We start from the raw sequence: 72,089 nt of genomic DNA, 5'->3' as shown, positions 1-72,089 counted from the left end.
TTTTATTTACATAGGGTCGCAATCACCCTGGTTTCCTGAACCATGCAACACCTTGGGATTTAAATTCTGAACTGTAGTTTAGTCCATGGTCACAAGCATGTTCTTTTCACAGCTGAGAAGTATTCCTTATCTACTAAGATACCCCACATCTCCCCACCAACTTCATGAGAGCTGCCACCACCTCCTTATTCCTCAGGCTATAGATAAGGGGGTTCAGCATGGGAGTGAGGATGTTGCTGAAAAGAGAGCCTGGTCCTGCTCTGGACTATGTGAGGAAGTGAAAGTCATGTAGATGAATATGTTTGGGCCGAAGAAGAGACTTACCACAGTTAGGTGGGAAGAGCAGGTGGCCAGGGCTTTTTTCCTGCCCTTGACAGAGTTCACACGCAGGACAGTGAGGAAGATGAGTGTATAGGAAGGTATGATGAGACTGAAAGGCACAACAAGCAGTACAATGCTTGTGACCACCACCACTAACTGATACACAGAAGTGTCTTCACAGGAAAGCTTAATGAGGACTGGGACCTCACAGAAGAAATGGTGGATCTCCCTTGACCCACAGATGGGAAAATGCATAGGGTAGACTGTATGGATAAATGAACCTATGGAGCCTCCAATCCAACATCCAGCAACCATGTGCAGACAGAACCTGGGGCTCATGATGGTGGGATACGCAGCGGGATGCAGACAGCCACGTAGCGGTCATAAGCCATGAGAGTCAAGATGAGGCATTCTGACACTCCCAACATCAAGTAGAAGAAACTCTGTGTTCCACAGCCAATCCATGATATGGTCCTTTTCCCTGTGAAAAAGTTAGAGGCTGTCTTCGGAACAATGGTGGAAGTTAATGTCAAGTCAATGGGGGAGAGTTGACTGAGGAGAATGTACATGGGTGTATGGAGCCGAGAGTCCCCCCAAATCAAGACAATGAGAAGTAAGTTTCCCAGGAAAGCAAGGATGTAGATGAAAATGACCACGAAGTCGAGAACAATGGAATGCTGAAACTCAGGAAAGAGTCCCACAAGGATGAAATCAGTTACTGATGATGCATTCCCACCCACCATGCCTCTAAAAGAAATATAACAGGGCTGGGGAACAAATCAAATGCATTAGAATCATGAACACTCAGTACATGTCTTATATCAATATGTGGATCTAAAATTTTATATCTTTCCTCCCATTTGGACTTTCACAATATGTGCTATTAACTCATCAGAAGTATTTAACTACATTTTGTTGAGCAATTGCCTAAAAGTGTGTTAAATAAAGAATATTATAAAAAATGATCAAATTTAGTTCCTCTTCACCTCGCTTAAATTCATCTTGTTTTCCTCTTTCTATTCTTTATTTTTTCCTCTCTCTTTGCTTTTTCTTGGAGAAACTTATCATAGCAATGGATCTACTTTCTACAAATTTGAACCTCAAAATGTATATATTATTTCTGATAGTCATGGACCCTGATTATTAACTCTTATAGATTTGGGCAAAAGAAATATCAACTTAATTCACTCAATTTAGTTTTGAAAATCACAAATCAATTGCTTTTCAAATTTTAATGAAATATCCCGTTGATTTACTTTCTATGGTAAGTGCCATCATAAACAGGCTTCCCAAGTGGCACAGGTGGTAAAGAATCTGCCTGCCAACGCAGGAGATGCAAGAGACACAGGTTCAATCCCTGGATTGGAATGATTCCCGGGAATAGGAAATAGCAACCCATTCCAGTAATCTTGCTTGAGAAATCCCATGGACAGAGGAGCCAGCAGGGTCTATGGGGTCAGAAAGAGTTGGACTTGACTGAGCAACTGAGTAGGTATGTATACCATCATAGATGGAGTAATAGCAATTCCTAAACTTACATAATTATCTGCCACGAGGCCATCAATTTTCCTTATTTCTGACCAAATAAAGCTTATATTTTCAGTCTAGAATTTTAGATTTTCCATGACTTGGGTCCAAGAAAGCTTATAAATCTTAGATTCCATTAATTTAAAACAGATAACCCAAATTCCAGTCAAACATATGTTCTCATGGTTTCTCCACAGGACTTATGTATTCACACAGCTGAATTCCTTTGCTTTTATTTCTGCTCAGAATTATCAGTATACTGAAAGCTGAAGAAGAAGAAATTTTCCTATCCACATTCCTACGGTCCCTAATAACATCAGACATATAATTATTTATCATCATAACTAAGAGGCAGTGTAGCTTGGAGTCTAAGAGCATATGTCAGAGGCTGCATACGTGTTCAGTCACTCAGTCTTCTGACTCTTTGTGACTGCAAAGGACTGTAGCCCTCCAGGCTCCTCTGTCCATGGGATTTTTCAGGAACAAATACTGGATGGCTTGCCATGTCCTCCTCTAAGTGATCTTCCTGATCCAGGGATCGAACCCACGTTTCCTGCGTCTCCTGCCCTGGCAGATGGATACTTACCACTGAGACACCTCAGGGTATCAAGGGCTAGGATACCCAAATTCAAGCCTAGCTGCATCATTTACTATCTGTGCCTCACTTTCCTGATCTTTAAAATAAGGAAGTTAATCAAATAACATCAAGAGTGTAGTCATGAAGCTTAGATGAGTTATTATTGTATATGTTTATTATAGTTTTCCATGTATACATATTTCTCCAACATAAATGTTAAGGTTTTAAGTGCTAGGATTATGTTTTACTTATCTACTCTATCTCAATAAAATCAGCACAGTAGCTATAGAAGAATATATAGTCAATGAATATTTAACCAGAAAGTTGAACAAACCCCATGGAGTTAGTAGTAACATTTTCATGTAGAATATATGACAAATCCCTCACTGGATTGGCATTGACGATGAGATCTAAAGCTAGTTCCTTCCATGTCATCTTACGGAAAAGTGGATTTCCTGCTCCTGAATAAGACAGTTGCTGTATATGGGGAAATTTCATATTCTTTGCTGTTTTCTCTCAGAAGTGCAGTAATATAGCATAGACATCAAAATAGCTGGAAATCCTGTTCTCTATGAATGCAGCAGGAATTTCATAATTTAAACAATGCCCTCCTTTGGTTTAATGGTGATGGTTCATTTCTGAATGTGTTTATCCTGATGATTTTTGTAACAAAATGTCAGTTAATAAATACTATTATTGTTCCTTTAGTGACAACTCTGCTACAATATAAATTATGAAGGTAATCTTGTTGAAAATGATCAGGAAGCACACATTTTGCTAAAGTCATATTCATATGATTTCAGAAGAGTTACAGAATAGTTCTTGAAATACTTTTACCAGCCACTTATTTTCATTCTACATTTACTTAGTAATCACTATATTTTACACATTCTGTACTAGGTGTTGAAGAAGGGGCAGCAATGCATTCAGATACAGTCAATACCTTCAATACCTTCAATGAACTGTGAGCTTAGATATGAAATCATTTCTATCTACTAATCACAGAAGAGTGAAACAAGTGCTATAACTAAGTCTCCTACACGGTGACATGCCAACGCAGAAGACAGAGCTAATGTCTGAGTACGATGTAAGTGGATAATTAGGTAAGGTTTAATTTGAGTTCTATCTACCTTGTGCTGTGCTTAGTCGCTCAGTCATGTCTGATTCTTCGTGATCCTATGGACTGTAGTCCATCAGGCTCCTCTGTCCGTGGGGATTCTCCAGGCAAGAATCCTGGAGTGGGCTGCCATGCCCTCCTTCAGGGGATCTTCCCAATCCAGGGATCGAACCCAGGTCTCCCGCATTGCAGGTGGATTCTTCACCATCTGAGCCACCAGGGAAGCCCCATATCTACCTTAGTACACAGCAACTCATGTACATTTAAAGATTGAGGCAACACAGAGTTTGTTGTGGTTAAAAGCACATTGATGGCGAAAATCACATTTCCTAAGTGAGTGGGAAACAAATTAGAATTCTTACACACTTTTTTATTCAACTGTTTTGAACTATATAACTCTGAAAGCCTGAGGTTTTCTCATTCCTGAGTAACCTCATGGAATTCTTAACCGTACAGTCATATCATGCCACGTAACTTGTCCTGCCATTTACTTCAATGAGTCGAGACATCCAACTCTTTTGGTATTTTATGTTGAACTCATATGTCTAGTAAAAATACTTGATTTCTCTCGCTAGAATAATAATCAAAGGACTTTCAACTTAAAGTGAGTATGAGGTATGGCAAACATTCTAACATTCAAACATTCTAAATCTCAGAAATCATCAGTATCACTGTATCAACCCTATTTGACAATTTGCTTTAGGTCTGTGCTCCTGACTTTAATTACCCAAGGTATGATATGCTTTAAGATTATGAGTGGTTAACTTTATAACAATGAAAATACAACTGGCAAAGAGGTTAATGAAGATGACCAAGTCAGTGTTTAAAAATTTTGGAGCCAAAACTTTAAGAAAAAACATCCACATGTGTTTAATTTTTTACTTGATACTTTTACTTCGCTTTTTATAAATTCGTATTAAATAATAACCAACTACCTGAAAACAAATTGTTGGTTGGTGTTTAGGAAGTAGAAACCTTGGATCATAATATAACCAAATAACACACAGTATTTTTTAAATAGAACAATAAACTATCCCTTAGTAAATATTTCTGTATTATTTATTAAACTTTTCTCACAAAAGTGGATCAATTTTATTAGTTTAATTCAATGGAATAAGTACTTACTGAGAGTCAACTCTGGATATATTTCCATTATTTCTCTAATATGGAAGATGAATCTACTTATAAAGAGGACAGTGTGATATTAACCTGTAGAATTTTATCAACCTTTTAAGACTTTTTACAATGATATGACTACTATATCATTTTAGGAACAGAGTTTGCCCTTATTGTTAGCATACTTTGAGGCCATACCTATTATGGGTTCATACAAGGCAGATGGAAATGAAATCACAACTCAGTCATCAAACAGCTTTTCTAAAGCAACAGGATTAATTCAAGAAATTATCAAGAGATTAAATCGTTTCCTGAGTTTAGGTGCATCTTTGGATATCAGTTTTGAGTCTAAATGAATAGTAATTCTCATTCTCAAATGTTTTACTTGACATCATAAATGGTACCTGCTTAGTATTATGCTGTTTGATTATATGAGTATTTATGACTCATTATTTAATTGATGTAATTCCTACAGATAGTCAAACAGAAATGTAATTCTATGTAGCTTTCCCCTAGACCTCAATCCTGGGAAGCCTACAGTCAGATTTTTATTTTCCTTTGACAAATACAATCACCAAAGTCTGACATTTGAGGACTTAATGATAATCATATAGATTCTCTACAGAATTTCCATTACTAGGCAAGGTTCAAAACTCCTTATTTTTCCTGGTTTCATATCTACCTTAAATTCTATTTATCTCCAATCTCCTCTGCCTCTTGGAATTGCTGATAACTTCCGGATTATTTCTGTGATCAGGTACACTTCTCATTATGCGGCATTAGCCCTTTATTTTGCATAGAAAAGTGAATGCAACTGACTTGATGTTGATGGCAAGTCATACATTTGAAAATGAGACCAGTGGCTATGATTCTATGATACTATGTATATTAAATACTGGTTGGTATATCAGCAAAGATCTAGATAGAAGGCTTCCTAATTTCCCATCAAGGGTCTGGAGACCTTGGTAGTGAATAACCTAGGGGAACACAGTCCCCAGACTTTAATTAATTTTGATTCCAGATTGTAATAGGAAAATTTAGAAATTAATTGGCAAACATTAAAATGTACAAAAATATTTCTCACCATGGAAAAATATTCAGATGTTTTAAAATATTTTCACATGATAAACCACAAGGCAAATGATGAATTTCCATCAGGGACATGTAGTCTGTCCTATGATAAATTTCAAAAATAGAAGGATACTCAATATTCAGTATTTCTACATTTACCTCACCCCCCCAAGAAACTTCCCCCAACTTTTATATGATTCTTTTAGCCAGTATGACTTATAAAGAAGTTAATTGTATAGCAGTTTGATAATATAGCTTCATTTTAACATACTAACATATGGTAAATAAAATCAACTGAGATCAGAAGGACCTAAATTAATGGTCATCCCTCCAATTTTTTAACTGTAAATTTTGTTCAAGTAACTTAAATTTCTGAGTTTTAGTAATGTTGTCTGTGAACATGGGCATAGTAAAGCTGCCTCACTAGGCTGTGTTTTATATAACCCATTTGAATGAACAAAATTAATGTAGTCCTTGTAAAGTTTCTCAGAAAGTCAATGTGAAGTCTGTCTTGGTTAATTATTACCTGGTTTTGAGGGTATCTTTTGCATATCTAGAGGGAAACATAGTATCTAAAGACTTAATGTTTCCTGTCTCTAAAAGCAATCTGACTGACTATGACTGAATATTTGCCCACAAAGACTCAAAAATAATTTGCAAAATAATTATCATGAAAACCAGATTGTTTTAAAATATGCACTTCAGTTCTTTAAAAACAACTAGAAATGTCAAGGAAGTAAAAAATCAGGCAAACATATTCAGAAAAAGTTGGAAAAGTAAGGTACCTTAGTTAAAGAAAGGGTTGGAAATAATTGCATGATTTTATGTTTCATCAATGAAAATGCAATTATAAATTAATATGTAGTATTTTGGCAATATCAACTCTTTGCATACAAATGTATAAATTAATAAATGTTTAATTTGTACAAGTGGTATGAACAAACATACCATACACTACTCTGGATTTTTTATCAAAATTTCTGCCTTGGTATATTGAATTTCTCCTTTGCATGTGTGCTTACACTTTCATGTTATAATACAGCTGTTTGAGGACAAAGATAACACTAATTCCTCTTTATATCATCTGTATTTAGGTCAGTGAACTACCACCAAAACTTCCCTGCTGCATATATTTGTATGGCCCAGGGGCTCAGAAAATTGTGTGAAATTCACATTTCAGTGTCCATCAGGAAGGTTTACTAGAATATGTTCATTCTTATTAATTTCCATATTAGCTACAGTTGCTTCTATACTTTCAGAGTTGATTAGTTGTGGCAGAGACACTATAGATCACAAAGCCTAAAATATTAAATATCTGAATACTAAAAGAAAAAGTTTGTTATCTTTATAATGAAAACATGTTAGTGAATATGAAATATGACATTCTATTTAATTTTATTCTCCATTTTAAGGATGAAAAGATAATCAGGCTGGTGATATTCCCTAGAATGGTTTCATTCCAAAGATGGGTATATCTTTCCTCTTCTCCTTTGCATTAGCTTCTTGTCTTTTCCCAGCTGTTTGGAAGCCCTCCTCAGACAACCACTTTGCCTTTTGTGTTTCCTTTCCTTGGGGGTGGTCTTGATCACTGCCTCCTCTACAATGTCACAAACCTCCACCCATAGTTCTTCAGGCACCCTGTCTATCAGATCTAATCCCTTGAATGTATTTGTCACTTCCACAGCATAATCATAAGGGATTTGATTTAGGTCATATCTGAATGGCCTAGTGGTTTTCCCTATTTTCTTTAATTTAAGTCTGAATTTTGCAATATGGTGTTCATGATGAGAGCCCCAGTCAGCTCCAGGTCTTGTTTTTCCTGACTGTATAGAGCCTCTCCATCTTCAGTCACAAAGAATATAATCAATCTGATTTTGGTATTGATCATCTGGTGATGTCCATGCGTATAGTTGTCTTTTGTGTTGTTGGAAGAGGATGTTTGCTATGACCAGTGTGTTCTCTTGGAAAATCTTTGTTAGTCTTTGCCCTGCTTCATTTTGTACACTAAAGCCAAACTTGCCTGTTACTCCAAGTATCTCTTGACTTTTTACTTTTGCATTCCAGTCCCCTATGAAGAAAAGGACATCTTTTTTGGGTGTTAGTTCTAGAAGCTGTTTTCTTGAGATATAGAAACATATCTCAAGGAAATTTACTAAAGTGAGTAGCTTCAAATGAACAAGGAATTCTCACTGTCTAAGGGGAAGCAAATCAACTCTGCAGAGTTCCTGAGGTTTCATTCAAGGGAAGGGAAAAATGTTGGGGAGAAAACAGCAGAAGGGCAACATCTCATAATTTCCCCAATTGTTCAGTATACTACTTATAGGTATTATTCCTCCCTTTAAATTACAGTATGGAATTTGTATCTATTTATTTAATGTGATTTTAATAACTAATTATGAGTCAACTATGCAATAAGATATTTATACAGTAGGGTATGAGCTCATAACACCTCATACATATTAAAATGACTTTATCTCATCATCTTGTAGTTTAAAATGCCACTTTCCTTAGCATCTTGTATTATGAAAGATACCAGTTTATTTTAATATTAAACTTTGGAATGCACCTAAACCTGGTTCATTTAAAATAATTTTTATTGATTGTATTTCAACTTATCTGCTAATTTTAATAGTAAGCCAGCTCATGGAATTTTAGTTCATCTTGAGGTCCATAGTGAATTTATATTTTATTAGAAAAATTTCTAATAACTTCAAAGATTTCAAATATTATTTAACTTAACAGGTAAACTAATTTTCTTAAATTTCTCCTTACATGATAATGCCCCAGTGAAAAATTAAGGACCTCCATTAGAAACCTGGAAATCACACGTGAAAAGTTTTATTTACGTAGGGTCGCAATCACCCTGGTTTCCTGAACCATGCAACACCTTGGGATTTAAACTCTGAACTGTAGTTTAGTCCATGGTCACAAGCATGTTCTTTCCACAACTGAGAAGTATTCCTTATCTACTAAGATACCCCACATCTCCCCATCAACTTCATGAGAGCTGCCACCACCTCCTTATTCCTCAGGCTGTAGATAAGGGGGTTCAGCATGGGAGTGAGGATGTTGCTGAAAAGAGAGAGAGCCTGGTCCTGCTCTGGACTATGTGAGGAAGTGAAAGTCATGTAGATGAATATGTTTGGGCCGAAGAAGAGACTTACCACAGTTAGGTGGGAAGAGCAGGTGGCCAGGGCTTTTTTCCTGCCCTTGACAGAGTTCATACGCAGGACAGTGAGGAAGATGAGTGTATAGGAAGCTATGATGAGACTGAAAGGCACAACAAGCAGTACAATGCTTGTGACCACCACCACTAACTGATACACTGAAGTGTCTTCACAGGAAAGCTTAATGAGGACTGGGACCTCACAGAAGAAATGGTGGATCTCCCTTGACCCACAGATGGGAAAATGCATAGGGTAGACTGTATGGATAAATGAACTTATGGAGCCTCCAATCCAACATCCAGCAACCATGTGCAGACAGAACCTGGGGCTCATGATGGTGAGATAACGCAGCGGGATGCAGACAGCCACGTAGCGGTCATAAGCCATGAGAGTCAAGATGAGGCATTCTGACATTCCCAACATCAAGTAGAAGAAACTCTGTGTTCCACAGCCAATCCATGATATGGTCCTTTTCCCTGTGAAAAAGTTAGAGGCTGTCTTCGGAACAATGGTGGAAGTTAATGTCAAGTCAGTGAGGGAGAGTTGACTGAGGAGAATGTACATGGGTGTATGGAGCCGAGAGTCCCCCCAAATCAAGACAATGAGAAGTAAGTTTCCCAGGAAAGCAAGGATGTAGATGAAAATGACCACGAAGTTGAGAACAATGGAATGCTGAAATTCAGGAAAGAGTCCCACAAGGATGAAATCAGTTACTGATGACGCATTCCCACCCACCATGCCTCTAAAAGAAATATAACAGGGCTGGGGAACAAATCAAATGCATTAGAACAATGAACACTCAGTACATGTCTTATATCAATATGTGGATCTAAAATTTTATATCTTTCCTCCCATTTGGACTTTCACAATATGTGCTATTAACTCATCAGAAGTATTTAACTACATTTTGTTGAGCAATTGCCTAAAAGTGTGTTAAATAAAGAATATTATAAAAAATGATCAAATTTAGTTCCTCTTCACCTCGCTAAGATTCATCTTGTTTTCCTCTTTCTATTCTTTATTTTTTCCTCTCTCTTTGCTTTTTCTTGGAGAAACTTATCATAGCAATGGATCTACTTTCTACAAATTTGAACCTCAAAATGTATATATTATTTCTGATAGTCATGGACCCTGATTATTAACTCTTATAGATTTGGGCAAAAGAAATATCAACTTAATTCACTCAATTTAGTTTTGAAAATCACAAATCAATTGCTTTTCAAATTTTAATGAAATATCCCGTTGATTTACTTTCTATGGTAAGTGCCATCATAAACAGGCTTCCCAAGTGGCACAGGTGGTAAAGAATCTGCCTGCGAATGCAGGAGATGCAAGAGACACAGGTTCAATCCCTGGATTGGGATGATTCCCGGGAATAGGAAATGGCAACCCATTCCAGTAATCTTGCTTGGGAAATCCCATGGACAGAGGAGCCTGGCAGGCTATAGTCCATGGGTACACAAAGAGTCAGACTTGACTGAGCAACTTAGCAGGTATGCATACCATCATAGATGGAGTAATAGAAATTCCTAGACTTACATTATTACCTGCTAGGAAGCCATCAATATTCCCTATTTCTGACCAAATAAAGCTTATATTTTCAGTCTAGAATTTTAGATTTTCCATGACTTGGGTCCAAGAAAGCTTATAAATCTTAGATTCCATTAATTTAAAACAGACAACCCACATTCCAGTCAAACATACGTTCTCATGGTTTCTCCACAGGACTTATGTATTCACACAGCTGAACTCCTTCGCTTTTATTTCTGCTCAGAATTATCAGTATACTGAAAGCTGATGAAGAAGAAATTTTCCTATCCACATTCCTACGGTCCCTAATAACATCAGACATATAATTATTTATCATCATAACTAAGAGGCAGTGTAGCTTGGAGTCTAAGAGCATATGTCAGAGGCTGCATACGTGTTCAGTCACTCAGTCTTCTGACTCTTTGTGACCGCAAAGGACTGTAGCCCTCCAGGCTCCTCTGTCCATGGGATTTTTCAGGAACAAATACTGGATGGCTTACCATGTCTTCCTCCAAGTGATCTTCCTGACCCAGGGATCAAACCCACGTTTCCTGCGTCTCCTGCCCTGGCAGATGGATACTTACCACTGAGACACCTCAGGGTATCAAGGGCTAGGATACCCAAATTCAAGCCTAGCTGCATCATTTACTATCTGTGCCTCACTTTCCTGATCTTTAAAATAAGGAAGTTAATCAAATAACATCAAGAGTGTAGTCATGAAGCTTAGATGAGTTATTATTGTATATGTTTATTATAGTTTTCCATGTATACATATTTCTCCAACATAAATGTTGAGGTTTTAAGTGCTAGGATTATGTTTTACTTATCTACTCTATCTCAATAAAATCAGCACAGTAGCTATAGAAGAATATATAGTCAATGAATATTTAACCAGAAAGTTGAACAAACCCCATGGAGTTAGTAGTAACATTTTCATGTAGAATATATGACAAATCCCTCACTGGATTGGCATTGATGATGAGAACTAAAGCTCATTCCTTCCATGTCATCTTACGGAAAAGTGGATTTCCTGCTCCTGAATAAGACAGTTGCTGTATATGGGGAAATTTCATATTCTTTGCTGTTTTCTCTCAGAAGTGCAGTAATATAGCATAGACATCAAAATAGCTGGAAATCCTGTTCTCTATGAATGCAGCAGGAATTTCATAATTTAAACAATGCCCTCCTTTGGTTTAATGGTGATGGTTCATTTCTGAATGTGTTTATCCTGATGATTTTTGTAACAAAATGTCAGTTAATAAATACTATTATTGTTCCTTTAGTGACAACTCTGCTACAATATAAATTATGAAGGTAATCTTGTTGAAAATGATCAGGAAGCACACATTTTGCTAAAGTCATATTCATATGATTTCAGAAGAGTTACAGAATAGTTCTTGAAATACTTTTACCAGCCACTTATTTTTCATTCTACATTTACTTAGTAATCACTATATTTTACACATTCTGTACTAGGTGTTGAAGAAGGGGCAGCAATGCATTCAGATACAGTCAATACCTTCAATACCTTCAATGAACTGTGAGCTTAGATATGAAATCATTTCTATCTACTAATCACAGAAGAGTGAAACAAGTGCTATAACTAAGTCTCCTATGGGTGACATGCCAACGCAGAAGACAGAGCTAATGTCTGAGTACGATGTAAGTGGATAATTAGGTAAGGTTTAATTTGAGTTCTATCTACCTTGTGCTGTGCTTAGTCGCTCAGTCATGTCTGATTCTTCGTGATCCTATGGACTGTAGTCCATCAGGCTCCTCTGTCCGTGGGGATTCTCCAGGCAAGAATCTGGAGTGGGTTGCCATGCCCTCCTTCAGGGGATCTTCCCAATCCAGGGATCGAACCCAGGTCTCCCGCATTGCAGGTGGATTCTTCACCATCTGAGCCACCAGGGAAGCCCCATATCTACCTTAGTACACAGCAACTCATGTACATTTAAAGATTGAGGCAACACAGAGTTTGTTGTGGTTAAAAACACATTGATGGCGAAAATCACATTTCCTGAGTGAGTGGGAAACAAATTAGAATTCTTACACACTTTTTTATTCAACTGTTTTGAACTATATAACTCTGAAAGCCTGAGGTTTTCTCATTCCTGAGTAACCTCATGGAATTCTTAACTGTACAGTCATATCATGCCGCGTAACTTGTCCTGCCATTTACTTCAATGAGTCGAGACATCCAACTCTTTTGGTATTTTATGTTGAACTCATATGTCTACTAAAAATACTTGATTTCTCTCGCTAGAATAATAATCAAAGGACTTTCAACTTAAAGTGAGTATGAGGTATGGCAAACATTCTAACATTCAAACATTCTAAATCTCAGAAATCATGAGTATCACTGCAACCACCCTATTTGACAATTTGCTTTAGGTCTGTGCTCCTGACTTTAATTACCCAAGGTATGATATTCTTTAAGATTATGAGTGGTTAACTTTATAACAATGAGAATACAACTGGCAAAGAGGTTAATGAAGATGACTAAGTCAGTGTTTAAAAATTTTGGAGCCAAAACTTTAAGAAAAAACCTCCAAATGTGTTTAATTTTTTACCTGATACTTTTATTTTGCTTTTTATAAATTCTTATTAAATAATAACCAGCTACCTGAAAACAAATTGTTGGTTGGTGTTCAGGAAGTAGAAACCTTGGATCATAGCATAACCCAATTATACACAGTATTTTTAAAATAGAACAATAAACTATCCCTTAGTAAATATTTCTGTATTATTTATTAAACTTTTCTCACAAAAGTGGATCAATTTTATTAGTTTAATTCAATGGAATAAGTACTTACTGAGAGTCAACTCTGAATATATTTCCATTATTTCTCTAATATGGAAGATGAATCTGCTTATAAAGAGGACAGTGTGATATTAACCTGTAGAATTTTATTGACCTTTTAAGACTTTTTACAATGATATGACTACTATATCATTTTAGGAACAGAGTTTGCCCTTATTGTTAGCATACTTTGAGGCCATACCTATTATGGGTTCATACAAGGCAGATGGAAATGAAATCACAACTCAGTCATCAAACAGCTTTTCTAAAGCAGCAGGATTGATTCAAGAAATTATCAAGAGATTAAATCGTTTCCTGAGTTTAGGTGCATCTTTGGATATCAGTTTTGAGTCTAAATGAATAGTAATTCTCATTCTCAAATGTTTTACTTGACATCATAAATGGTACATGCTTAGTATTATACTGTGTTTGATTATATGAGTATTTATGACTCATTATTTAAGTGATGTAATTCCTACAGATAGTCAAACAGAAATGTAATTCTATGTAGTTTTCCCCTAGACCTCAATCCTGGGAAGCCTACAGTCAGATTTTTATTTTCCTTTGACAAATACAATCACCAAAGTCTGACATTTGAGGACTTAATCATATAGATTCTCTACAGAATTTCCATTACCAGGCAAGGTTCAAAACTCTTTATTTTCCTGGTTTCATTTCTACCTTAAATTCTATTTATCTCCAGTCTCCTCTGCCTCTTGGAATTGCTGAAAACTTCCAAATTTTCTGTGATCAGGCATACCTTCTCACTATGCAGCATTAGCCCTTTATTTTGCATAGAAAAGTGAATGCAACTGACATGATGTTGATGGCAAGTCATGCATTTTGAAAGTGAGATCAGTGGCTATGATTCTGTGTATATTATATACTGGTTGGTATATCAGTGAAGATCTAACTTGACAGTAAGATTGTTTAATAATTTTCCTTCAAGGATCTGGAGACCTTGTTAGTGAGTGACTTATGGGAACACAGTCCCCAGACTTTAATTAATTTTGATTCCAGATTGTAATAGGAAAACTTAGAAATTAATTGGCAACAGTTAAAATGTACAAAAATATCCCTCACCATGGAAAAATATTCAGATGTTTTAAAATATTTTCACATGATAAACCACAAGGCAAATGATAAATTTCCATCAGGGACATGTAATCTGCCCTATGATAAACTTCAAAAATAGAAGGATACTCAATATTCAGTATCTCTACATTTACCTCGCCCCCCCAAGAAACTTTACCCAATTTTTATATGATTCTTTATAGCCAATATGACTTCTAATGAAGTTCATTTTATAGCAGTTTGATAATATAGCTTCATTTTAACATACTGACATATGGTAAATAAAATTAACTGAAATCAGATGGACCTAAATTAATGGTCATCTCTCCAATTTTTTAACTGTAAATTTTATTCAAGTAAATTAGATTTCTGAGTTTTAGTAATGTTGTCTGTGGATGTGGGCATAGTAAAGCTGCCTCACTAGGCTGTGTTTTATATAACCCATTTGAATTAACAAAATTAATGGTGTCCTTGTAATGTTTTTCAGAAAGTCAATGTGAAGTCTCTCTTGGTTTATTATTATTACCTGGTTTTGAGAGTACCTTTTGCATATCTAGAGCAAAACACAGTATCTAAAGATTTAATGTTTCCTGTCTCTAAAAGCAGTCTAACTGACTATGACTGAATATTTGCCCACAAAGACTCAAAAATAATTTGCAAAATAATTATCATGAAAACCAGATTGTTTTGAAATATACATTTCAATTCCTTAAAAACAACAGACAATTGTCAAAGGAAATAAAAAATCAGGCAAATACATTCAGAAAAAGTTGGAAAAGTAATGTACCTTAGTTAAAAATGTAAGCTTAGTTCTGAACACTTTAACCCCTTCATCACACATGCAAATCTCAAAAGGGTTGGAAATAATTTAATAATTTTATGTTTTATCAATAAAAATGCAATTTTATTTATTTTATTTTTTTAAAATGCAATTTTAAATTAATATGTAGTATTTTGGCAATATCAACTCTTTGCATACAAATGTATAAACTTATGTGCTTAATTTGTACAAGTGGTATGAACAAACATACCATACAGTACTCTGGATTTTTGATCAAAAGTTCTGCCTTGTTATTTGAATTACTCTAGAATATGTGTTTACAGTTTCATGTTATAATGCAGCTGTTTGAGGACAAAGATAACACTAATTTACCTTTATATCATCTTTATTTAGAGTCAGCAACCTACCACCAAATGTGTCCTGCTGCATATATTTGTATGGCCCATGGGCTCAGAAAATTGTGTGAAATTCAAATTTCAGTGTCCATCAGGAAGGTTTATTCATTCTTATTAATTTCCATATTAGCTACAGCTGCTTCTATATTTTCAGAGTTGATTAGTTGTGGCAGAGACCCTATAGACCACAAAGACTAAAATATTAAATATCTGAATCTTCAAAGAAAAAGTTTGCCAACTTCTGGTCTTTGTTATCTTTATAAGTTTATTGAAAACATATTCACTAATTGTTGCTGTTGCTACTGCTAAGTCACTTCAGTTGTGTCCGACTCTGTGTGACCCCATAGATGGCAGCCCACCAGGCTCTCCCGTCCCTGGGATTCTCCAGGCAAGAACACTGGAGTGGGTTGCCATTTCCTTCTCCAATGCATGAAAGTGAAAAGTGAAAGCGAAGTTGCTCAGTCTTGTCCGACCCTCAGCGACCCCACGGACTGCAGCCTACCAGGCTCCTCTGTCCATGGGATTTTCCAGGCAGGAGTACTGGAGTGGGGTGCATTGCCTTCTCCATCACTAATTGTTAGTGAATATGAAATATGAAATTATATTTAATTTTATTCTCCATTTTAAGGATGAAGGGATTAGCAGGTTGGTGATATTCCCTAGAATGGTTTCATTCCAAACGTGATATCTTTGATGAATAAAATAATCACAATCTCTAGTACTGGTATTTGGTTGTTAATCTTGCAAAAATGTTGTTTTAATTTCCCACCAATAAAGAGAATGGGGCTTCCCTTGTGGCTCAGACAGTAAAGAATCTGCCTGCAATTCAGGAGACCCAGGTTTGATCCCTGGGTAAGGAAGATCCCTTGGAGAAGGGAATGGATACCCACTCCAGTATTCTTGCCTGGAGGATTCCATGGACAAAGGATCCTGGTGGGCTACATTCCTTGGGGTCACAGAGAGTCAGATATGACTGAGCAACTAACACCTTCACTTCACTTTTCAATAAAGAGAATAAAAAGCATTCAGTTATTATGTGGGAAGTACAAGTAGTAAATATTCACAGTCTTGCAGTGTTAAAACTCTCCATATCAAATATTGCTAGAAGTGTGAGGTAAGCGTACAAATGAATAACAAATGGATAACAGCCAGACTCTGTATCAAAACAGAACTTCTACCCACAACTTTCAGCTATCAGCCCAGGAAGCCAGCCTATATTCTCTAGTAACCAATTCAAGAGATCAGATGATCACCCAATAGCAACTGACCTGTACCAGTTAAGACTTGACTAATTATTATCAGACAGTTTTTATGCTCATTTCCAACTTCTGACCAATTGAAAGAAGCCAAATATCCTCTCCTAATCAATAACACAGGACACTCTGTTTTTAGTTAGCCTGCCGACAACTTCCACAAGTCAAAAATCTCCAATAGGGCATACATGACACCTTCCTTTTTCCCACAATGAAGTTTTCCCACTCCTCTACTTGACTTTGATTCTTTACCAAACTGAAGTGATGGTAGCTGATTCCCTTACTGTAAAGCATTAGTCACTCAGTTGTGTCCAGCTCTTTGTGACCCCATAGACTGCAGTTCACAAGGCTCCTCTGTCTTTGGAATTCTTCAGGCAAGAATACTAGAAAAAACAACAACAACAACAACAACAAATTATAGGAGAATAAAATAAAAAGTAAAAACAAACAAACAGACAAACAAGAATACTAGAATGGGTAGCCATTCCCTTCTCCAGGGGATCTTCCTAACCCAGGGATTGTACCTGGACCTCCTGCATTGCATGCAGATTCTTTACCTTCTGAGCCACCAGAGAAACCCTCCTTACTGTAAAAGCTCTAATTAAATATCCTTGATATTCTCTCATTTGTAATATCTTCAGTTATTTCCACAGTAGTGTTTAAAATGGTGTGTGGACTCTTAAACAGGAGCTATAGAAGAGTTACAATTCAGAATCCTAGGATTTTAAAGTTGTCCATGTCTTCTACAGCACAGCGTGGCTTATCATTGGACACACAACCTGATGTCAGAAACTGAACGCCTGTATATGACAAGTGACTGTGCAGCAGGAGTAGCCTACCATGAGCCACTATTTTAAATGGATCAAATTGTGAGTTTAACCAGGCGCAGCAATCCAACATATAATGAAAATGATGTATTGAGAAATTGAATTAAGCAGATTCAGAGATCATAAGTAATGATCCACGAATGGTACCATGAATGGTAGCCCAATCAGTCTTCAAAGACATCTACTTTTGTTAAACCAATGCCTCTTCCTAAGATCAAAGAATGGAAAAAGCAAAAATGTGAACCTAATTCACTGATGCATTAGTTTAGTACATTGGTTTAAGCCAAAATAAGGGATTTCTTTTACCTTATGACCCCATTCTTAGGAGACCCTAAAGGACAGTTGTGTGTGAAAATCTTCCCTCAGGGCAGAGGTTTAATTATTTACTCTGTATGTAGAGAGATATAGACTGAGATAAGGACATACATAACTTAAGCCATGGTTAATGGCTTGGCTAGTTGTATGTGGCCTGGGGAAGCATAATTTGAAAAATCAGAAACAAAGAAGTCTATGGAAGGAGCATGAAGTATGAATGAATCTGTAAGATAGGAATAAACTGAGCAGAACTTTCTACTTCATATCAGTGCCTTCTTAGAGCACCCATCATTGAATGGCCACTAAAGAAAGAGGTGGACAGAATGACTTATCCAGTAAAGGTCATATAGTTTTTATCAGTGGCCAACCTGGTGCTTATATATAATAGGACCATGAATGGAATGACAATGAATGCAATGAAGCAGGCTGTGCATGGGTCCAATACCATGGGTACCCTTGAACCAAAATCAATCAATTGGGGATTATCTAGAAACCAATGCTGAATGAACACTATGATTGCCACATTGGACCATAGTACCCCAGACAAGACAAGGAAGCTTCTTCATGGAATTGGCATCTGTGGTGGTGAATTTGATTTTTATTTTCTGCACTACCTCTTCCAGTACTTCTTCAAGAGTTTGCACAGTTCCTTATTGAGAAATACTGAATCTTACATCAATATTGCCTCAGGCAAAGATGCCTATTTTACAGGGATGGGCCTGTGGCAATGCATGTATGACCTCATGATTCTCTCATCCTACCATGTGAGAATTAATGTGGAAACTGTTAACCTGATAGAACAACAGAATACCTTTTAGAGTTTCATTGAAGATTCTAGCTAAAGGTCAGTGAGATGGGGTATTGTCCCTCAGGATGTGGCATATGTACTGAATCAAGGGTTATTGCATGGTGTTGTTGCACAATACCGGGAATGTATCAGTGCAAGGGTAAAGCAATGATTGCTTCTTCCTCCCTTTACTCTGTCACTTGTGACATTTATGCTTCCCATTCCCTTAAGCTTGGGTTCTGTCAAAATATAGGTCCTGAACACGGGATGCAACTGTGGAAGTACCTCCTGAGAATAGACATTGACCAAAGGAGACTGAGACTGGTGAGGGATTTTTCTTTCTTCTGACCTTCAGTTGGATAATTCTGGAAGGCATTATGTATGCTTCTTAGGAGGGCCAACAAAATAGAACTCCAGCTACACACAGTAACATCCTTGAATACCCTATAAATGAAAATCTTATAATACATACTTCCCTGGCAGTTCAGGGGTTAAGACTCTGCACTCCAAACACAGGGGGCAGAGGTTCCATTCCTGGTAGAGGAACTAAGATCCTGCATGCTGCATAGTGCGGCCAGAAAATGAACCAACCAACCAAACAAAAAAACCCAATAAAAACTTGATATTTTTCCACCTTCTCTATGTCACTCTCCCTACTGTATCACTCTTGCTTCCTGAGATCATCTCCCAAGTCCCTGTATCAGGTTCTGTTTTCAGGAGAACTCAAGACAAGAAATTCTTCAAACTTATTTCCCACCACTCTTTGCTTTCCTGCTAGTTACGATCACGAAGGCTTGGAGACATCAATACCCTAAGTACTTCACAAATTCTAGAATCCCCTGCTTTCTGTTCTTTATCCTGAAATACAGTTTCTCTTTTCCTCAACTTGGTTACTCCCTATTTTCATGTTTTAACTTCAGCAAACTTCATCATAAATCAACAATACTTCAATTTAAAAAGTAAACTTCCTCAGAGGAATCTTCCTTGACACTCCCTAAATGTACTAAACTTGGAAGTCTGCTCATCCCAACATTATTTTTTACTCAGGTATAGTTTGTTCACAAGATTTGATTAGTTTCAGGTGTACAGAAAAATGATTCAGATATGTAATTTTTTTTCAGAGTTTTTCCCTTACAAGTTATGACAGGATATTAAATGTAGTTCCCTGTGCTATACAGCAAATCCTTGCTGTTTATCTATTTTATGTATAGTAGTATACATCTGTTAATCCCTTACTTCTGATTTATCCCTTCCCTTTGATGACTCTAGGTTTGTTTTGTATGTCTATGAGTCTGTTTTTGTTTTGTAAGTAAGTTCACTTGTACTATTTTTAGACTACACATATAAATAATATCATATAATGTTTTTCTTTCTCTGTCTGATTTACTTAGTATGATAATGTCTAAGCCCACTCACATTGCTGCAAATGGCAATGTTTCATTCCTTTTGTAGAAGTAATATTCCATTTTCCATTGTGTATGTGTATATTCTTTATCCATTCATTTGTTGATGCACACTTAGGTTGCTTCCATGTCTTGGCCAATTATAAATAGTGCTGATATGATCATTGGGATGCATATGTCTTTTCAAATTACATTTCTCATTTTTTGGATATAGGTGCAGGAATGAGAATCTTGGATCATATAGTAACTCCATTTTTAAAAAGAAACTGCATACTGTTTTATATAGTGGATGCATCAGTTTTCATTTCAACCAACACTGTAAGAGGGTTCCCTTTTCTTCACGTACTCTTCAGCATGTATTGTTTGTAGTCTTTTTGATGTGCCCATCCCAACATTAAAAATAGACAGATTTTAATTCATATGCATTTTATGGGACTTTGGTCACAAACATTAGCATAGTTTATGGCACATAATATTTTCACAATATGTTATATTCAATTTGATAAATATGATTGGTAAATCCTTGAGAGTAACGAGAGCTCAGGAAAGAAATGCATCTTAGTTCTCATTTTCATTACTTAAGCAGGGTACTTAACATGGTCCAGATGTGTTTAAGAGTCACTGTTCTGGAGAACCATATGGTAGATGTTATTTGGGATTTAATTAGAATAATTTTTCAGTTTTCTCAGGTGATAAATACATCATGAATACTACAAAGTACTATAAGGATACTGGGCTTTCCAGGTGGTGCTAGTGGTAAAGAGCCCTCCTACCAACCCAAGGGATATAAGAGATGCTGGCTTGATTCCTGGGTGAGAAAGATCCCCTGGAAAAGGATGTGGCAACCCACTCTGATATTCCTGCCTGGAGAATCCCATGGACAGAGGAGCCTGGAAGGCTACAGTCCATGGGATCACAAAGAATTGGACACGACTGAGATGACTTAGCACACATGCACAGGTATGCTATACACACACAACAACTTTTCAAGTTATTTTATGATATGATAGAAAAATTGAGTTGTATAAAACAGTGAGAAAACAGTTTTAAATATAGTTTTTCATAGGAAATGAACTGTTTGAGGCCCAATCTGGTTGCTTGCTGTAATTAAAAAACATTTTTAGCATATTATGCAATTAACCTCTCATTTTACCTTGTTTCTGTGAGCATGTCCTTTAGTAGCTTCTTTCTTTTGATACTGAAGAGCATGTGTATTATTCAACTGCTTTGCTGAAGCCAGTAACTATGTTATTGACTCTATTATGACCTATCAAATCCCTTACGATTACACAGTGGAAGTGACAAATAGATTCAAGGGATTAGATCTGATAAAGTGCCTGTAGAACTATGGATGGAGGTTCATAACAGGTACAGGAGGCAGTGATCCCCAAGAAAAAGAAATGCAAAAAGGCAAAATGATTGTCTGAGGAGGCCTTACAAATAGCTGAGAAAAGAAGGGAAGTGAAAGGCAAAGGAGAAAAGGAAAGATATACCCATTTGAATGCAGACTTCCAAAGAATAGCAAGGAGAGATAAGAAAGCCTTCCTCAGTGATCAGTGCAAAGAAATAGAGAAAAACAATAGACTGGGAAAGACTAGAGATCTCTTGAAGAAAATTAGAGATACCAAAGGAACATTTCATGCAAAGATGGGCACAATAAAGAACAGAAATGGTATGAAACTAACAGAAGCAGAAGACATTAAGAAGAGGTGGCAAGAATACATAGAAGTATACAAAAAAAGATCTTAATGATCCAGATAACCACAATGGTGTGATTACTCAACTAGAGCCAGACATCTTGGAGTGCCAAGTCAAGTGGGCCTTAGAAGCATCACCATGAACAAAGCTAGTGGAGGTGATGGAATTCCAGCTGAGATATTTCAGATACTAAAAGATGATGTTGTGAAAGGACTGCACTCAATATGCCAGCAAATTTGGAAAGCTCAGCAGTGGCCACAGGACTGGAAAATATCAGTTTTAATTCCAATGCCAAAGAAGGGTAATGTCAAAGGATGTTTAAAGTATCACACAGTTGCACTCATTTCACATGCTAGCAAAGTAATACTCAAAATTCTCTAAGCTAGGCTTCAACAGTACATGAACCGAGAACGTCCAGATATTCAAGCTGGATTTGAAAAAGGCAGAGGAGCCAGAGATCAAAATGCCAACATGTTTTGGATCATAGAAAAAGCAAGAGAATTTCAGAAGAACATCTATTTCTGCTTCATTGACGACACTAAAGCCTTTGTGTGGATCACAACAAACTGTGGAAAATTCCTAATCAGATGGGAATACCAGACCACCTTACCTGCCTAGTGAAACCTGTATGCAGGTTAAGAAGATCCAGTTAAGACCAAACATGGAAAAATGGACTGGTTCAAAATTGGGAAAGGATTACGTCAAGGATGTATACTGATACTCTGTTTATTTAACTTATATGCAGAGTACATCATGTGAAATGCTAGACTGGATGAAGCAGAATCTGGAATCAAGATTGCTGGGAGAAATATCAATAACCTCATATATGCAATTGACACCACCCTTATGGCAGAAAGTGAAGGGGAGCTAAAGACCCTCTTGATGAAGGTGAAAGAGGAGAGTGAAAAAGCTGGCTTACAATTGAAGATTCAAAAAATGAAGATCATGGCATCTGGTCCCATCACTTCATGGAAAATACATGGAGAAACAATGGAAACAGTGACAGACTCTATTTTCTTGGGCTCCAAATTCACTGTGGATTGTGACTGCAGCCATGAAATTAAAAGATGCATGCTCCTTGGAAGAAAAACTATGACAAACCTAGGCAACATATTGAAAAGCAAAGACATTACTTTGCTGACCGAAGGTCCATTTAGTTAGAGCTATGGTTTTCCCAGTAGTCATGTATGGATGTGAGAGTTTGACCATAAAGAAGGCTGAGCGCTGAAGGATTGCTTTTGAACTGTGGTGTTGCAGAAGACTCTTGAGAATCCCTGGGACTGCAAGGAGATCAAACCAGTTAATTCTAAAGGAATTCAATCCTGAATATTCATTGGAAGGACTGATGCTGAAGCTGAACCTCCAATACTTTGGCCACCTCATGGGAAGAGCCGACTCATTAGAAAAGACCCTGATGCTGGGAAAGATTGAAAGCAGGGGGAGAAGGGAATGACAGAGGACAAGATGGTTGGATGGCATCACCAACTCAATGGACATGAGTTTAATCGAGCTCTAGGAGATGGTAAAGGATAGGGAAGCCTAGGGTGCTGCAGTCACTGGGGTCACAAAGAGTCTGACATGACTGAGTGATTGAACAGCAACAACCAGGGCACAATACACAATTATTTGGCTAAGTATTCACCATACCCATTTTCTTTTCCTCTGGTGACACAGCTAGAAGATATTTTCCAGCCACCATTCAGTAAGATGTGGCATAGGACTTGCTGTTGTTGTCACTAAGCTGTGTCTGACACTTTTGCAACCCCATGGATGGTAGCTCACCAAGCTCCTTGGGAATTCCCAGGCAAGAATATTGGAGTGGTTTGCCGTTTCTTTCTCCAGGGTATGTTCTCTACCCAGGGATCAAACCTACATTTCCTACATTGGCAGGCATATTCTATACCACTGAGCTGCCAGGAAAGCCCATGGTGTAAGACTCTGACAAATTCAATATGGGTAGATGTCATGTTTGCCACTTCCCTGACTAGCCTGTAAGACCATCTCAGACATTTCTGCACTTCTTTTTGCTGGATATACACCAAAGCCCATTCAATCTTAGAAATCACATGCTAATGATGTCAGAACCTATGTCAGTCTGGATCACTGATTGTAAGGAACAGAACCACAGATTCTACCTCTCTAAAGATTAGACCTTTTATGAACAAAAAATAAACTTCTATTGTGTTAGTGAGCTAAGATTTGGGAGGGATATCTGTTATATCAGCTACTATTACTTTTACTAATGTTCTGTCTCTCTGAGATCGTGAAGGGATCATGGGAATCGTTTCCCTGCGTATCAAGACACAGTTCCTTTGTTTGGCTATAATATTGCTGACCTCCATGAGGTTCTGATAGGGTAATGAGATACAATCTACTAACAAAACACTGTACTGTCTTCATCTCTCCTTTATCGCTCCCCTACTTTCACCATCCAACTTTTTCTCATAGGAAGTGGGGAGGGATTGGACATCCATCTGTCCTTGAAATTTCTTTCTCAAAGATATGTTGGTTTTGTTTATCTGAGAGAAATGAATAATGGGAGATGAGGTTAGAGAACTAAGAAACTGTAAAGTAACAAATCTCTGAAAACTCCTACTGTAACTATGAGGTCAGAATGCGATTTCATTAAATTAAAAGATATGAAATACAGTCAATAGATAATTGTTCCTTAATAGTTGTCAAAGAAATAAATTTGGTTTTCACTCAATCAAAAGAAATATTATTAACTTGGAGAAAACAGTTCTTCTTGGAGAAAATTAATGACCCTATCTCTTTCTTTGTTCTACTCTCAGACCAGGCTGATACTTGGTCAAATGTTAGAATAAGTAGTCCCAGCTTTCTCTATCTCTGTGATGATTAAAAAAAAATGATGGTGAGAGGGTAACAGGCAGGAAGGCCAGGGGTCTCCAAATAGAGGAAATAGCCTGCAAGTGTCAGACATTTTTATCTCTCTTAAGCGGCAGGAGGAAACAAACTAGCAATATTTTTTCCTTCTCTATACAAATTTAAAGGGAGGTTTCTCTTAAAATATTGTGTTGCCATAATGACACCCGGTTTTGCCTGAAGTTAGCTATTCTCGAGTCTAGAGATAACCAATGCCTTTTTCTTATGGAAATGTTTGTCTTAAGCTATGCTAATGTACTATGCCTTTACCCCAAACTCTGTCTCCAAGTCGGTTCCGCCTCTTGGCCCAGAACCTACTTGACAAACCAGTATGGATATTGTTCCCCTAATCTATGTAAATGAAACTATTTGTATGGTGGTCTGCCCTTCTTCAAGATTCAAGTTAATCATTTTATGGCCCAGGATAAACCATTTATCCCAAAACGCATCTTATGGGTGAGGGGCCTGGTGCCATTCTGAATTTTAAGATATTCCTTTCTTTCATTAACAGACTGCTAGTGACTATATAACATCCAGCTAAAGACTAGCAGGGGGGTACTCTTTCTGCCCCTTCTGATGCCCTATGTCAGAAGCTTTCCTCTATCTCCTTTATACTTCAATAAAACTTTATTACACAAAAGCTCTGAGCGATCAAGCCTCGTCTCTGGCCCCGGATTGAATTCTTCTCCTCCGGGGGCCAAGAATCCCGGTGTATTCGCATGATTCAACAACAACCTTTCAATGGGAATCCTCATCCACTTTTGTGGATGAATTAGGAAACTGCGTATATATGCTTCCATCTATGTGCTATTAAAGCCTTTTTCTCCAAATATTTCTATGAAAGCAACTCATAACTGAACTTAATTATTTTGTTTCCAACATAATAAAGTAACTGGATAGTCAATATTTCTAAAATAATATATGTTCCTAAATAGGAATTCTGTGTAGAGGAAGAAAAAGCAAGCCAGGACTTCCATATTGAAACTAGATTTACGGTAATGATATTTCTTAAATTACTTTGATACCAGCTTCTTCCTCAGGACCTTTCTCAGGGCCCCCACAACCTCCTTGTTCCTCAGGCTGTATATAATGGGGTTCAGCATGGGAGTAAGAAGAGTGTAGAACACAGAAAGACCTTGATCCAATGCTGGGGTGTGGGAGGAGCCAGGTGTCATGTACACCACTATGCCTGGCCCCAGGTAGAGACTCACCACAGTCAGGTGAGAAGAGCACGTGGCCAGAGCTTTGTTCCTCCCCTCAGGAGATTTCATTTTGAGAACAGTGAGGAAGATTTGAATGTAGGAGGCAATTATGAGGTTGAAAGGGATGAGGATAAATATGATACTTACCACAAATACCACCATCTCATAATCTGAAGTATCCTCACAGGATAGCTTTAAGATGGCTGGCATCTCACAGAAGAAGTGATTTATTTCCTTTAGACCACATATGGGAAAATGCATGGTGTAGATGGTTTGAATGAGTGAATTTAGAGCACCCCCAGTCCATGATGCTACTGCTATGAGCAAACAGACCTTAGAATTCATGATGACTGTGTATTGCAGGGGATTACAAATAGCCACAAATCGGTCATACGACATGAAGGTCAGAAGGAGACACTCAGCACCACCTAGACTCAGGCAGAAAAACATTTGGATTCCACAGCCAATGAAAGAGATGCTGTGCTTCCCCAAAGAGTGGTTGATGACCATCTTAGGAACTGAGCTGGAGATGTAGAACAAGTCAATGAGAGAGAGCTGGCTGAGTAAGAAGTACATGGGAGTGTGGAGGTGAACATCCAGCCAGATCAGGAAGGTGAGTATGGAGTTCCCTGTGAGGGCAATGAGGTAGACCAGAAGAATGAGGTAGACCAGGAGGCTGGCATATTGGAACTCAGGAAAGAGGCCCAAGAGGATGAAATCTGTAGTAGATATGTTATTTCTTTTTGCCATATCTTAACTTCCTCTATGATGGCTGATGCACTGTGGGACAAAAAATATGGGACATCTCGTAAATCTTATGCCTAGTTAAGAACCTTTATTTTAGACTAGTTATTCCCCTATCCATTCTTTCTATGTCTTAGTTGAACAAAATGATATTTAAAATGTCTTGAGGAAGTTACAGTCTTCCCACGTGGTGCCTGCCAATGTAGGAGATGTAAGAGATGTGAGTTCGATCCCTGGGTTGGGAAGATCCCCTGGAGGAGGAAATGGAAACCACTCCAGTATTCTTGCCTGGAGAATCCCATGGACAGAGGAGCATGGTGGGCTAGAGTCCATAGGGTTGCAAAGAGTTGGACATGACTGAAGCGATTTAGCATGCACATGAGGAACTTATGGGTGTGAACATATGGAGAGTTGGGGAGAGTGAAGCACTCAGACAAGGCATGGAACCTCCATGTCTTACGTATTTCTTTCATCTGAATGTTCATCCATATCTTTGATCACATCCTTTTATGATAAATCAGAAATCCATTAAAAAAAAAAAGGTGAGGTTCACCAGTCTTTAACTTATTGTTTGATAAACACTAAATGCTGATCATTTTACTCCACTATTTAAAAATTATTTCATATCTACAGTTATCATATCCATCCAAGAATTAAAAACTCATTATTTGGAATTTCCTGGGACAATGAGACTCCATATTTTGGTCTCCTTTTAGTTTTTGACTTATCAACGGGACCATTTCCTCAAGCGTCTTAAGTAGCTCCTCCTCTCCTCTGTCTATATCATCTCCCTTGTCAATCTTTCATAGCCCCATGCAGGACCAAATACATATTTCACATGGCAAAATTAAAATGTGGTACCCTTTTTTCAAAATTATTAAAAATTTCAAGATGGCAACATCAGATCACTAAATCACACACGGGCCACTCCTAAGCACAGGACACTGTATGACCTCAGAGTGAAGATTTTCCTGATTCTATGAGTTCAAGCTCTCAGAACAATATATTTACCTGTCTATCCTCTTTGGAGCTCACTTCTGTATTTCCAACAATTTCTTAAACACTTTCATCACATGTCCTGCCAACACTTCCAATTTATCATGGCAAAACTGAGCTCAACTCCCACCTTTTATGCCTTGATTATTTCAGTCATCACCTCTCCTCTAACACAAACACTCAGGCTTATAACATTGAGACCACGTTTAATTATTTTTCCTTATATATTTAATTAGTTAATTGATCTAACCATATTTAACTATCATATCTCTCAGACATTCCCCTCTTTTCCAAACTTATTATTTCACTCAATTCTAAATCTTTAGTCTTCTTATCATGATTGTCCAGACTCCTCCTTCTTCAAACATAATCATCTTAAAGCATAGCTGTGATTGAGTCACTCTCCGTGGCAACATTTGAAATGTTCTCCATGAATTAGTGAATTAAGCTCAATGCTGCTTATATTTGCATTTAAATACTCCACAAGTTTGTCACTAATTTAGCTGGCCAATTTTTTGTATTGCAACAAAAATTTTCCCTTATAATGACTTACACTATAATCTTATGAAATATCGTATCTTTCCATCTTCATGCATTTACTTATGTACTGATAGTTTTCCTTTTATTTAGACCAGGCTCCCTCCAGTAAAGGCTGTATCAAATCCTTCCCATCATTTAACATTCTGATCAATGTCAGTGCCTTTTTGAATTCTTCTCAAAACTCTGTCCATTCCATTCTGATCAAAAACTGATTTTACCTTCTTTTTAAAATATTTGATTCCCTTTGAATTTCAACACTTGTTATCCGGTCCCATCACTTCATGGGAAATAGATGGGGAAATAGTGGAAACAGTGTCAGACTTTATTTTTTTGGGCTCCAAAATCACTGCAGATGGTGACTGCAGCCATGAAATTAAAAGACGCTTACTCCTTGGAAGGAAAGTTATGACCAACCTAGATAGCATTTTCAAAAGCAGAGACATTACTTTGCCAACACAGGTCCGTCTAGTCAAGGCTGTGGTTTTTCCTGTGGCCATGTATGGATGTGAGAGTTGGACTGTGAAGAAGGCTGAGCGCCAAGGAATTGATGCTTTTGAACTGTGTGGTGTTGGAGAAGACTCTTGAGAGTCCCTTGGACTGCAAGGAGATCCAACCAGTCCATTCTGAAGGAGATCAGCCTAGGGATTTCTTTGGAAGGAATGATGCTGAAGCTGAAACCCCAGTACTTTGGCCACCTCATGCGAAGAGTTGACTCATTGGAAAAGACTCTGATGCTGGGAGGGATTGTGGGCAGGAGGAGAAGGGGACAACAGAGGATGAGATGGCTGGATGGCATCACTGACTCGATGGACGTGAGTCTGAGTGAACTCTGGGAGTTGGTGATGGACAGGGAGGCCTGGCGTGCTGTGATTCATGGGGTCGCAAAGAGTCGGACACGACTGAGTGACTGAACTGAACTGAACTGAATAGAGTAGTAACTTTAATACCTGTAGTTGATAATCCCTACATATTGTTCCCTCAGTACAATTTTACAACATGGATCATAAAATAGGTAAGTGTATAAGAAAGTATTGGAATGCAGATATTTCAAGATTATTATATCTTTGCTATTATTCACTTTTGTGAACATATGAAAATGAAATATTTCTTTACTTTGACAAGCTCAGTGCTCAAGCAGTATGTCTGGCTGCTGTCACAAATCATTGAAACCTAGAGTTAAAATAGCTCATGAAAAAGGGAGTTGAATAAAGATTGGGAGGAGAAAGAGAAAGAAGTGGAATGGAGATAAAAGAAGTAAAATAAGAGGAGGGGGAGGAATAAGATGTTAGAGAATGTAAAGGAAAAAGAAGAAGAGGAAATGTGTTAACTGAAACGATGCCCATGAACTTCTCTAGCAATCCAATAGTTAAGAATCCCCATTTCCACTGCTGGGGACATGGGTTTGATTCCTGCTCAGGGAACTAAGATCCCACATGCCACGAGATGTGGCTAAAATATAAAATAAAATGGTGCCCAAGTTTTATTCTTTTATGATATTATCAGCACATACCATAGATACTATTACAAAAATTCTGCTTGTGGGTCACTTTTGAGGCCTCTAAGCCCTGGGTCCTTCTAATCACTTGTGAGTAATCATTCATGTGAATTAATGTACTTGTTAATTAACTTTTTATTTTAACAAACTTTCCTTATGGCTCTTTGTCATAATCAAAATACAGTTTGTGAGAAATGTGCTTCTTCTATTATGTATGACAGTAAATTAGTTTTAGAAAAACCAAGAAATTTTCTCAAGCACAAAAAAATTGGTATAGAATCAGAGCTCTAACTGACGGAATTTGACTTCTCTTCATGACCTAATTAGGGCTTCCCAGGTGGCACTAGTGTTAAAAGAATCTGCCTGCCAATGCAGGAGACACAAGAGATGCAGATTCAATCCCTGGGTTGGAAAGATTCCTTGGAGGAGGAAAATGGCAACCTACTCTAGTATTCTTGCCTGAAAAATTCCATAGACCAGAGAAGCCTGGTGGGCTTCTCTGTCCATGAGGTTGCAAAAAGTTGGACATGACTGAGAGACTGAACACAACATGACTTAATTATACCATGTTTACAAAGAAATCTGAATTTTCTATGAAGAGAGGTAGAGACAGCTAGATAAACACATGCACTCAAATCTCCAAATTGGGTGAGAGTTATTATGCATCGGACTTCACTAGTGGCTCAGACAGTAAAGCGTCTGTCTATAATGCGGGAGACCTGGGTATTATGCATCAGCTTAATTCCAACTGGCAACCTGGTTTCAAGCTTAGCACTAGAACATGACTAAATACTGGAATGCAGTCAGATCCTATCTCCAAAAGTAGGAGATATAATGTGCAGTCTATGGACCTTTTTAGAACTAGAATGTGTTACTGAAACCAGTGGACATTTATCACCAACAAATATAAAAGCAAAGAAGTCTCCTGCTCTTGGACCACTGCTTATTAATTGAGATTAATTCCTGTTGGTCATTTTATACCATAGGATAAGGAATAAAGGTGGGTGGGACACCATAGAAATAGTAAGTGAATAAGGCAGTTGATAAGAGGGAGAAATAAAGGAGAAAAGGAGAGAAATAACTGGGCTCTTAGCTATAGCTCTCTCTGCTTTTACTGCCACACCCACCACATTGCTGCTTCCCCTGTCACTCTAAATCTGTTAGCAACAGCTTCAGGCATTAAACCAAAAACTTCTACCTCTAATATCAGTGGCTTATGTGTCTGCTCTGTAGAATCCTATGATAGTTATCACCTGGTTGTTTTTGGAGGAAAACATGTTTAGAACTCTCCCCTGAACCTCATCAGGAACTAAGTTTCTCTCCACTAGAGAAAAAGCAGAGTAGGGGGTGGGGCTGATGAAGACAGCTGCTGCTTCTCACTATTCCATCATATAGAAAGAGACCCTGGAGCCTGTGTTCCAGGAGACCCAATGGGAGCAGAGAAGGGGATGGAGCTTAGGACATTTCCAGGGCTTGTCAACCTTTCATCAAATAAGGTGATCTCTGCAACAACAGACAAGAAAACAAATGGCGAGAACTTGCTTACCGGGCATTAAGTGCGTGCGTGCGTGCGTGCATGCTCAGTTGCTTCAGTTCAGTTCAGTCGCTCAGTCGTGTCTGACTCTGCAACCCCATGAATCGCAGCACGCCAGGCCTCCCTGTCCATTACCATCTCCCGGAGTTCACTCAAACTCACGTCCATCGAGTCGGTGATGCCATCCAGCCATCTCATCCTCTGTCGTCCCCTTTTCCTCCTGCTCCTGCCTCCGAGCGAGCATCAGAGTCTTTTCCAATGAGTCAACTCTTCGCATGAGGTGGCCAAAGTACTGGAGTTTGAGCTTTAGCATCATTCCTTCCAAAGAACACCCAGGACTGATCTCCTTAGTACTAATTAAAGATGCCACAAATATTCATTTAAAAAAGAGGTTCATATTATTAGTACTATCTCCTTTTTTGCTGAAGTGAAACGGGGGCACAGAAAGGTTCTATAATTTCCCATCCAGCTATCAAGGAGCAGAGTCAGGTTTCAAACCAGGACCCTGAGCAGCTCTACAGCCAGGGTCTTCTTCCTCTCAAATGCCATAGAGCTCAAGGATGTTTTCCTTCTCCTAAAAGTTTTCCACAAGGGTCCACAATAAGTAGGGGCACCTGAGTGCTGAAAAAAAGAGAGGGTGGGGAATTTAGGTGCTGGAAAAGTGGAATGTGCTACATTTCTAACCAATCTACCTAGATTGGTTAGAAACAGCACAGATATAACAGTGATGTTGGGAGAGCAGAAGGAGGATGGTGTGAATGGACACAGCACTGAAGCAAGACAGAAAAAAAATTAGAGAGGCTGTAAAAATATTGATAAGGGGCCTTGACATAAGGCTGAAGGAAGGAGTGATTGTGCCTGACAATGTAAGAAATCATTAGTTACATGATATTTATAGAGAAGTTAACATCTTTCAAGCAGTCCTTCATAATTTCTTATTATTCTCATCTTTTTTTCAGTTTTAGTTTCTATCTATATATCTCCACCATGAGTTTTTTGACTGCTGTGATCCTGCCTCATTTATCTTGATAACCTCCACATTTAGTATTATTTGTAGAACATAGAAGGTGCTAATAAATGAAGAATGAATAAATCATAACTCTATGAAGAAAATAGTATCATCTCTATTTTTCAGACAAGAAAACTGATGTTGAAAGATTCAGAAGTTGGCCCAAGTTTTCACAGGTATATGCCATATCCTGAGTCCTTAGTCTGTCATGTCACAATTCCATACTTCATCTCTACTCCCGCAGCATTGAACACCTAATGAGAACACCAGGAGTTTGGCCAAAGGTTTATTTGTGCTGCGTAGTTACTCACATGAACCATTTGTTGTTGTGCTGTAAAATATAGCACGGAAAGAGACAAGCTAAATGGTCTCCATATCCTTTTAGAGCTTTAATTATGAAAATTCTCGGCTGCTTAGTCACTCAGTCATGTCTGACTCTTTGTGAACCCATGGACTGTAGCCCACCAGGCTTCTCTGTTCATGGGATTATCCAGGAAAGAATACTGGAGTGGGTAGTCATTCCCTTCTCCAGGGGATTTTCCTGACCCAGGGATCAAACCCTGTCCCCTGCATTGCAGGCAGATTCTTTACCATCTGAGCCACTGAGGAAGCCCTGGAAAATGCCCTAGTAGTGGCAAAAAGTGGCAAGGATTTGTTTTTTCTTGGAGGAAGGGCTGAAAATAAAGTACAGGTAAACTTACTGTTGTCGTAGTCATTCATATATTTCTACATCTATTCCCAAGCCCTGACTCAATCGTGTCTATTAATTGTAATTTTATGCTTCAGAAAATGCTTGTATAATGACTAGAAGATGCCAAGAAAATGACAAACCTCAGAATATTGTTTTAGCAAGTTGATAACTTCTCAGACTTATTCAAGTCCATCCATCCGATCTTTTTCTTGTTAATGTTGGTTTTCAGACTTTTGTTCAGTGGGTGGTGACTGTTCTCACAAGGAGACACCTTGTGTTTTTAAGAAATGAAATGTGATATTGACAGAGATCAACACATCTTCACTTTCATCGGGTCACAGGCTTAGCCCTGAGGACAGGTTTTGACGCCAAAATAAACTAAGGATTAAATATGAGCTGGGTTTGAGGGAGTGAAACCTTCCTCAAAGTATTAAAGTGAAGTATTTCATAAAAGGAAGCAAACCTCTTTCATTCTGGTGACTTAATAGTGCTTAGGGCCTTGTTTCAGATCCCCTGTGGGATTTCTGTCCCTTCACTTTAATTATTAGGATCTTCCACTTCCCTGAGCTTCCAGAACTTCTCTAAGGTATACCCACAGTTAAACAGCCACTTTTTCCCCACTGGGCCCTGGAATATGTATATAATATCACCTCCTTTGGGGCCCTGAGCCTGTTGTCATCTTAAAGTTTCCCTAGGGTTTTGTTTCTTGCTGATGAGTAGAAGGCCTATGAATTCCCTTAATGCTTTGTGAAATTAGCTATGTAAACACTTGATTTTTTTCTCATGAAAGTAAAAGTATGATGAAAATATACAAGTATATGTTAATAAGTTCTTACTAAGAAGTTGTTCACAAGAAATGATATTCTAGGAGTTTGATGATTCAAATTATATCTTAGGAATACTGTGTCATATTTATCAAAAGACTATTAAAAGCTGCATTTGGATAGACTGTCAAGCATCATTCACAACTGATTCAAATTAAACTAATGGCGTTTTCCTTTATTTTTTAAAATTTATATTTAGTTGGATGGTAATTGCTTTACAATGTTGTACTGGTTTTTGCTGTACAACAACATGAATCAGTTAAAAGAATACATATGTTTCCTCCCTCTTGAAACTCCCTGCCACCCCCAATCCCATCTCACCCATCTAGGTTGTCACAGAGTACCGAGTTGAGCTCCCTGTATTACACGGCCACTTCCAACTAACTTCTACTTTTTTTGTTTTAATTTAATTTTATTTAACTTTACAATATTGTATTGGTTTTGCCATATATCAAAATGAATCTGCCACAGGTATACATGTGTTCCCCATCCTGAACCCTCCTCCCTCCTCCCTCCCCATACCATCCCTCTGGGTCGTCCCAGTGCTCCAGCCCCAAGCATCCAGTATCATGCATCGAACCTGGAGTGGTGACTCGTTTCATATATGATATTATACATATTTCAATGCCATTCTCCCAAATCATCCCACCCTCTCCCTCTCCCACAGAGTCCAAAAGACTGTTCTATACATCAATGTCTTTTTTGCTGTCTCGTATACAGGGTTATTGTTACCATCTTTCTAAATTCCTTATATATGCGTTAGTATACTGTATTGGTGTTTTTCTTTCTGGCTTACTTCACTCTGTATAATAGGCTCCAGTTTCATCCACCTTATTAGAACTGATTCAAATGTATTCTTTTTAATGGCTGAGTAATACTCCATTGTGTATATGTACCATAGCTTTCTTATCCTTTCATCTGCTGATGGACATCTAGGTTGCTTCCATGTCCTGGCTATTATAAACAGTGCTGCAATGAACATTGGGGTACACGTGTCTCTTTCAATTCTGGTTTCCTCAGTGTGTATGCCCAGCAGTGGGATTGCTGAGTCACGTGGCCGTTCTATTTCCAGTTTTTTAAGGAATCTCCACACTGTTCTCCATAGTGGCTGTACTAGTTTGCATTCCCACCAACAGTGTAAGAGGGTTCCCTTTTCTCCATATCCTCTCCAGCATTTATTGCTTGTAGACTTTTGGATAGCAGCCATTCTGACTGGCGTGAAATAGTGCCTCATAGTGGTTTTGATTTGCATTTCTCTGATAATGAGTGATGTTGAGCATCTTTTCATGTGTTTGTTAGCCATCTGTATGTCTTCTTTGGAGAAATGTCTATTTAGTTCTTTGGCCCATTTTTTGACTGGGTCATTTATTTTCCTGGAATTGAGCTGTAGGAGTTGCTTGTATATTTTTGAGATTAGTTGTTTGTCAGTTGCTTCATTTGCTATTATTTTCTCCCATTATGAAGGCTGTTTTTTCACCTTGCTTATAGTTTCCTTTGTTGTGCAGAAGCTTTTAAGTTTACGTATAGTAATGTATATGTTTATAAGCTACTCCCTCAATTCATCCTACACTCACCTTCCCCTGCTGTGTCCACAAGTCCAATCTCTATATCTGTGCCCTGAAAATAGGGTGATCATTACCATTTGTCTAGATTTCATATGTTCATTAACATATGGTATTTGTTTTTCTCTTTCTGACTTACTTCACTCTTTACAACAGGCTCTAGGTTCATCCACCTCATTACAACTGACTCAAATTCATTCTTTTCTTATGGCTGAGAATATCCCATTGTATATATGCACCACAACGTTTTTATCCATTCATCTGTTGATGTACATCTAGGTTGCTTTCAAGACCTGGCTATTGTAAACACCGCTGCAATGAACATTGGGGTACAGGTGCCTTTTCAGATTATGGGTTCCTCAGCATATATGCCTAGTACTGGGACTGCTGAGTCGTATGGTAGTTTTATTCTTAGTTTTGTAAGGAATCTCCATACTGTCCTCCAGAGTGGTGTATCTGTTTACATTCCTACCAACAGTGCAAGAGGCTTGGTTCCCTTTCTCCACACTCTCTCCAGCATTTGTAGATTTTTTGATGATGGCCATTCTGACTGGTGTGAGGTGATACCTCATTGTGGTTTTCATTTGCGTTTCTCTAATAATGAATGGTATCCTTTCATGCGTTTATTAGCCATCTGTATATCTTTTTTTGGGGAAATGTCTCTTTAGGTCTTTTCCGCACTTTTTCACTTGGTTGTTTGTTTTTCTGATTTTGAGTTTTATGACCTGTTTGTATACTTTGGAAATTAATCCTCTGTTAGTTTTCCCACTTGCTATTATTTTTTCCTATCCTGAGAGTTGTCATTTCACCTTGTTCATACTTTCCTTTACTGTGCAAAGTTTGTAAGTTTAATTAGGTTTCACTTGTTTATTTTTGTTTTTTATTTCCTTTATTCTAGGATATGGGTCATAGAGGGTGTTGCTGTGATTTATGTCACTGAGTGTTCTGTCTATGTTTTCCTCTAAGTTTTATAGTTTCTCATCTTAAAGTTAGGTATTTAATCCATTTTGAGTTTATTTTTGCATATGGTTTTAGGAAGTGTTCTAATTTCATTCTTTTACATGTAACTGTCCAGTTTTCCCAGCGCAACTTATTGAAGAGACTATCTTTGCCACATTGTATGTTGCCTCCTCTGTCAAAGATAAAATGCCTACAGGTGTGTGGGTTTATCTCTGGGCTTTCTATCTTGTTCCCTTGGTCTGTATTTGTTTTTGTGCCTGTACCACACTGTCTCAATGACTGTAGCTCTTTAGAATACTCTGAAGTCAGGAAGGTTGATTCCTTCAACTCCATTCTTCTTTCTCAAGATTCCTTTGGCTATTTGTGATTTTTTTGTGTTTCCATACAAATTGTGAGGTTTTTTGTTCTAGCTCTGGAAAAATGCAATTGATAATTTGATAGGGATCACATTGACTCTGTAGATTGCATTTAGTAGGACAGTCACTTTCACAGTATTGTTTCTTCCAACCCAGGAACACAGATTATCTCTCCATCTGTTTATGTTTTCTTTCATCAGTGTCATAGTTTTCTGTATACAACTCTTTTGTCTCCTTAGTTTTGTTTATTCCTATGTATTGTATTCTTTTTGATGCAATGGTAAATGGAATTGATTCCTTAATTTCTCTTTCTGTTTTTCATTGTTAGTATATAGGAATGCAAGTGATTTCTGTGTATTGATTTTGTATCCTGCAACCTTACTAAATTCATTGATTTGCTCTAGTAATTTTGTGATAGTATCTTTAGGGTTTTTATGTATAGTATCATGTTGTCTGCAAACAGGGGGAGTTTTACTTCTTTTTCTATCTGGATTCCTTTTATTCCATTTACTCCTCTGATTGCCATAGTTAAGACTTCCAAAACTATATTGAACAACAGTGGTGAGAGTGGGTGCCCTTGTCTTGCTCCTCATCTTAGAGGGAATACTTTCAGTTTTCACCTTTGAGAATAATGTTTGCTGTGGTTTTGTTGTATTATGGCCTTTGCTATGTTGAGGTAGGTTTCTTCTATGCCCATTTTTGAAGAGTTTTTATCATAAATGGGTGCTGGCTTTTGTCAAAGGCTTTTTCTTCATCTATTGAGATTATCATATGGTTTTTAATCTTTCAATTAGTTAATATGGTGTATTAACCATTGATTGATTTCTGTATATTGAAGAATCCATGCATCCCTGGGATAAATCCAACTTGATCATGATGTATGATCTTTTTAATGTGTTGTTGAGTCCTGTTTGCTAGAATTTTGTTGAGAATTTTTGCATCTAAGTTCATCAGTGATATTGACCTGTAATTTTTCCCCCTGTGTGTATATGTGTTGTGTGTGTGAGAGACAGAGAGCTGTCTTTGTCTGGCTTTGGTGTCATTGTGGTGGTGGCCTTGTAGAATGAGTTTCAAACTGTTCCTTCCTCTGCAGTTTTTTGAAAGAGTTGCAAAAGGATAGGGCTTAGCTCTTCTAACTGTTTGATAGAATTCACCTGTGAAGCAATCAGGCCCTGGGCTTTTGTTTTTTGGGGAAGTTTTTTTTTTTTTTTATCACAGGTTTGATGTAGGTGCTTGTAATTGGTTTGTTCATCATTTCTCTTTCTTCCTGGTTCAACCTTGTAAAGTTGACCTTTGCTAAGAATCTGTCCATTTCCTCCAGATCATCCATTTTATTTGCATTTTGTTGTTCATAATCGTCTCTTATGATCTTTGTATTTCTATATTGCCTGTTATAACCTTCCTTTTTCATCCTAATTTTGTTGATTTGATTCTTCTCCCCTTTTTTTTCCTTGATGAGTCTGGTTAATGGTTGGTCTATTTTGTTTATCTTTTCAAAGAACCATATTTGTTTTATTAACCTATTGTTTCCTTCATTTCTTTTTCATTTATTTCTGCTCTGATCTTTATGATTTCTTTGCTTCTACTAACTTTATGGTTCTTTTGTTCTTCTTTTTCCAGTAGTTTTAGGCATGTAGTTAGCTTGTCTATTTGATGCCTTTCTTGTTTCTTCAGGTAGGATTGTATTGCTATAAATTTCCCTCTTAGAACTGGTTTTGGTGCACCCCATAGGTTTTGGGTCATTGTGTTTTCATTGTTATCTGTTTCTAGGAATTTTATTTCCCTTTTTATTTCTTCAGTAATCTATTCACTGTTTAGAAATGTATTGTAAAATCTCTAGGTGTTTATGTTTTCACAGTTTTTTCCCCTGTAATTGATAAATGTCCTATAGCACTGTGGTCAGAAAAGATGCTTCATATGTTTTCAATTTTCTTAAATTTACTGAAGCTTCGTTTGTGACCCAACTGATTCTTTCATTTTCTCCATTTTATTTTCAAAGTATTGGATTATCTTTACTAACATTACTCTGAATTCTTTTTCAGCTAGCTTGACTATTTCCTTTCATTTATTTGGTCTTGTGACTTTCTGCCTTGTTCCTTCATTTGTGCAGTATTTCTCTGTATTTTCATCACTTTTTTCTAAGTTACTATATTTGAGGTCTCCTTTTCCTAGGCTTTAGGGTCATATTATTCCTTCCTTTTGTTTTCTACCCTCGATGCATAAGGTTGGTCTAGTTGTTTGTGTAGGCTTCATGTTGGGAGTGACTTGTGTCTGCATTCTGGAGGCACAGAGGTGAGTTTTCTTTTTTTCCCTCTGATGAGTAGGGCTGTGTGAGATGGTAAGTTTTGGAGTGTCTCTGGTAATCTTGTCTGCTGTTGATTGAGTCTGTATTTTTCTCTTGCTTGCTAGTTGAGTGAGGCATCCTGTACAGGGTGCTGTCAGCAGGTGGGTGATGCTGGGTCTTGCATATAAGTAGAGGCTTTTCTGGGAGTTCTCACTAATTAGTACTTGCCTGGGCTAAGAGTCCTTGGGCAGTTTAGGGTCCTGGACTCAGCAGTCCTACTCCAAAGACTTAGGACTGATCTCTGGGCAGGGAATCAAGACTCCACATGTCACTTGTTATGGTTTTAAAGGGGATTAAAAAAAACATACAAAGAAAACAAACAAAAAACATAATAAAAGATAAAAGTTGAGCCCAGAGGAATGGTATGTGGAAAACTGGACTAATAATAACAAAAACAATGTAACATACCCACACACACATACACATAAACAAAGTCGAAACAGTACAAAGGAAATAAAAATACACTAGATTGACCTGGTAGGCAAAGGAATTAAAAAAGTATATCGACCAGTTAGAAACAAAGCTAGCTAAAATATAATCCAGGAAGCCAAACCAAAGCAGAGTGCCAATTGGTGAATATTGCAAAGAAAACAAAGCAAACTAACAAACATGGTTAAAAAAAGAAAAAGAAAGAAAGAGGAAGAAAAGGTAAGAGGAAAATAACAGAAAAGCAAAGTTAAATAGAAGTAATAGAAAGATTTGTATGTATTAAAGAATGACTACAGCAGGAGAAGAACAATAAGAAAAACAAAGAAACAAGACAGAAAAAAAAAAAAGCATTTCAATAAGCCAAAATGGAGTTAGAAATATATAAATGAAATTAAAAGTGTGGTTGAAAAAAAGAAAAAAAAAGTTCTCAAGGTTGTACTTGAGACCAAATAAAACACACTATAAGAGAGCAATTCAATGAACAAAATAAATAAAAAACAAAATTAACCAATTAAAAACAACTAACTAAAACACAAAAGAGAAAAAAAAAAAAACAAAAGAGAGTGCCTAGTGAGAAATAAAGCAAATAGGACAAATGGACATAAATAGGACAAACAGACAAAATTGTAAAGAAAATAAAAGAAAAAACAGAAAAGCAAAGTTAAAATAGAAATAAATAAATATATATATATACACATATATATACACACATACATACATACACAAACAAACAAAACTAGAAAAGACATAAAACAGCAAACAGTAGAAGTAGAAATATAGGAATGAAATAAAAGCATTGTTAAAATAATTTTATGTTTTCATAGGGTCTCAGCTGTCAGTGCTCTTGATCCAGGTTTGAGACACAACCTTCCTCCACCTTCTTAAGAAGCCCTCCAGTTCTAGGGAGGGCTGGTCTCTGGACCTACTGTGGGCAGCTCAGACTCTAGTCTGGCCCTGCTCATATGTGTGCTTGCCTCCAATGTCTGCAGCTGCCAGACCTAGTGTTTTCTTATGTGAAGATACTCATTGTCCTTTTACATATTCCATAGACACAGTATAACTAGTTGATTGTATGTATTTCATCTGCAGCTTCTGCAGCTGATAGAAAGGTTTTTAATCCTGCTTCTTATTTGCCCCACCCCTAGAGCTCAATTGTGGTTTTATACTCACCTCTGTGTGTGAGACAGCCACAGGAGTATGCTCCTGAGGTGTCCCTGGAGGACTTGGGTCTGCCCTAGTAAGGACAATGAATAGAGGTGGCATGACTGCTTGGATTGCAGGGATTTTGGCAACACAGGGTGTGCAGAGAATCTGACAGCCATGGGCACAAGAGATATGGCTCTATTAGGAGCCTTTTCTAGCCTCCAGCAGTAAGCACTGAAAGGGCAGTCCTGACTGGTGCCTCTATTGCTCAACTTATAGCACTGCCAAGTGGGGAGAGAAGGTCTATAGTGGTGGCTCCAGTCCTGTACACAACTCAGAAGTAGCCCCTAGCTTCCATGGGTACCCAGTTTTTCTCCAAAGACATTGGAGAAAATGTCTATTGTGAATTTCCTCCCTACCATTCCTCATGCCAAATCCCTTCAGTCAACAGCAGTCCTTCCACCTGAGTTTCTAGTCCCCAGCCCTGGTGCATACCATTGGACCTGTGTCTCAGTCTGGGATATGTACAGCTGCAGAACTGATTTTGTGGTTTTCACTCATTTCAGACTCTCACAGATCAGCTGCTTCACCCTACTTCAACAGCCTCAAATGCTTCCTTCTGTTCCAACTGATTTCCCTGGATGTAGGAGTCTCTTCCTGCTTCAGCTTTCCCACCCCCACTGCAGGTCCTTCTCCTGATTTTGCTCTGTTCCTCCATCTTCCTTCTTTCTTTTGCCATACCCAATCATGTGTCTATCCATATAATTCTTTCTGTTGGTTAAGGACTCCTGTTAGTATTCTTCCAATGATCTGTGAAAACTGTACTTGTATTCCCAATACATTTGTGGACAGAGATGTATGCACTCGATATCCACCTACTCCTCTGCCATCTTGGTTCTCCCCAGTCTTTGCCTTTAAATCCACTTCACTCTCTCTATTTGTGATATAATCCTTGAAACTAATGCTGCCATGAGAGTAACTACTCAACAAAAAAACCCTGCTATATCAGATCAGAAAAAATTTATATGGCTTTAACAGCTTTCAGTTCAGTTCAGTTGCTCAGTTGTGTCCCGACTCTTTGTGACCCCATGGATCGCAGCACACCAGGCCTCCCTGTCCATCACCAACTCCCGGAGTTCACTCAGACTCACGTCCATCGAGTCAGTGATGCCATCCAGCCATCTCATCCTCTGTCATCCCCTTCTCCTCCTGTCCCCAACCCCTCCCAGCATCAGAGTCTTTTCCAATGAGTCAACTCTTTGCATGAGGTGGCCAAAGTACTGGAGTTTCAGCTTCAGCATCATTCCTTCCAAAGAAATCTCAGGGCTGATCTCCTTCAGAATGGACTGGTTGGATCTCCTTGCAGTCCAAGGGACTCTCAAGAGTTTTCTCCAACACCACAGTTCAAAAGCATCAATTCTTCGGCACTCAGCTTTCTTCACAGTCCAAATCTCACATCCATACATGACCACAGGAAAAACCACAGCCTTGACTAGATGGAACTTTTTTGGCAAAGTAATGTCTCTGCTTTTGAATATGCTATCTAGGTTGGTCATAACTTAGGGTGGATGTTAAATCATGACTTAGTGACAAGTTTGATCAGGTTTTTGTAACTAATGCAATGCTTTTTCTTTAATAAACATCTGTTTTTTATAAACATTGTAATGTTTAATAGTTTCTGGAGCCGTGGCTGCGCGGGCGCAGGAGGGCCTAGAGGAGCTGTCCCACATTGAAGGTCAGGAAGGGCTGTGGTGAGGAGATACCTCTCGTGCAAGGTAAGGAGCAATGGCTGCGCTCTGCTGGAGCAGCCATGAAGAGATACCCCTCGCCCAAGGTAAGAGAAACCCAAGTAAAATGGTAGGTGTTGCAAGAGGGCATCAGAGGGCAAACACACTGAAACCATACTCACAGAAAACTAGTCAATCTAATCACACTAGGACCACAGCCTTGTCTAACTCAATGAAACTAAGCCATGCCCGTGGGGCAACCCAAGACGGGTGGGTCATGGTGGAGAGATTTGACAGAATGTGGTCCACTGGAGAAGGGAATGGCAAACCACTTCAGTATTCTTGCCTTGAGAACCCCATGAAAGGTATGAAAAGGCAAAATGATAGGATACTGAAGGAGAAACTCCCCAGGTCAGTAGGTACCCAATATGCTACTGGAGATCAGTGGAGAAATAACTCCAGAAAGAATGAAGGGATGGAGCCAAAGCAAAAACAATACCCAGCTGTGGATGTGACTGGTGTTAGAAGCAAGGTCCGATGCTGTAAAGAGCAATATTGCATAGGAACCTGGAATGTCAGGTCCATGAATCAAGGCAAATTGGAAGTGGTCAAACAAGAGATGGCAAGAGTGAATGTTGACATTCTAGGAATCAGCGAACTGAAATGGACTGGAATGGGTGAATTTAACTTAGATGACCATTATATCTACTACTGCGGGCAGGAATCCCTCAGAAGAAATGGAGTGGCCATCATGGTCAACAAAAGAGTCCGAAATGCAGTACTTGGATGCAATCTCAAATACGACAGAATGATCTCTGTTCATTTCCAAGGCAAACCATTCAATATCACAGTAATCCAAGTCTATGCCCCAACCAGTAACGCTGAAGAAGCTGAAGTTGAACGGTTCTATGAAGACTTACAAGACCTTTTAGAACTAACACCCAAAAAAGATGTCCTTTTCATGATAGGGGACTGGAATGCAAAAGTAGGAAGTCAAGAAACACCTGGAGTAACAGGCAAATTTGGCCTTGGAATACGGAATGAAGCAGGGCAAAGACTAATAGAGTTTTGCCAAGAAAATGCACTGGTCATAACAAACACCCTCTTCCAACAACACAAGAGAAGACTCTATACATGGACATCACCAGATGGTCAACACCGAAATCAGATTGATTATATTCTTTGCAGCCAAAGATGGAGAAGCTCTATACAGTCAGCAAAAACAAGACTGGGAGCTGACTGTGGCTCAGATCATGAACTCCTTATTGCCAAATTCAGACTTAAGTTGAAGAAAGTGGGGAAAACAACTAGACTATTCAGGTATGACCTAAATCAAATCCCTTATGATTATACAGTGGAAGTGAGAAATAGATTTAAGGGCCTAGATCTGATAGATAGAGTGCCTGATGAACTATGGAATGAGGTTCGTGACATTGTACAGAAGACAGGGATCAAGACCATCCCCATGGAAAAGAAATGCAAAAAAGCTAAATGGCTGTCTGGGGAGGCCTTACAAATAGCTGTGAAAAGAAGAGAAGCGAAAAGCAAAGGAGAAAAGGAAAGATATAAACATCTGAATGCAGAGTTCCAAAGAATAGCAAGAAGAGATAAGAAAGCCTTCTTCAGCGATCAATGCAAAAAAATAGAGGAAAACAACAGAATGGGAAAGACTAGGGATCTCTTCAAGAAAATCAGAGATACCAAAGGAACATTTCATGCAAAGATGAGCTCGATAAAGGACAGAAGCAGAAGATATTAAGAAGAGATGGCAAGAATACACAGAAGAACTGTACAAAAAAGATCTTCATGACCCAGATAATCACAATGGTGTGATCACTGGCCTAGAGCCAGACATCCTGGAATGTGAAGTCAAGTGGGCCTTAGAAAGCATCACTACGAACAAAGCTAGTGGAGGTGATGGAATTCCAGTTGAGCTATTCCAAATCCTGAAAGATGATGCTGTGAAAGTGCTGCACTCAATATGCCAGCAAATTTGGAAAACTCAGCAGTGGCCCCAGGACTGGAAAAGGTCAGTTTTCATTCCAATCCCAAAGAAAGGCAATGCCAAAGAATGCTCAAACTACTGCACAATTGCACTCATCTCACACGCTAGTAAAGTAATTCTCAAAATTCTCCAAGCCAGGCTTCAGCAATATGTGAACCGTGAACTTCCTGATGTTCAAGCTGGTTTTAGAAAAGGCAGAGGAACCAGAGATCAAATTGCCAACATCCGCTGGATCATCGAAAAAGCAAGAGAGTTCCAGAAAAACATCTATTTCTGCTATATTGACTATGCCAAAGCCTTTGACTGTGTGGATCACAATAAACTGTGGAAAATTCTGAAAGAGATGGGAATACCAGACCACCTGATCTGCCTCCTGAGAAATTTGTATGCAGGTCAGGAAGCAACAGTTAGAACTGGAAATGGAACAACAGACTGGTTCCAAATAGGAAAAGGAATACGTCAAGGCTGTAGATTGTCACCCTGTTTATTTAACTTATATGCAGAGTACATCATGAGAAACGCTGGACTGGAAGAAACACAAGCTGGAATCAAGATTGCCGGGAGAAATATCAATAACCTCAGATATGCAGATGACACCACCCTTATGGCAGAAAGTGAAGAGGAACTAAAAAGCCTCTTGATGAAAGTGAAAGTGGAGAGTGAAAAAGTTGGCTTAAAGCTCAACATTCAGAAAACGAAGATCATGGCATCCGGTCCCACCACTTCATGGGAAATAGATGGGGAAACAGTGGAATCAGTGTCAGACTTTATTTTGGGGGCTCCAAAATCACTGCAGATGGTGACTGCAGCCATGAAATTAAAAGACGCTTACTCCTTGGAAGGAAGGTTATGACCAACCTAGATAGCATATTCAAAAGCAGAGACATTACTTTGCCAACAAAGGTTCGTCTAGTCAAGGCTATGGTTTTTCCTGTGGTCATGTATGGATGTAAGAGTTGGACTGTGAAGAAGGCTGAGCGCCGAAGAACTGATGCTTTTGAACTGTGGTGTTGGAGAAGACTCTTGAGAGTCCCTTGGACTGCAAGGAGATCCAACCAGTCCATTCTGAAGGAGATCAGCCCTGGGATTTCTTTGGAAGCAATGATGCTGAAGCTGAAATTCCAGTACTTTGGCCACCTCGTGAGAAGAGTTGACTCATTGCAAAAGACTCTGATGCTGGGAGGGATTGGGGGCAGGAGGAGAAGGGGACGACAGAGGATGAGATGGCTGGATGGCATCACTGACTCGATGGACGTGAGTCTGAGTGAACTCCGGGAGTTGGTGATGGACAGGGAGGCCTGGTGTGCTGCGATTCATGAGGTCACAAAGAGTAAGACACGACTGAGCGACTGATCTGATCTGATCTATGTTAAATTTGTAAGGCCTCCGCAGACAGCCATTTTGCTTTTTTGCATTTCTTTTCCATGGGGATGGTCTTGATCCCTGTCTTCTGTACAATGTCACGAACCTCATTCCATAGTTCATCAGGCACTCTATCTATCAGATCTAGGCCCTTAAATCTATTTCTCACTTCCACTGTATAATCATAAGGGATTTGATTTAGGTCATACCTGAATAGTCTAGTTGTCTTCCCCACTTTCTTCAACTTAAGTCTGAATTTGGCAATAAGGAGTTCATGATCTGAGCCACAGTCAGCTCCCAGTCTTGTTTTTGCTGACTGTATAGAGCTTCTCCATCTTTGGCTGCAAAGAATATAATCAATCTGATTTCGGTGTTGACCATCTGGTGATGTCCATGTATAGAGTCTTCTCTTGTGTTGTTGGAAGAGGGTGTTTGTTATGACCAGTGCATTTTCTTGGCAAAACTCTATTAGTCTTTGCCCTGCTTCATTCCGTATTCCAAGGCCAAATTTGCCTGTTACTCCAGGTGTTTCTTGACTTCCTACTTTTGCATTCCAGTCCCCTATCATGAAAAGGACATCTTTTTTGGGTGTTAGTTCTAAAAGGTCTTGTAAGTCTTCATAGAACCGTTCAACTTCAGCTTCTTCAGCGTTACTGGTTGGGGCATAGACTTGGATTACTGTGATACTGAATGGTTTGCCTTGGAAACGAACAGAGATCATTCTGTCATATTTGAGATTGCATCCAAGTACTGCATTTCGGACTCTGGAGTTGGTGATGGACAGGGAGGCCTGGTGTGCTGCGATTCATGGTGTCACAAAGAGTCGGATACGACTGCGTGACTGATCTGATCTGATCTGATGTTAAATTTAAATAATTATGAACTTTAATACACAATTAGAGATAATTTGAATTTTTTAGGATTTTTGAAACTATTTTAATGAGTACAACTTGCTTATAATTTTCCCATTCTTGTGCTGTTATGGTTAGGTTTTTGTAATGAAGTCTTAGGAGTCTCACGGGAGAATGGTGCATGTCCTTTCGTGCACTCAACAAGAGTATGTGTAGGAGTTTAAAGGACTATACAAGTATCAAGGAGAAAGATTATGTAGAGCTATGAATATCTAAGAAGGAAAAGTTGGTAAGCCTGAGGGAAAGAAATCCTAATTTCACCTGTACCTATCAGGCACATTAACTACTATGACTAATCATTAAGGTAATATGAATTTTGCAAGAGTGGAAGTGTCTATGATGTCATGTAGAAAAAAACGTGTTCCCTTATTGTTACTTGATATGAATTTTCTATAAATCACATATATACAATGAATTTATTGCCTGAATAGAAGGGTCAATTAGATTAAAAGCTTAAAAAACCATAAGTGAAAACAACATAAAACACAGTCCTAATGGTTAGTTTGTCCTTAAAATATAACACCCAGACCAGAAGCTTTGGATAAACTTGGAGAGTACATCATGAGAAATGCTGGGCTGGATGAAGCACAAGCTGGAATCAAGATTGCCAGGAGATATATCAATAACCTCAGATATGCAGATGACACCACCCTTATGGCAGAAAGTGAAGAAGAACTAAAGAGCCTCTTGATGAAAGTGAAAGAGGAGAGTGAAAAAGATGGCTTAAAACTCAACATTCAAAAATGAACATCATGGCATCCGGTCCCATCACTTCATGGCAAATAGATGGGGAAACAATGGAAACAGTGACAGACTTTATTTTCTTGGGCTCCAAAATCACTTCAGATGGTGACTGCAGCCATGAAATTAAAAGACGCATGTTCCTTGGAAGAAAAAACCTAGACAGCATATTAAAAAGCAGAGACATTTTATCGACAAAGGTCCGTCTAGTCAAAGCTATGGTTTTTCATCTTTAATCATGTAAAGATGTGTGAATTGGACCATAAAGAAGGCTGAGTATCAAAGAACTGATGCTTTTGAATTGTGATGTTGGAGAAGACTCTTGAGAGTATCTTAGACAGCAAGGATATCAAACCAGTCAGTCTTAAAGAAAATCAACCCTGAATACTCCTTAGAAGGACTGATGCTGAAGCTGAAACTCCAATACTTTGGCTACCTAATGCAAAGAGCTGACTCACTGAGAAAAAACCCTGATGCTCAGAACGATTGAGGCAGGAGGAGAAGGGGGAGACAGAACATGAGATGGTTGGATGGCATCATCAATTCAATGGACATGAGTTTGAGCAAACTCAGAGATATTGAAGGATAGGAAAGCTTGGTGTGCTCCAGTCCATGGGGTCACAAAGAGTAGGATACAGTTTAGCAACTGAACAGCAATAAAATGTCAAGAAAGATGAAAACATGGTGAGGAATTTATGAGAACTCTCTGTATTATCTTTACAACTTCTCTGTAAATCAAGAACTTTTCAGAAAATAAAAGTTTATTTTAAAGTATTATTGGTCTATTAAAAGTGTGTAGTTTGATGAACCAGTTTAAATTTTTTTGATCAAGAACCTATTTGAATTCATATTTAGAAGGAAAGTATCCAAAAACTCTGCCTGATAAATTCTAATGGCCAAAATAATTGATTGGAGGTCAAAAGCAATTGTGGACAGAAGCAACAAAGTCGAGTGTGAGGAAAAGAAGAGCAGAGGAGAGTATGAAAAGGCACAGAATTCTCCAAACACAAGATGTTTCCACATTTCCTTAAATTCTTCAAGGGCCTTGCTGTGTCTGTCTTCAATTATGTGGCCATTTAAGTATGTTGATTATTCTAATACCTGTCTTTTATTTCATAATACCTGTTAATCATAAAAGCTTCTCCCTTTGGTCGGGGTGTACAATAATTTAGTGCCCAGATCATACTCACTTCCCCTAAGCTGAGTATACATTTGAGCCTCTTTCTATATTCCATCATCATTCCCTGTCCATTCCTATAGCTTCTATATCCATCAAAATTATGGATGATTTTTTCCATAAAAACCATGTTAGTCCATCTGCTCTGAAACAGCTTCCCATGCTTAAATTTTCCTCATTTCTACTTTCATTCATTCCTACTTATTCTTTAAAATTCAATTCAGATGTTATTATACACATGAAACCATCCTTTAATAATCTACCAATTATCTATCTAGACAACTTAATCCTCCCTCACTTGTGGAACCATAGCAATTTCTACATAATTTTGTTGTGGTACTAATCGGTCATATCATAATCTCTCTTTTTTTTCATAAATCAATTTCCCCACTTGATCAGATCTTACTGCATTTATTATTTTTCCATTTCAGTTCTCAGCATATAGTACAGCTTTTGTTGATTTTAATGAAACATAAATTTAATTAATAGTGTTAAGTCAGTGCCTACTAAGAAAAAGATAATTTATGAAAAAGAGGGACAAAAAAGGAGGGAACATAATGAGGACTGAAGCAAAATCCTAGGCTTCCATAGCTTTATTCCCACTGTTAATTGTAAGGGAGTTGGAAAAAATCATTTACAGTGTGACGTAGGTATGATAAGCCAAGGGAGAGAGAGAGAGATGTAATTAACTAATGAAAACATGCTGGTATTCACTGTGGAAATAAAGGTAGATTTTGATGCAGAGATAAGACTTAAATCTGACCTTGAAGAAAAGGGAGAATTTAGCTAAGAAGATAAGAAAAAGTGATATTCTACACAGGGGAAATAGGTCTAGAGTGAGGGTCCTATGAATAGAAATGAAGGAGAAAATAAGAATTGTTAGAAAAGAGAAATCAATATTGGTTACTTAATGGTTGTATGAAATTAATGATTAAAAGTAAAAGAAAAGTACAAGTTGGAACTTAGAGGAAATGATGGTGATGTTGACAGGAAAGCAAACAAAAAATTCAGAGTATGTAGCTAGTGGATAGTTTTAAAAAACACTAATTATATCCTGGAGAGAAGATTCCTTTAGGCCACTACACCTGGGCACCTCAACCCTTAATGAGCAGTTGGTGGGGCTGAGTCAGGAAGCAGCAATGCTCGGAGTGACTGGCCGCTCTATGCTAAATCCCAGGCCACTGAGGAATTAGGGAGATTCCAGTTCTGCTTACAATTTAGGCTGAGGAGAGACAGCTTATCAAGATATACCCAATTACCTATCTTTTCCTACTGAATAGTTTACTTGTCTTTTTAAACGGTATAATCAGAGTCACTGGGCCAAAGGAATTTTTAATACTTTATACTTTGTAAGATCTTATGACTGAGCACAAATTCAAGGTAAGCATCTTGATAGAGAATCCAATTTTTTCTGGTTGTGAAAAATCCATTCCTAATGTTAATTCTATAGTTATTTGTAAATAATATTTGTAGGGTTCAATCTTGTTAAGCAGATAACTATTAAGCAGTAAGAAAGTGTTATTTAACTATATGACTAGCAAAGTTGTATGTCCTTTAGTCATTTATGCATATTATTTCTCAAGTGGACATAGAAATGATGATCCTCTTCCCATATAGTTCAACCAGATAAAATGCTGCCAAATGCTCTGAAGTCAATGAGGGATCATAAAAGCAACAAAATAATGCTGTTAGGTAGAAAAATGGTTTTTGTCCTGTAAGCTTCTTTTTTGATACAGGAATTAAATCCAGAGTTCTAAGACCTGTATTCCAATCCTGAATTGATAGTGTATCTAACTTATTTTCACTGAAGGCAACATGTCAGATCTAGAGAGAAAAGGTGGAACTTAGCAAATACAGTTTCTTCCATCACAAATTTTATGACTTAAAGGGTGAGATACATATTAACACATGTAACCGCAACAATGATGAAATATAGGTTTAAATTCAGACTGCGATGAATGGAATTTGGAGTGAGAGTTTATAATTGAACCTAGCCAAGTAGGAAAGCAGCACCTGTGCTAGAAATGGGATGACGTGTAACAAGCACTTACATCACAGAACCCTGCTTTCTTATTTACAAAGTCAGAAAATTTTCAAAGATCTGGCCAGTCTGAAATCTCAGTTTCTCACCATCTGATGACTCTAGATGAACCACATACAGTGCCCTGACTGCACGAAGGCTCCCTTTAAGGCAGGAGAGAATAAGATAAACGTTGACCATTTTTGTTATTAAATTTACTTTTTTAAATCTTAAACTGTCCACATCTAAAATCAGGCTAACCCTTCAAGACATTCACCCAGGAGAAAGGCCCTGATTAACTGTGATTTCTTGGTTTGAAGGTGATCAACATGGTATGCTCGAATAAAAGGTGGATATGTAAAGATAGATGTCTCAATCTGGCAGTGCCAACCCACAGAGTTCAGCTAGTTCTTCACAAGAAATGAAGCCTTTTAGTGATTGATCGGAGAAGGCAATGGCACCCCACTCCAGTACTCTTGCCTGGAAAATCCCATGGACAGAGGAGCCTGGTAGGCTGCAGTCCATGGGGTCGCTAAGAGTCGGACACGGCTGAGCGACTTCACTTTCACGCATTGGAGAAGGAAATGGCACCCCACTCCAGTACTTTTACCTGGAAAATCCCATGGATGGTGGAGCCTGGTGGGCTGCAGTCCATGGGGTCGCTAAGAGTCGGACACGACTGCACGACTTCACTTTCACTTTTTACTTTCATGCATTGGAGAAGGAAATGGCAACCCACTCCAGTGTTCTTGCCTGGAGAATCCCAGGGACAGGGGAGCCTGGTGGGCTGCTGTCAATGGGGTCGCACAGAGTCGGTCACAACTGAAGCGACTTAGCAGCAGCAGCAGCAGCAGTGATTAATCAATGGGAGAACAGACTTAGACCATTTTTGTTATCAGAATTTCTGCATTAAAAACTTATCATCATTTTTGATGAACAAATTTAAATCAATATCTGGATGGAAGCAAGGAGTTGAGGTCAAATTGCACAAGATTAGAAATGTTGTTCAGTCACTCAGTTGTGTCCGACTCTTTGTGACCCCGTGGACTGCAGCACACCTGGCTTCCCTGTCCTTCACTATCTCCTGAAGCTTGCTCTAACTCATGTCCATTGAGTTGTATACAAGGACCTAATGTTTGAGTTCACTGTTTCTGAGAAAGGAATGTTGTGTTAGAGGGAGAAAGACTCTCTGCAAAAAGACTTCTTGCAAAAAGTAAAGGAAACCTGGATCTTGCTGTTAATGTTGACAAATATACAGTGCACACCTGTGAAGAAAGAATTAGCTTAACAATTTAGAGATGATGTGTGTGTGTGCTCAGTCACTCAGTTGTGTCAGACTCTTTGTGACCCCATGGACCGTAGTCCAACAAGCTCCTCTGTCCATGGAATCTTCCAGGGAAGAATTTTGGAGCGAGTTGCCACTTCCTCCTCTAGGGGATCTTCCCTACCCAGTGATCGAACTGGCATCTCCTGCGTCTCCAGCATTGGCTGGCAGATTCTTTACCACTGAGCCACCTGAGAAGCCCCTTAGAGATAGTGAAAAGTGAAAGTGAAGTCACTCAGTCGTGTCCAACTCTATGCGAGTCCATGGACTGTAGCCTGCCAGGCTCCTCCGTCCATGGGATTCTCCAGGTAAGAGTACTGGTGTGGGTTGCCATTTCCTTCTCCAGGAGATCTTCCCAACCCAGGGATAGAACCCAGGTCTCCCGCATTGCAGGCAGGCGCTTTACCATCTGAGCCACCAGGGAAGCTCCTTAGAGATAATATTTTCAGTAATTCCATTAACAAATGAATGTCACATATTGGCAGGAAAGTAATACAATAGGATGTTAGAATATCTTATTCTACTACTAGTTATTAATAGTTAGGATGGATTTTAAATCAGTATTTAGTAATTAATTTTATCAAGTTTTTGTTCTAATGTGTATACTTTTTCTTTAATCTGTTCAAATGCTTAGACACATCCATTCTTACTTTATAAACATTCTAATGTTAATTGTGCTTACATTAAATTTGGACAATTATGAGGCTTTAATACACTGTTAGAGTCACTTTGATCTTTTTTAGAATTTTTAAAACTATTTTCATGAGTACTTGTTTACAGTTTTCCCATCCTTATACTGTTTGGTCAGGATTTTGTAACTAAGCCCTGTGAATCTCAGTAGAGATGAGTAAAGTCCTCTTGTAACCCCAGCAGGAGTATGTCTAGGAATTTAAAGGGTTATACAGGCATCAAGGAGAAGGATTGTATACAGAGAGTCTTAAAAGAAAAAGTTCCTAAGCCTGAGAGAAAGGAGCCCTAAAATTTCTCTGTGTCGATCATGCACATAAATACTGTAACTAAAATTTTAGGTAATATGAATTTTACAATATCAGGAACCCTGCTAGTTCATGTAGAAATACCTTTTTCCCTTATTGATACTTGGTATGAATTTATTGTATCGAAACCATGTAGATATAATGCATTTATTTGCCAGAGTATAAAGAAGGGTCGATTACATTAAAAGCTTAAAATAACCTTAAATGTACATAACACAAAACACAGTCCTAATGACCAGTTTATTTGTATGTTTATAATGCCCAAGGCCAGAAGCTTTGATTAAGCAGGAGCATTTAAAAATGTTTTAAATCCTTGTATAAATTAAATTAGTACTATTTTTCATGAGCAAATAAATACTATATTATATGACCTGGAAATAAATGTAAATTATTCCTCAGAAATATTGCTAAGAAAATCATTGAAAAGATAAAAATGGAAATATCATCATTTTCTAAAAACAGCAAAAAACTGAAAATGTGCAAGTGGTGATTGTGATTTCTCAACCCAATAACAAACATTATCATTCTAAAGAAAAAACTGTAATGATCAAAAATTGTTCTTAATATAAGAAAATATATTTCAAACATTAATGATAATGAGTCACATTTAAAAACTTACACTCTGGTTTCTAAAGTACATTAGATCGTGGTTCGGGGTTACTGAAAAAAAATGTTAAGAATTGATGCAGATAATCATGGATAAACACTTTATGCTTGTCATTTTTGTTATAAATTATTTTAAACAAACTTTAAAAAACTGTTTCAGCACTGACTTTTTTTTTTTTTTTAATCTCCTCCCTTTGTGTTGTCATCACAGAGAGCCATGTGGGGAGGGAATGAGACAGAATCCACAAATTTCATCCTCCTGGGATTCTTCCCTGAATTTAGATACACCACAGCTTTGGTTTCCATTGTTCTCCTCATCTACATGGCTGCCTTCATTGGCAACACTCTTCTGGTCCTCCTCATTTGGTTGGATTCCCGGCTCCATACTCCCATGTACTTCCTGCTCAGTCAGCTCTCCTTAATGGATTTGACTTTGACCTCTAGCATCATACCCAAGATGGTGGCCAACTTCTTCTCTGGATGGCAAAGCATCTCATTCCTGGCTTGTGGGACTCAAATCTTTTTCTCGCTGACAGTAGCCATTGGAGAATGCATCCTTATAACTGTCATGTGTTTTGATCGCTATGTGGCTATCTGCAATCCCCTGCGGTACCCTGTCATCATGAGTCCTAGGATGTGCTGGCAGGTGGCTGCCATGTCTTGGGCTGGAGGTGCCCTTACTTCCTCTGGCCACACTGCTTTCACCTTACATTTTCATATCTGCAGCCCCAGAGAGATTCCTCACTTTTTCTGTGAAGTCATGGCTGTTCTTAGGATTGTCTGTGAGGACATCTCAGCCTATGAGAAGGCTGTAGTGGTGACCAGCATCCTAGTCCTGCTGCTGCCCTTATCTCTCATCTTGTCCTCCTACATTCTCATCTTCCTTGCTGTACTCCGAATGAACTCCCCAGAAGGCAGGAACAAGACTCTGGCCACTTGCTCCTCTCATCTCTGTGTGGTGGGTCTCTATTTTGGTCCAGGTATGTGCATCTACATGAGGCCTGGTTCTGCCAAGACTCCAAAGTTGAACCAGGGTCTCTTTCTCTTTGGGACTGTCCTTACCCCTCTCCTGAACCCTCTTGCATACAGTCTTAGAAACAAAGAAGTTCTATGTTCACTAAAAAAGTTGATGGGGAGGTTTCAGTCCACCAGATAGAGGGCAGAGTTTTCCTTTTAGCTGCAAACAATCTTAGTGATGCACCTGCAAAGAGGCATTTTTTAATTAAAATATTATCCCTGTAAGAATTATATTTTCTAATCCCTGAAAAAGTCAACCAGTTTTTAAGAGCTGCTTCCCTCAATGACACCCCACTCCAGTACTCTTGCCTGGAAAATCCATGGATGGAGGAGCCTGGTGGGCTGCAGTCCATGAGGTCGCTAAGAGTCGGACACGACTGAGTGACTTCACTTTCACTTTTCACTTTCATGCATTGGAGAAGGAAATGGCAACCCACTCCAGTGTTCTTGCCTGGAGAAACCCAGGGACGGGGGAGCCTGGTGGGCTGCCGTCTATGGGGTTGCATAGAGTCCCTCAACCTGACTTCATCTAGAAGAAAAAACAAATGTTTGATATCCTTTCCTTTCTCCATCTTGGAATTTCTATTCAATCATCCTAGATGATACACTGATGAGGGAAAAGATATTATGCTCATCAGCCCTCTACACCATTCATACTTGATAACCTCATGTACCATAATATTTGCCAAGTTTCTTGTTGTTTCATGAGAGAAAGGTCAATATCTGCACCTGTAAAATGAAGAATATTGTCAAGCACACAGGTGGTGCTCAAAATCATTCACTTGTTAAATTAATGAGCATTATAAAGTTTCCAGTGTTGTTTTGTTCCACCAAACAGGAATGTAGTACCTCTAAATAATATGAAAATGCAAAGTCTTCAATCCACATCACTGTTTACAGAGTAGTTCTTTGATCATCTGCTTTAGAATTACTTATTGCCTTTATTAATAGTATCTATAAAGTTCAGTTCTGTGTCCATCTCAGACCAGCAGAATTAGAATATACTATGTGAGCCTCAGGAATCTGAGTGGAAGACCTTCTTCCATTGATTCTTTCATGAAACACTGGGTAGGAGCCACTGATCTATTTAATGACTTAGTTTCCTAGAGCATCATTACAAAATGACTTTTCAGTCTTAAAGTTTCCTGATCTGTTTATAATGAAGCATAGAATGAGTTACATAGATGGCAAAAACTGTTATTTAAAAAAAATAGTAGAGGCTTCCCTTGTGATTCAGTGGTCAAGATCCAGCTGCCAATGCAGGAGACATGGATTTGATCCCTGATCTGGGAAGATCCTACATGCTGCGGAGCAATTAAGCCTGTGAGCCACAATTACGGTCTACAGCATGGAAACCACAATTACTGAGCCCATGCACCACAGCTCCTGAAGCCCATGTGCCTTAGATCCTATGCTGCACAATAAGAAAAGCCACTGCAGCGAGAAGCCTGTTCACTACAAGGAAGAGTAGCCTCTGCATGCTGCAACTAGAGAAGCCTGCATAGCAATGAGGACCCAGCACAACCAAATAAATTAATTTATTAGCATAGAATGAATTAATAGTGTAGAAACTATTTCAAGCATCTTTTCTGACCACAACAGCTTGAAACCAGAAATTACCACAGGAAAAAAAATGAGGAAAAAATAATTACATGGAGACTAAATAACATGCTACCAAATAAATGGCTCAATGAAAACACTAAAAAAAAAAATTTAAAAGAAATTAACAGATACCTTGAGGCAAAAGAAAATGAAGAACAGCCATATGAAATCTATAGGATGGAGCAAAACCATTTCTTGGTAGTTCATAGCAATTAAGGCCTTCCTCACAAAACAAAACAAAACCAAAAACCAAGAGAAACTCAAACTACCAAACAGACCACTTAAAATAATTAGATAAAGAACAAACAAAACTCAATGTTATCTAAAGGAAGGAAATAACAAAGATCAGGGAGGAAATAAATAGATATTAAAAGAAAAAACAACAAGACAAAAATACAATAAAACCAAGAGCTGATTATTTGAAAGGGTTAACAAAACTGACAAAACTCTGGCCAGGTTCACTACGAAGAAAAAAAGAACCTCAAAAAATAAAAACTGAAAAAGGAGAAATCTCAATTGATATCTCAGAAATAAGAAAAGAAAATACTATGAGCAGTTATATGACAACAAATTTTTGAAAGGCTAGAAGAAATGGACAACAGTCTGAGAAACATATAGCCCACCAAATTGAATCAAGAAGAAACAAATAATTTAAATAGAACAATCACTAGACATGAAATAGAATCTGTAATTAAAAAAACAAAAACATTCCCCACAAAAAAGTCCAAGACTAGATGACTTCACAGGTGAATTCTAACAAATATACAAGGAAGAGATTATACTAATCATTCTCAAACACTTTCAAACTGTTGGAGAGAAGGGGCCACTCCCAAAGATATTCTATCAATCCACAATTACCCTAATACAAAAACCAAAGATACCACCAAAACAGAAAATTAAAGGCCATATCTTCAATGAATATAGGTCCAAGAATTCTCAACAGTATATTACCCAATCAAATGCAACAAAACATAACAACAATCATACATAACCAAGTAAAGTCAACCAAAAAAATGCAAATAAATAAAATATCTAGGAATTGTTGTTTAGTTGCTATGTCATGTCCAGTTCCTTGAAATCACTTGGGCAGCAGGCTTTCCTGTCCTTCACTATCTCCTGGAGTTTGGTAAAACTCATATGCACTGAGTTGGTGATGCCATCCAACCACTTCATGCTCTGTCATCCCCTTCTCCTCCTGCATCTTTCCCAGCATCAGCGTCTTTTCCAATGAGTCAGTTCTTTGCATCATATGGCCAAAGTACTGGAGCTTCAGCTTTAGAATCAGTCCTTTCAATGAATATTCAAGGTTGATTTTATTTTAGGATTGGCTGGTTTTATCTCCTTGCTGTCCAAGAGACTCTCAAGAGTCTTCTCCAGAACTACAATTTGAAAGCATCAGTCTTCAGATTAAGCATTCATCCTTTTTATAGTCCAACTCTCACATCTGTACATGACTACTGGAAAAACCATAGTTTTGAATATATGCACCTTTGTCAGCAAAGTGATGTCTTTGCATTTTAATATGCTGTCTAGGTTTCTCATAACTTTTCTTCCAAGGAGCCAACTGTCTTTTAATTTCATGGCTGTGGTCACCATCTCTAGTGATTTTGGAGCCCAAGAAAATAGAAATCTGTCACTGTTTCCATTTTTCCTATTTGTCAAGAAGTGATGGGACTGGATGCTGTGATCTTAGTTTTTTGAATGAGTTTTAAGCCAGCTTTTTCACTGTCCTCTTTCACTTTCAGCAAGAGGCTCTTTAGTTCCTCTTCAACTTTTGCCATTAGGATGGTATCATCTGCATATCTGAGGTTGTTGATATTTCTTCTGGCAATTTTAATTCAGCTTGTGATTCAACCAGCCTGGCATTTTGCATGATGTACTCTGCATATAAGTTAAATACACAGGGTCAGGGTACTCCTTCCCCAGTTTTGAACCAATTTGTTGTTCCATGTCCAGTGCTAACTGTTTCTTCTTGACCTGAATGCAGGTTTCTCAGGAGGCAGGTAAGGTGGTCTGGTATTCCCATCTCTAAGAATTTTCCATGGTTTGTTGTCATACACACAGTCAAAGGCTTTACCGTAGCTAATGAAGCAGAAGTATATGTCTTTTCGGGAATTCCCTTGTTTTTTCTATGATCCAGCAGATGTTGGCAATTTGATCTCTGGTTCCTCTGCCTTTTCTAAATCCAGCTTGAAATCTGGAATTTCTCACATCACATACTGTTGAAGTCTAGCTTGAAGGATCTTGAGCATCACTTTGCTAGCACATGAAAAGAGTGCTATTGTATGGTAGTTTGAACATTCTTAGGCATTACTCTTCTTTGGAACTGGAATGAAAACTGACATTTTCCAGTCATGTGGCCATGGCTGAGTTATCCAAATTTGCTAATATATTGAATATAGCACTATAACATTTATTTCTTCTATAACTACAGGATTTGAAATAAGTCAACAGGAATTCCAACACACCAATAGCTTTGTTCATAATAATGCTTCCTAAGGCCCACTTGACTTCTTACTCTAGGATATCTGGCTCTAGGTGAGTCACCACATCATCATAGTTATCCAGGCCATTAAGACCTCTTTTTGTGTAGTTCTTCTGTGTATTATTGCCTCCTCTTCTTAATCACTTCTGTTTCTGTTAGGTCATTGCAATTTCTGTCCTTTTTTGTGCCCATCTTTGCAAGAAATGTTCCCTTGGTATCTTTAATTTTCCTGAAGTGACCTCTAGTCTCTCTCATTTGGTTGTTTGCCACTATTTCTTTGCATTGTTCACTTAAGAAGGCATTCTTATCTCTCCTTGCTATTCACTGGAACTCTGCATTCAGTTGGGTATAAGTTCCTTTTCTCCTTTGCCTTTTGCTTCTCTTCATTTCTCAGCTATTTGTAAGGCCTCCTCAGTTCAGTTCAGTTCAGTCACTCAATCGAGTCCAACCCTTTGCGACCCCATGAATCGCAGCACGCCAGGCCTCCCTGTCCATCACCAACTCCCGGAGTTCACTCAGACTCACGTCCATTGAGTCAGTGATGCCATCCAGCCATCTCATCCTCTGTCGTCCCCTTCTCCTCCTGCCCCCAATCCCTCCCAGCATCAGAGTCTTTTCCAATAAGTCAACTCTTCGCATGAGGTGGCCAAAGTACTGGAGTTTCAGCTTCAGCATCATCCCTTCCAAAGAAATCCCAGGGCTGATCTCCTTTAGAATGAACTGGTTGGATCTCCTTGCAGTCCAAGGGACTCTCAAGAGTCTTCTCCAACACCACACAGTTCAAAAGCATCAATTATTCGGTGCTCAGCCTTCTTCACAGTCCAACTCTCACATCCATACATGACCACAGGAAAAACCATAGCCTTGACTAGTTGGACCTTTGTTGGCAAAGTAATGTCTCTGCTTTTGAATATGCTATCTAGGTTGATCATAACTTTCCTTCCAAGGAGTAAGCGTCTTTTAATTTCATGGCTGCAGTCACCATCTGCAGTGATTTTGGAGCCCCCAAAAATAAAGTCTGACACTGTTTCCACTGTTTCCCCATCTATTTCCCATGAAGTGATGGGACCGGATGCCATGATCTTCGTTTTCTGAATGTTGAGCTTTAAGCCAACTTTTTCACTCTACACTTTCATGTCCATCAAGAGGCTTTTTAATTCCTCTTCACTTTCTGCCATAAGGGTGGTGTCATCTGCATATCTGAAGTTATTGATATTTCTCCCGGCAATCTTGATTCCATCTTGTGTTTCTTCCAGTCCAGCGTTTCTTTTTCCTTCTTGCATTTCTTTTTCTTTGGGATGGTTTTGGTCACTGACTTCTGTACAATGTCACAAAACTCTGTCCATAGTTCTTCAGACACTCTGTCTATCAGACCTATTCCCTTGATTCTGTTTGTACCTCCACTGTATAATCAATTGTAAGGAATTTGATTTAGGCCATACCTGAATGGCATAGTGGTTTTCCATACTTTCTTCAATTGAAGTCTGAATTTTGCAATAAGGAGCTCATTATTTGAGTCACAAGGGTCAGATTTTTGGCTTCCCTGATAGCTCAGTTGGTAAAGAATCCCCCTGCAATGCAGGAGATCCCGGTTCAATTCCTGGGTTGAGAAGATCCCCTGGAGAAGGGATTGGCTACCCACCCCAGTATTCTTGGGCTTCCCTTATGGCTCAGCTGGTAAAGAATCTTCCTGCAATGCGGGAGACCTGGGCTCGATCCCTGGGTTGGGAAGATTCCCTGGAGAAGGGAAAGGCTACCCACTCCAGTTTTCTGGCCTGGAGAATTCCATGGACTGCATAGTACATGGGGTCACAAAGAGTCAGACATGACTGAGTGACTTTAAATGTAAATGTAATATATCTGAGTCATAGTCAGCTCCATATATTGTTTTTTTCTGACTGTATAAAGCCTCCCCATCTTTGGCTCAAAGAATATAATCAATCTGATTATGGTGCTGAACTATGTGTATTATGGTGATGAACATGTGTAGATTCATCTCTTGTGTTGTTGGAAGAGGGTGTTTGCTATGACCAGTGTGTTCTCTTGACAAACTTCTGTTAGCCTTTGCCCTACTTCATTTTGTACTTCAAGGCCAAATTTGCCTGTTACTCCAGGTATCTCTTGACTTCCTACTTTTGCCTTCCAATATCCTATGATGAGAGCTTCCCTGGTGGCTCAAAGGTTAAAGCATCTGCCTGCAATGTGGGAGATCTGGGTTCGATCCCTTGGTCGGGAAGATCCCCTGGAGAAGGAAATGGAAACCCACTCCAGTATTCTTGCCTGGAGAATCCCATGGACAGAGGAGCCTGGTAGGCTACAGTCCATGGGTTCGCAAAGAGTCAGGCACGACTGAGCGACTTCACTTTTACTTTTCATCCTATGATGAAAAGGACATCTTTTTTTGGTGTTAGGTCTTGGAAGTCTCCATAGAACTGTTTGACTTTAGCTTCTTCAGCTTATTTGGGCATATACTTGATTTACTGTGATGTTAAATGGTTTACCTAGGAAATAAACTGAGATCATTCTCTCATTTTTTGGGCCTGAACCCACTGAGGTTGCACCAAGTATTGCATTTTGGACTCTTGTATTGACTATGAGGGTATTCTATTTCTTCTAAAGGATATGTGTAAAAAATTTTATATGCTGTGGACTATAAAACATTAAAAAAGAAAATAAAGCAAATTCAAAGAAATGGAAATATATCTGAAGCTCTTGGATTAGAAAAAAATATATTGTTAAATGGCAATGCTACCCAAAGCAATGTACAAATAATGCAATTTCTATCCAATTACTCATGATATTTTTTTACAGAACTAGATTAAAAAATCCAGAATTTTATATGAAATTATAAAAGACCCAGAATTGCCAAATTGCCAGGAGCCACCATGGGAGATCCCACCCATGACAAAGGTCATGCAGAGAGGACCTGACAGGCAAAGGTGGATCAGGACTCCAGGGACCCCATGGACCTGCTCGAGCATCTACCCCAAAACCAGAATCTGTCTGTCTTAACTATTTTATGACTCTCACCAACTCCTCTGACATTAACGGGGGGCTATCCCCGACCACCTTTCTTTGAAGGACATCAACTTAGAGCTCTAGTTAATAAGTCTCCTGGGCACAATAGGAGTGTTTCAATCCAAACCCCTCAGATGGCTTTCTAACCTGCCTGACAGGTTTATCCGGACTCTTACAGCTATGCATGTGATTGTTTACAGCCTCCCAACCAGGAGAGGCACAGGAAGCTCAAGACATTCTAACAATATAGAGCCTTTTGGGGAGTTAAAAATTATTAGAATAGAACTGGTGGAGGATTTCATTGTTGAGCCAATGCTTGCTGCCAAGTTTCCATATCCCTTACCCACTGTGTCCCTGGGAGTATATTAATTAATATAGTTGGTATATAGAAAAATAAGTAGTAGCCTAGATGTTAACAACCTTAGACCCTTGAGTTAATAAATTCTTTCCTTGTTTTCCCCCATTGCACCTTTGCCCTATAGGAATGCAACTATCTAGTGCTTTCGGAGGGTGGCGCCAAACTTTAGAAAAATTACTCTTACAGAAAATAAGTTTTCTGGTTGACTAACCTTTATCAGAGAAAAAATGTTAACAGGCCTCCTGGCCAGAAGATGATGTAAATCACCTAAAGCCTTTGTATACGATAAGTCTGCAGAAAGAAAGCCTGGTCTCAATAAGGGTCAAGGACTGCTGACCCTGCATGACTCTGTATCTTCCATTATCCTCTATGTACAACTGAAGGTATAAAAGTTCCTTTTAAAAATAAAGTTACGGGCCTTGCTCACCGAAGCTTGGTCTCCCCGTGTCATTCTTTCTTTTCTCTCTCTCTCTCTCTCTTCTTTTTCAGGATGACTCCTTGGAGCACAGGGGCTCTCTGAGTTCACTTATCTCTCCCGGGCTTCTAAGACTCAATTGGGAAGGCGCCTAGCTTCTTCAGGGGAAGGGTGCCCTGCGTCTTCACCCCACTGAGAGGGCGCCTGTGGCCTCCGTGAACAGAGCAAGTCTGGCGTCACTGGCTTTATTGGATTTCTGTGTAAACCAAGGAAGATCAAGCCTCTTTTTCTCCCCTTTACTTTCCTTATCGCCGACGCCGTCATCCTGAGGGAACCCCTGGATCCTGCCGGGGCTGGACCCCCATAAGTGGTGCCCGGAACAGGCTCCCGAAGGTAAGTCTCTCCCATTGTGCAGTTTTTCCGGACGGCTAGGACCCCACTCAGGGTGTCGCAGACCCCCCTGCATAAGATAGGTAGGGTGAGAAGGGGTGGGAAGTGGAATCTTTTTGCGTAGACAGAAGCAAAAAAGACAGAAATTTCTGACACGGGTAAAAATAAATCAAAAGAACAACAACTCTTTATAGGAGTAATCTTGCATTTGTTAAATAAAAGAGGAATTAAAGTTAAGAAAGCTAGTATTCAATCCTTTTTTTACATTTGAACAAGAGCAGTGTCTTTGGTTTCCAGAAGAGGGCACTATTAATCTAGATACTTGGGAAAAGGTAGGAAAACAGCTAAAAACTTATTACACTTTGCATGGCCTAGAAAAAGTCCCCACTGACACCTTTTCTCTATGGAACATGATTAGGGACGCTTTAGATCCTGCTCATGAATCTGAAGCGTAAATAATCTGAGACCGGTAACGCGGGTCAGTTGGGATCGTACCTGCCTAACTGCCGGCAGGGTGAAGAGAGTACAGAATTAACAAGAATATTCTCTAGAAAAATGTGTTTCTCTGCATCTAAGAATAGACAAATGTTTATTGAGATATTACTTTACATGTTAGCCCATAGAGGCATTAAGAAGGCACAGGAAGACTGTCTAAATTTCTACGTTTGTTTTTTACTTTGCTTGGGCCAGAAAAGGTTCCTGTAGATGCTTTTGCTCTGTGGAATGTGATTAGAAATGTCTTGGACCCTGGTACCAAATCAATCCTGAGGGGGGAAAATCCCAAAGCAGGAGGCATAACTTCCCCAGATTTCAGAAAATATTACAAACTTGCACTAGTCAAAAATCTTGTGGTATTGGTAGAAAAGCAGACGTATAAATGGAACAGAATAGAGACTCCAGAAATAAACCCATACTTAAGATCAATTAATCTTCAACAAAGAAGGCAAGAACATAAAATGAGAAAAAATCTCTTCAGCAAGTGAAGGTGAGAAAGTTAATCATTGAAATTAGGACACACTCTCACACCATGCATGAAAATAAATTCATGATGGCTTAAAGATTTAAACTAAAGGTATGACACTAGAAAACTAGAAGAGAGCATAAGAAAAACATTCTGTGCCATAAATCATACCAATGTTTTCTTAGATCACTCTCCCAAGGCAATAGAAATGGAAAAAATATAAACAGATGGGACCTAATCACGTTGGGGCATAGACTTGGATTACCGTGATATTGAATGGTTTGGCTTGGAAACGAACAGAGCTCATTCTGTTGTTTTTGAGATTGCATCCAAGTACTGCATTTTGGACTCTTTTGTTGACTATGATGGCTACTCCATTTCTTCTAAGGGATTCCTGCACACAGTAGTAGATATAGTGGTCATCTGAGTTAAATTCACCCATTCCAGTCCATCTTAGTTCGCTGATTCCTAGAATGTTGATGTTTACTCTTGCCATCTCCTATTTGACCACTTCCAATTTGCCTTGATTCATGGACCTAACATTCCAGGTTCCTATGCAATATTGCTCTTTACAGCATCGGACTTTACTTCCATCACCAGTCACATCCACAGCTGGGTATTGTTTTTGCTTTGGCTCTGGGTCTTCATTCTTTCTGGAGTTATTACTCTACTCTTCCCCAGTAGCATATTGGGCACCTACCGACCTGGGGAGCTCATCTTTCAGTGTTATATCTTTTTGCCTTTTCATACTGTTCATGGGGTTCTTAGTCATGTCTGACTCTTTGCGACCCCATGGACTATGCAGCCCATGGAATTCTCCAGGCCAGAATACTGGAGTGGGTAACCTTTCCTTTCTTGAGAGGATATTCCCAACCCAGGCACTGAACCCAGGTCTCCCGCATTGCAAGCAGATTCTTTAGCAGCTGAGCCACAAGGGAGCACCATAGATTCAAGGGATTAGATCTGATAGACAGATTTCCTGAAGAACTATGGACGGAAGTTCATGACATTGTACAGGAGGCAGGGATCAAGACCATCCGAAGAAAAAGAAGTGCAAAAAGGCAAAATGATTGTCTGAAGAGGCCTTACAAATAACTGAGAAAAGAAGAGAAGTGAAAGGCAAAGGAGAAAAGGAAAGATATACTCATTTGAATGCAGAGTTCCAAAGAAGACCAAGGTGAGATAAGAAAGGCTTCCTCAGTGGTCAATGCAAAGAAACATAGGAAAACAATAGAATGGGAAAGACTAGAGATCTCTTCAAGAAAATTAGAGAAACCAAGGGAACATTTCGGGCAAAGATAGGCACAATAAAGGACAGAAGGTATGGACCTAACAGAAGCAGAAGATATTAAGAAGAGGTGGCAAGAATACACAGAACTATACAAAAAAGACCTTCATGACCCAGATAATCACGATGGTATGATCACTCACCTACAGCCAGACATCCTGGAATGTGAAGTCAGGTGGGCCTTAGAAAGCATCCCTACGAACAAAGCTAGTGGAGGTGATAGAATTCCAGTTGAACTATTTCAAATCTTAAAAATTGATGCTGTGAAAGTGCTGCACTCAATATGCCAGCAAATTTGGAAAACTCAGCAGTTGCCATAGGACTGGAAAAGGTCCATTTTCCAATCCAATCCCAAAGAAAGGCAATGCCAAAGAATGTTCAAACTACCGCACAATTGCACTCATCTCACATGCTAGTAAAGTAATGCTCAAAATTCTCCAAGCCAGGCGTCAACAGTATGTGAACCATGAGCTTCCAGATGTTCAAGCTGGATTTAGAAAAGACAGAGGAGCCAGAGATCAAATTGTCAATATCCATTGGATCATCAAAAAAGCAAGAAAGTTCCAGAAAAACATCTACTTCTGCTTTATTGACTATGCCAAAGCCTTTGACTGTGTGGATCACAACAAACTGTGGAAAATTCTTAAAGAGATGGGAATTCCAGACCAGTTGAGCTGCCTCTTGAGAAATGTGTATGCAGGTCAGGATGCAACAATTAGAACTGGACATGGAACAACAGACTGGTTCCAAATAGGGAAAGGAGTATGTCAAGGCTGTATATTGTCACCCTGCTTATTTAACTTATATGCAGAGTACATCAAGAGAAATGCTGGGCTGGATGAAGCACAAGCTGGAATCAAGATAGCTGGGAGAAATATCTATAATCTCAGATATGCAGATGATACCACCCTTATGGCAGAAAGCGAAAAAGAGCCTCTTGATGAAAGTGAAAGGGGAGAGTGAAAAAGTTGTCTTAAAACTCAGCATTCATAGTTTCTGGTCTTATGTTTAGATCTTTAATCCATTTTGAGTTTATTTTTGTGTATGGTGTTAGAAAGTGTTCTAGTCTCATTCTTTTACAAGTGGTTGACCAGTTTTCCCAGCACCACTTGTTAAAGAGATTGTCTTTTCTCCATTGTATATTCTTTCCTTGTTTGTCAAAGATAAGGTGTCCATAGATGCATGGGTTTATCTCTGGGCTTTCTATTTTGTGGCATTGATCTATATTTCTGTCTTTGTGCCAGTACCATACTGTCTTGATGATTGTGGCTTTGTAGTAGAGCCTGAAGTCAGGCAGGTTGATTCCTCCAGTTCCATTCTTCTTTCTCAAGATTGCTTTGGCTATTCGAGGTTTTTTGTATTTCCATACAAATTGTTAAATTATTTGTTCTAGCTCTGTGAAAAATACTGTTGGTAGCTTGATAGGGATTGCATTGAATCTATAAATTGCTTTGGGTAGTATACTCATTTTCACTATATTGATTCCTCTGATCCATGAACATGGTATATTTCTCCATCTGTTAGTGTCCTCTTTGATTTCTTTCACCAGTGTTTTATAGTTTTCTATATATAGTCTTTAGTTTCTTTAGGCAGATATATTCCTAAGTATTTTATTCTTTTTGTTGCAATGGTGAATGGAATTGTTTCCTTAATTTCTCTTTCTATTTTCTCATTATTAGTGTATAGGAATGCAAGGGATTTCTGTGTGTTGATGTGGAGAAAAGGGAACCCTCTTACACTGTTGGTGGGGATGCAAACTAGTACAGCCACTATGGAGAACAGTGTGGAGATTCCTTAAAAAACTGGAAATAGAACTGCCATATGACCCATATGACTGCTGGGCATACACACCGAGGAAGCCAGAATTGAAAGAGACACGTGTACCCCAATGTTCATCGCGACACTGTTTATAATAGCCAGGACACGGAAGCAACCTAGATGTTCATCAGCAGATGAATGGATAAGAAAGCTGTGGTACATATACACAATGGAGTATTACTCAGCCATTAAAAAGAATACATTTGAATCAGTTCTAATGAGGTGGATGAAACTGGAGCCGATTATACAGAGTGAAGTAAGCCACAAAGAAAAACACCAATACAGTACGCTAAGTCACTTCAGTCGTGTCCAACTCTGTGACCCCACAGATGGCAGCCACCAGGCTCCCCCGTCCTTGGGATTCTCCAGGCAAGAACACTGGAATGGGTTGCCATTTCCTTCTCCAAGGCATGAAAGTGAAAAGTGAAAGTGAAGTCGCTCAGTCACGTCCAACTCTTAGTGACCCCATGGACTGCAGCCTACCAGGCTCCTCCATCCATGGGTTTTTCCAGGCAAAGTACTGGAGTGGGGTGCCATTGCCTTCTCCGACCAATACAGTATACTAACGCATATATATGGAATTTAGAAAGATGGTAGTGATAACCCTGTATGCGAGACAGCAAAAGAGATACAGATGTAGAGAACAGTCTTTTGGACTCTGTGGCGGGGGGGGGGGGCGGGGATGATTTGGGAGAATGGCATTAAAACATATATAATATCATATAAGAAATGAATCGCCAGTCTAGGTTCAATGCAGGATACAGGAATCTTGGGGCTGGTGCACTGGGATGACCCATAGGGATGGTATTGGGAGGGACGTGGGAGGGGGGTTCAGGATGGGGAACAGGTGTACACCCGTGGTGGATGCATGTTGATGTATGGCAAAACCAATACAATATTGTAAAGTAAAAAAAAAATAATAATAATAAAAATAAAATAAAAATGGGGCTAATAAAAAAAAATAAAGAGCTTTTGATGAGGGTGAAAGAGAAGAGTGAAATACTCACTTGAAACTCAAAACACTAGGATCCTGGCATCCAGTCCCATCACTCCATGGCAAATATTAACAGAAGGGTGAAAAGTTGAAACAGTGACAGATTTTATTTTCTTGGGCTCCAAAATCACTGCAGATGGTAACTGTAGCCATGAAATTAAAGGATGCTTGTTCCTTGAAAGAAAAGCTATGACAAACCTAGACAGCGTATTAAAAAGCAGATACATCACTTTACCGACAAAGGTCCATATAGTCAAGTTATGGTTTTTCCTGCAGTCATGTACAGATGTGAGAGCTGGACCATAAAGAAGGTTGAGTGCTGAAGAACTGATGCTTTTGAATTGTGGTGCTGGAGAAGACTCTTGAGAATCAGTGGCCCACAAGTAGATCAAACCAGTCAACCCTAAAGGAAATCATTCCTGAATATTAATTGGAAAGACTAATGCTGCAACTGAAACTCCAATACTTTGGCCATCTGATGCTAAGAGCCAACTCATTGGAAAAGGCCCTGATGGTGGGAAATAGTGAAGGCAAAAGGAGAAGGAGCAGTGAGAATAAGATAGTTAGATAGCATCATCAACTCAATGGACATGAATCTGAGCAAAGTCTGGGAGATAATGGAGGACAGAGCAGCCTGGTGTGCAGTAGTCCATGGGGTCAGATAGAGTCACACATGACTTGAAAGTGAAAGTGAAGTCGTTCAGTTGTGTCTGACTCTTTGTGACCCCATGGACTGTAACCTACGTGGCTCCTCCATCCATGGGATTTTCCAGGCAAGAATACTGGAGTGGGTTGCCATTTCCTTCTCCAGGGGATCTTCCCAACCCAGGGATCAAACCCGGGTCTCCCTCATTGTAGGTAGACGCTTTGCCTTCTGAGCCACCAGGGAAGTCCATGACTTCTCTTCCATGACACATGCCTTAGTGACAAAAAATTAAAAAAAACAAGAGTATTGAAATGGAAGAATAACTTAATGAAATATAGTATTGATTATAAAACTTAAAAATAGCACAAAAAGTCTTTTAAGCAAATTCATACAATAAAATCTACCTTATCTTTTATAAATATAAAGTATTTATAATCTAAAATACTATAACATATAAAATTGATGAATCTGATCATCTGAAAATAAAAAAAACCTTAGCTTGTCAAAAATAAAAATCTCCAAGCAAAGTCAAATGATAAATGAAAAACTGCAGAAAATATGTTTACACTTGTACTACAAAGAATTAGTGTTTCTAATATTTAAAACCTTCTTAAAAATGAGAGTTAAAAATCAACAACCCCTTAGAGAAATGGCAAAAGCTTTGAAAGGACAGTTTATAGATAGGGAAATGCACATGGTTCTTAAATACTAAAAAATGATCAATCTGATGCTCATAATACAAATTAAAATAATACTATATTAAAACTGATATTAAAAACACAATGCCTCACTACAACATTGACAAATCTCCTAAAGTTTAGCAACACATATTATTGGTGAGGCTGTGGAAAATCAGTTCAGTTCAGTTGCTCAGTCGTATCCAACTCTTTGTGACCCCATGGACTGCAGCACGCCAGGCCTCCCAGTCCATCACCAACTCCCGGAGCCTACTCAAACTCATGTCTATTGAGTCAGTGATGCCATCCAACCATCTCATCCTCTGTTGCCCCAAAATATGCACTTTCAGACATTGCTGGTAGAAACAGAATATGATACAATCCATATACAAAGAAATTTGTATTTAGTAAAATTACACTCACAGTGCCCTCCAACCTAACAATTCCACTTCTAAAATCCTAAACTGAATTTACACGTGTAAAAATTAAAAAGGTGTTTGTTGTAACACCATTTATTTTATAATAAATAAAGGAATCAAAAGAAACATCTCAAATATACCTTTCCTATTTTTTAAATTCATGCTCTCTTTAGGAATGCAATCCTGACACCGTGATGCTTCTTCAATTTTCTCCATTATCAAAGAAAAATATACTAACATAAATACACATTTATCAAATTTTACAGTTTTGTTATTCTATATGCCACTCTGCAACTTGTTCTCACTTGACATTACCTCATGGACATTTTTCTCAGTAAATAGATTTGGATGTAGCACATTGCTTTTAACATATACAAAATACAAAAATATGAATGTGTGTCAAAATGTTCAGCTCATTTGCAGGATTTTGCCTCCATGGTTAATGGTAGTTACAATAAAAATTCTTAAACATATATTTAAATTGTGGTGCTTTCATTTCTGTAGAATAGTTTTAAGGTATGTGTGTTCTAATGTGTTTTCAGGTTACTTTCTTAAAAGATTGTGACAATTTAACCTACCACCAACAGTTTATGAGAAGGTATATTTGCCTGAATCTTAACTAGCACTTGATAGGGATTATGGAAAAAGGTTGTAGTCTGTGAAGCCTTTACATTCACTCTAAAGTGAATTGGCTTAAACAGAGATTTAACCTTGGATCCTAAGGTCACTGACTCAATCATTAATATAATGATTACTCAGATATCTGCTCATGTAGATACATCCCAGACTAAAGAATATGGATTAAAATGGTGACATGATTTAGAAACACTTGGCTAAACTCTCTTCCCATAATTTCCATTAGCCCTCTCCTCTATTTATTGGTTTGAATAATGCATATTTTCTCACTTTTAATTAAGTGAAAGAAAGTGAAGTTGCTCAGTCATGTCTGACTCTTTGTGACCCCATGGACTGTAGCCCACCAGGCTTCTCCGTCCATGGAATTTTCCAGGCCAGAGTACTGGAGTGGGTTGCCATTTCCTTCTCCAGGGAATTTTCCCAACCCAGGGATCGAACCCAGGTCTCCCGCATTGCAGGCAGACACTTTACTGTCTGAGCCATCAGGGAAGCGGGTTTGTATAATGCATATTTTCTCACTTTTACTTAAGTACATTGTAAACACCACATCCAGGTAAGTCACACCAGCCTCTTGTCATCCTTTGCCATAATAATGAGTCCAATGATGGGATAAAGCAGAAGTAAAGTTAAGCAAAATGTTGGCTAAATGTATGGCAGCCTGAAGAAAAGAATGGTGAATGGTGGCTATTTTTCTTCAGAGAATAATTGTAAATAATTAGATGTGATGAATATGTTAATTTATCACAATATGTGGGTATAAAGTCATGCTAATTAAAGCCTTTGGACAAGTTTCCAGGACATTTCCCCCTGAGGTCCTCAATTAGCAAAGCTGGACTGTCAGACACATCCTACCTCTGATCAGTAACCTTAATTTACAGACACTACTCATATTAATGATGATTTAGGGCCTCTTGGAAGATAAAACGAGCCTCTATCTACCTACACCCTCAACCAATCCTTAGTCTTAGTTCTGACACAGGAAAGGGGAACATAGCACTTATCACCCAGGGAGAAGCACAGAAGACACCTGGATTTCCAGGTGACAGTGACAGAATTCACAAGGTAGCTAACTTTAATATTTACTTTTGCATAAGATAGCAGAATATATGCCTATAATTTTCTCATACTTCCTAAACAAAGTTAATCATATTGACATTTTACAGGTAATTTACATTAATAATGAAATCATGGGCTATTAAATACAATTTTAATTACCTGGTATATTAACTCTGATGGGCCAAGCAGATCAAAATGTCAAATTATACTGAGAATGTAGAAATAAAGTCATAGCGATATGGGTGGTTAATAAATAGTGCCTATCTTCATTCTGTATAAGAGTTTTTATTTAATGGTATTTAGACTTTTAATGTTCCATCTCTAAGACAATTTTTCCTCATAAGTTATATATTAATAATAGATAAGCCTACATGTATTTTGGGCCTAAAATTTTATATTAATGATGGTGATTATGGTCATGGGCTCCAGAGTATGATAGAATTGGGTTAAAACTTCATCCCCATCACCTATATACTCTGTGGGCTTGGGTAGAGAGTTAACATCTTTCTATACTTTGGCTTTGACATCTGGAAATTCGATGTATCAAGAGCACCCATCTCTGAAGGTTGTCAATGGGACTGAATGCAGCAACATGTGTGAAGAGCTAAGCTGGTACTCAATAAAGGAAGGCTTGTAACTGTTATTTCTCCAGTCAGTGAAATATATAGTGACACAGGGGGATCTGTATAACTTTCTTCTAGATTTTTTACCAAGTTGCATATTTTGGCTGATTTTGTATAGTCATGTGAAAATATTAAAAATAGAATTCATTAAAAATTCTATTGAAGGGGTTTCCCTGTGGTTCAGTGGTTAAAACTCTGCACTTTCAATGTAGGGGACTCAAGTTTGATCCCTGGTCAAGGAACTAGATCTGGCATGCCACAACTAAAGACCTAGTGCAGACAAATAAATAAATATTAACATTTTTTTCCAATAAAAATAATATTAAACCATAAATCAAAGTAGA

General features: G+C 38.5%; 3 protein-coding genes and 1 pseudogene across 3 annotated transcripts; 1 reads left to right on the top strand and 3 right to left on the bottom strand.

Moving 5' to 3' along the window:
* OR2AZ4BP (olfactory receptor family 2 subfamily AZ member 4B, pseudogene) lies at window positions 134-1,064 on the bottom strand (annotated as a pseudogene).
* On the bottom strand, window positions 8,699-9,634 carry OR2AZ3 (olfactory receptor family 2 subfamily AZ member 3). The gene has a single exon (NM_001390799.1). It carries the CDS (start codon window positions 9,632-9,634, stop codon window positions 8,699-8,701), a length of 936 nt encoding a protein of 311 aa, NP_001377728.1.
* Window positions 9,635-25,658: 16,024 nt separating this feature from the next.
* On the bottom strand, window positions 25,659-26,597 carry OR2BB12 (olfactory receptor family 2 subfamily BB member 12). The gene has a single exon (NM_001390679.1). The coding sequence runs from the start codon at window positions 26,595-26,597 to the stop codon at window positions 25,659-25,661; it is 939 nt and encodes a 312-aa protein (NP_001377608.1).
* Window positions 26,598-53,559: 26,962 nt separating this feature from the next.
* OR2AV11 (olfactory receptor family 2 subfamily AV member 11) lies at window positions 53,560-54,498 on the top strand. The gene has a single exon (NM_001390418.1). It carries the CDS (start codon window positions 53,560-53,562, stop codon window positions 54,496-54,498), a length of 939 nt encoding a protein of 312 aa, NP_001377347.1.
* The last annotated feature ends 17,591 nt before the right edge of the window (window positions 54,499-72,089 follow it).

Source organism: Bos taurus, chromosome 7 (assembly GCF_002263795.3).
Source record: "Bos taurus isolate L1 Dominette 01449 registration number 42190680 breed Hereford chromosome 7, ARS-UCD2.0, whole genome shotgun sequence".
NCBI lineage: Eukaryota > Metazoa > Chordata > Mammalia > Artiodactyla > Bovidae > Bos > Bos taurus.
Note: the sequence above shows the minus strand (reverse complement) of the source record. Positions and strands in the feature narration are given on the sequence as shown.

Bases quoted from the DNA above. Each gene is read 5' to 3' on its own strand.
- OR2AV11 (NM_001390418.1), top strand. From the start codon at position 53,560: ATGTGGGGAGGGAATGAGACAGAATCCACAAATTTCATCCTCCTGGGA.
- OR2AZ3 (NM_001390799.1), bottom strand. From the start codon at position 9,634: ATGGTGGGTGGGAATGCGTCATCAGTAACTGATTTCATCCTTGTGGGA.
- OR2BB12 (NM_001390679.1), bottom strand. From the start codon at position 26,597: ATGGCAAAAAGAAATAACATATCTACTACAGATTTCATCCTCTTGGGC.